Source organism: Nerophis lumbriciformis, linkage group LG27 (genome assembly GCF_033978685.3).
Source record: "Nerophis lumbriciformis linkage group LG27, RoL_Nlum_v2.1, whole genome shotgun sequence".
NCBI classification, from domain to species: domain Eukaryota; kingdom Metazoa; phylum Chordata; class Actinopteri; order Syngnathiformes; family Syngnathidae; genus Nerophis; species Nerophis lumbriciformis.
Genome location: NC_084574.2, coordinates 34,364,082 through 34,425,029, shown reverse-complemented (window position 1 = coordinate 34,425,029; position 60,948 = coordinate 34,364,082). Strand labels below are relative to the sequence as shown.

The following is a 60,948-nucleotide window of genomic DNA, read 5'->3' as shown; positions in this document are numbered from 1 at the left end:
TATTTCACCTTTTTTTTGTTAAGTACATAACTCCACGTGTTCATTCATAGTTTTGATGCCTTCAGTGACAATCTACAATGTAAATAGTCATGAAAATAAAGAAAACACATTGAATGAGAAGGTGTGCCCAAACTTTTGGCCTGTACTGTGTCAGACCTTTTAAAAATGTACACCCCCGCAAGGTCTGAGGTCAGCTGATCAGTTTCTTCTTGTCATCCTAAAAACCTGTTTAAAATTCAGGATGCTTTATTATTATTAATTATATATATATATATATATGTATATATATATATACAGTGGGGCAAAAAAGTATTTAGTCAGCCACCGATTGTGCAAGTTCTCCCACTTACAATGATGACAGAGGTCCGTAATTTTCATCATAGGTACACTTCAACTGTGAGAGACAGAATGTGAAAAAAAAAATCCAGGAATTCACATTGTAAGATTTTTAAAGAATTTATTTGTAAATTATGGTGGAAAATAAGTATTTTGGTCAATAACAAAAAGTCTGAGTCCATGGTTCTCGCCCGGAAAAGGGTGGAGTGCCATCTCCGGGTTGGGGAGGAGATCTTGCCCCAAGTGGAGGAGTTCAAGTACCTCGGAGTCTTGTTCACAAGTGAGGGAAGAGTGGATCGTGAGATCGACAGGCGGATCGGTGCGGCGTCTTCAGTAATGCGGACGCTGTATCGATCCGTTGTGGTGAAGAAGGAGCTGAGCCGGAAGGCAAAGCTCTCAATTTACCGGTCGATCTACGTTCCCATCCTCACCTATGGTCATGAGCTTTGGGTTATGACCGAAAGGACAAGATCACGGGTACAAGCGGCCGAAATGAGTTTCCTCCGCCGGGTGGCGGGGCTCTCCCTTAGAGATAGGGTGAGAAGCTCTGTCATCCGGGGGGAGCTCAAAGTAAAGCCGCTGCTCCTCCACATCGAGAGGAGCCAGATGAGGTGGTTCGGGCATCTAGTCAGGATGCCACCCGAACGCCTCCCTAAGGAGGTGTTTAGGGCATGTCCGACCGGTAGGAGGCCACGAGGAAGACCCAGGACACGTTGGGAAGACTATGTCTCCCGGCTGGCCTGGGAACGCCTCGGGATCCCCCGGGAGGAGCTGGACGAAGTGGCTGGGGAGAGGGAAGTCTGGGCTTCCCTGCTTAGGCTGCTGCCCCCGCGACCCGACCTCGGATAAGCGGAAGAAGATGGATGGATGGATGGATGGTCAATAACAAAAATTCAACTCAATACTTTGTAATATAACCTTTGTTGACAATAACAGAGGTCAAACGATTACTATAGGTCTTTACCAGTTTGCACACACAGTAGCTGGTATTTTGGCCCATTCGTCCGTGCAGATCTTCTCGAGGAGCAGTGATGTTTTGGGGCTGTCGCTGAACAACACGGACTTTCAACTCCCTCCACAGATTTTCTATGGGGTTGAGGTCTGGAGACTGGCTAGGCCACTCCAGGACTTTCAAATGCTTCTTACGGAGCCACTCCTTCGTTGCCCGGGCGGTGTGTTTGGGATCATTGTCATGCTGGAAGACCCAGCCACGTTTCATCTTCAAAGCTCTCACTGATGGAAGGAGGTTTTGGCTCAAAATCTCACGATACATGGCCCCATTCATTCTTTCCTTAACATGGATCAGTTGGCCTGTCCCCTTAGCAGAAAAACAGCCCCAAAGCATGATGTTTCCACCCCCATGCTTCACAGTAGGTATGGTGTTCTTGGGATGCACCTCAGTATTCTTCTTCCTCCAAACACGACGAGTTGAGTTTATACCAAAAAGTTCTATTTTGGTTTCATCTGACCACATGACATTCTCCCAATCCTCTGCTGTATCATCCATGTGCTCTCTGGCAAACTTCAGAGGGGCCTGGACATGCACTGGCTTAAGCAGGGGGACACGTCTGGCACTGCAGGATTCGATTCCCTGTCGGCGTAGTGTGTTACTGATGGTAACCTTTGTTACTTTGGTCCCAGCTCTCTGCAGGTCATTGACCAGGTCCCCCCGTGTGGTTCTGGGATTTTTGCTCACCGTTCTCATGATCATTTTGACCCCACGGGATGAGATCTTGCGTGGAGCCCCAGATCGAGGGAGATTATCAGTGGTCTTGTATGTCTTCCATTTTCTAATAATTGCTCCCACAGTTGATTTTTTCACACCAAGCTGCTTGCCTATTGTAGATTCACTCTTCACAGTCTGGTGCAGGTCTACAATTATTTTCCTGGTGTCCTTCGACAGCTCTTTGGTCTTGGCCATAGTGGAGTTTGGAGTCTGACTGTTTGAGGCTGTGGACAGGTGTCTTTTATACAGATAACGAGTTCAAACAGGTGCCATTAACACAGGTAACGAGTGGAGGACAGAAGAGCTTCTTAAAGAAGAAGTTACAGGTCTGTGAGAGCCAGAGATCTTCCTTGTTTGAAGTTACCAAATACTTATTTTCCACCATGATTTACAAATAAATTATTTAAAATTCCTACAATGTGAATTCCTGGATTTTTTTTTTTCACATTCTGTCTCTCACAGTTGAAGTGTACCTATGATGAAAATTACAGACCTCTGTCATCATTTTAAGTGGGAGAACTTGCACAATCGGTGGCTGACTAAATACTTTTTTGCCCCACTATATATATATATATATATATATATATATATATATATATATATATATAAATATTAAATCCAGAGGGGATCGTGCATTTTCTGCTGTGGCTCAAAAACTTTGGAACAATATCCCTATTTTTAATGAGTTTTAAATTGCATAGTTTTACTCTTTGGCTTTTAAACCAGCGGGAGAGTTGTGTGATTTTAGTCTATTCTATTTTTTTTTTGCTATATTAATTATTTTCATAGTTAAATGTTTTATATTATTGACTGTCTTTGTATGTATGTTTTCACTACTGTGCAGCACTCTGTGAAACTTTTGTTTTTTGAAATGTGCGATATAAATAAAGTGGATTGGATTTGTCCCTCCCCTAGGACCTGTTTGTCCAAGGGGCGTTGAAGACTATGTCTCCCGGCTGGCCTGGGAACGCCTCAGGATGCCCCGGGAGGTGTTGGACAAATGACTGGGGAGAGGGAAGTCTGAGCTTCTCTACTTAGGCTGCTGCACCCGCGACCCGACCTCGGATAAGTGGAAGAATATGGATGGCATTTCGGTTTAGATTTAACATTTATATTCAGATTTAACATTAAGGTTTAGATTTAACAATTGGATTTAGATTTAACATTTAAATTTAGATTTAACATTTAGGTTTAGATTTAACATTTGAATTTTGATTTAAAATTTATATTCAGATTTAACGTTTAAGTATTTCAGATTCAACATTTATATTCAGATTCAACATTTAGGTTTAGATTTAGCTCTTAAATTCAGATTCAACATTTATATTCAGATTTAACATTGAGGTTTAGATTTAACATTTGAATTTAGATTTAACAATTATATTCAGACTTAACATTTAGGTTTAGATTCAACCCTTATTCAGATTTAACATTTGGGTTTATATTTAACATGTATATTCAGATTTAACATTTAGGTTTAGATTTAACACTTGAATTCAGACTCAACATTTATATTCAGATTTAACATTTGAATTTAGATTTAACATGTATATTCAGATTGAACATTTAGGTTTAGATTTAACACTTAAATTCAGATTCAACATTTATATTCAAAGATTTAACATTTGAATTTAGATTTAACATTCATTCAGATTTAACATTTGAATTTAGATTTAACATGTATATTCAGATTTAACATTTAGGTTTAGATTTAACACTTAAATTCAAATGTAACATTTATATTCAGATTTAACATTTAGGTTTGGATTCAACACTTATTCAGATTTAACATTTGAATTTAGATTTAACATTCATATTCAGATTTAACATTTAGGTTTAGATTTAACACTTATTCAGATTTTACATTTATATTTAACATTTAGCTTTAGATTTAACATTTGAATTTATGTTTAACCTTTATATTCAGATTTAACATTTAGGTTTAGATTTAACATGCATGTTCAGATATAACATTTAGGTTTAGATTCAAACCTTCAATTCAGATTTAACATTTGAATTTAGATTCAACATTTAAATTCATATTCAGATTCAACCTTTAGGTTTAGATTTAACATTTGAATTTAGATGTAACATTTAGGTTTAGATTTAACATTAAGAATCAACATTTCATGTAAACTTAAAAGTGATGAAAATAATTAAATATGAGAATATATTTGCTAGAAAAGTGTGCTTGCACTTTTAGATTGGCCACCCCACCCCATACCAACCTGAATATTTACAAGCAGGTGTTATATTTCAGGCCCTCACCTGAATAGTGTTTGGGTGGGTTGAGAGGAGCGGAAGCATGATGTGTGTGTGTGTGACAGAGTCAGAGTGAGAAAGAGAGAGAGAGAGAGAGACAGAGAGAGGTGGGGCGAAACGAGGTGGCAGAGGTAACCTAATCACTGACATGCTTATGTCACACACGCACAAACAGCTGTTACATACAACAAATACCAACACAAAATAATTCCGTCCTTTGCTTTGGTGCCCTGTCTAGAGCGCCGCATATCCCGCATACCGATAGCACAGTATTTAGGATACCACAATATGTAGTATTCCACATTATTAAGTACTCCACAGATGACAGTGCTGATGACACCCAACTCTACATGCCCCTAAAGCTGACCAACACGCCGGATTGTAGTCAGCTGGAGGCGTGTCTTAATGAAATTAAACAATGGATGTCCGCTAACTTCTTGCAACTCAACGCCAAGAAAACGGAAATGCTGATTATCGGTCCTGCTAAACACCGACATTTATTTAATAATACCACCTTAACATTTGACAACCAAACAATTGCACAAGGCGAATCAGTAAAGAATCTGGGTATTATCTTCGACCCAACTCTCTCCTTTGAGTCACACATTAAGAGTGTTACTAAAACGGCCTTCTTTCATCTCCGTAATATCGCTAAAATTCGTTCTATTTTATCCACTAGCGACGCTGAGATCATTATTCATGCGTTCGTTACGTCTCGTCTCGACTACTGTAACGTATTATTTTCGGGTCTCCCTATGTCTAGCATTAAAAAATTACAGTTGGTACAAAATGCGGCTGCTAGACTTTTGACAAGAACAAGAAAGTTTGATCATATTACGCCTATACTGGCTCACCTGCACTGGCTTCCTGTGCACTTAAGAAGTGACTTTAAGGTTTTACTACTTACGTATAAAATACTACACGGTCTAGCTCCGTCCTATCTTGTCGATTGCATTGTACCATATGTCCCGGCAAGAAATCTGCGTTCAAAGAACTCCGGCTTATTAGTGATTCCCAGAGCCCAAAAAAAGTCTGCGGGCTATAGAGCGTTTTCTATTCGGGCTCCAGTACTATGGAATGCCCTCCCGGTAACAATTAGAGATGCTACCTCAGTAGAAGCATTTAAGTCCCATCTTAAAACTCATTTGTATACTCTAGCCTTTAAATAGCCCCCCTTTTTTAGACCAGTTGATCTGCCGTTTCTTTTCTTTTCTCCTCTGCTCCCCTTTTCCTTGAGGGAGGGGGGGCACAGGTCCGGTGGCCATGGATGAAGTGCTGGCTGTCCAGAGTCGGGACCCGGGGTGGACCGCTCGCCTGTGCATCGGCTGGGAACATCTCTACGCTGCTGACCCGTCTCCGCTCGGGATGGTGTCCTGCTGGCCCCACTATGGACTGGACTCTTACTATTATGTTGGATCCACTATGGACTGGACTCTCACAATATTATGTCAGACCCACTCGACATCCATTGCTTTCGGTCTCCCCTAGAGGGGGGGGGGTTACCCACATATGCGGTCCTCTCCAAGGTTTCTCATAGTCATTCACATCGACGTCCCACTGGGGTGAGTTTTTCCTTGCCCGTATGTGGGCTTTGTACCGAGGATGTCGTTGTGGCTTGTGCAGCCCTTTGAGACACTTGTGATTTAGGGCTATATAAATAAAGATTGATCGATTGATTGATTGATTTACAGCTAGGATTCACCAAGTCAAGTATTTCATATATATATATATCCATCCATCCATTTTCTACCGCTTATTCCCTTTTGGGGTCGCTGGAGCCTATCTCAGCTACAATCGGGCGGAAGGCGGTGTACACCCTGGACAAGTCGCCACCTCATCGCAGATATATATATACATATACACATTCATATTACAGGTATATATATATATATATATATATATATATATATATATATATATATATATATATATATATATATATATATATATATATATATATAAATAAAAGAAATACTTGAATTTCAGTGTTCATTTATTTACACGTATACACACACATAACACTCATCTACTCATTGTTGAGTTAAGGGTTGAATTGTCCATCCTTGTTCTATTTGTCACTATTTTTCTAACCATGCTGAACCCCCTCACTGATGATGCATTGCTGTGTGGCACGCAAAAAGTGCTTTCATCAAATGCACTAGATGGCAGTATTGTCCTGTTTAAGAGTGTCACAACATTGCTGTTTACGGCAGACGAACTGCTTTACGGTAGACGAATTGCTGTTGTTATGTGTTCTTACTGCGCTGGGAGGACGTTAATGAAACTGCCTAACAATGAACCCACATAAGAAACCAAGAACTCGCTCTCGATCATTCTACAGTTATAACGTGATTGGGCAGGTACGCTGTTTATATTGTGTGCCTGAATTTCGGGAGATTTCCGGGAGAAAATTTGTCCCGGGAGGTTTTCGGGAGAGGCGCTGAATTTCGAGAGTCTCCCGGAAAATCCGGGAGGGTTGGCAAGTATGGTTCAGGGTTAAGAAGGGGTTAAAAACAAAACAAATTGTGCGCGCAGCAGCATTGGTGTGGGAGGGGCAGAGACAGAGACAGAGAGAGCGAGAGAGTTATGACAAACGCGCATGCGTCGCCAGGCTCTGCTTTTTATCCATAGATTTATCACATTTAATTTTTTATTATCTATAGCAGGGGTGTCAAAAGTGTGCCCCGGAGGCCATTTGCGGCCCACAGCTAATGTTCTAAAGGCCCACGGCACATTCTAAAAATACTATGAAAATTAAAGCTGCAAGCAGCGATGGACGGGACCGACTTTGACGGCACATAAAATCCAAACCGGAGCAGTAATTAAAAGTCTTTGGTCAACTTTTAATCAGAAGGGTTCAATCTCTATCCTGTGCTAGTTTGAAACCGACACGACAAACGCACTCTGAGGAGATAATGTTTTTACAAAAAGTTTGTTTTGAAGGGGGAATTGCAAACTTCCTGTTGGTTTTTGCTGGGGGTTGTCAATGAATGAAATGTAGGTCTAAGTAAGACCTACATAGAGGTTTTGTTTCATGTCTCTACGACATTCGTACTGGAAGTTATAGGCAGTTTTGTCTGAGTTTTCTTCCTAGGAGCAGTTTTGTCTGTGTTTTCTTCTTAGGGGGCGATTGAGCGCAATTTTGAGTTTTGGGTTGTTTTTTTTTTTATTAGATCGCAATTTTTGCCAGTCCTGGAGTGTGTGTCCAGTTTGGTGAGTTTTGAAGCATGTTAAGGGGGTCAAATTACAGCTCAAAGAGGCGGCGGAATAATAATAATAAAACCTTACAATTACAATAGGGTCCTCTGTCCCTAAAAAACAAAAACATAACAAAAGTGAAATAAAAAAGCTTAAAGGTTAAACGTAATTTAGAAAAAGTTGCAATGTTCACTAATAAAACAAAGCTGTTTTTTTTCTCTTTCAAACTGTCATTGCTCAAAACATAATATTGAATCAAAATCAATGTTATTATGAATTATTGACATATCCAAGGTTCCCATTACTTCACATCAAATATTCCACTAAGAAAAATATTTTTGGTGAAGATTTTGCAAATTTGGTAAATAAATAACAAAAATTTATATTTTGTTGTTTTCTTACTGTACCGAAAATGAACCGAACCGTGACCTCTAAACCGAGGTACGTACCGAACCGAAATGTTTGTGTACCGTTACACCCCTAGTTTTAGGTTAGCTCAGTGGCTCATTTTGTACAGTTACTCCTAAAACTCACAGATTCAGACACTCGGCACCATCTTTTAAGTACGGCGGCTTCCAGCAACCAGAGGTCCAGGGCACAGATAGCAGGCCCATCAAAATTTCCGCGGGAATTTTCTAGTTATAATTATTAGTGCATCTTGGTCAAGTTATTGTACATGAATAATTAAAAACTCAAACTTTGTGTTTTCATGTTGCTTTTCTTTGTCTGAGGTAGAACATTTTGAACTTTCCAGTGGTCTAAGTACATGACATTCGTCCACTGACACATTTCAGTGTTTTCAAGAAAGTCCACTTGGAGATGAAATTCGTAAATATGTCTGTCACATGAATCCAAGTAGTGAAGCAGACAGTATCTAATAATCACGGTGAACAATCATATCAACAATCATATGGAATGATCATATCTAATAATCATGAACACTATGCCCGTGAGTTGGTGGACAAACGTGATGAGATGAAGCATGTCCTCTGAGAGTAGATGAGGTCTGCCATGTAGAGTAGGAAGTTGGCTAAGGAGAAAACGGCCACCACAACTTTACTGTCCCACGGACATTTCCCATGAGGACATGACGATGGGCGCCAAGGGGAGCCATATTTGTTGTCGAAACAGTAAACAGGCCACACCACTGAAGCACTCATGTATAAAAGAACCTCCAGCAAGGTGCACACCACCACGAAGCGATCAAAGGACATGCAGCGCACAGACTTGGTGCGTCCACAAACCGTTGTGACGACCACCATCGTAGTCAGAGAGAAGCAGAAGGCGTAGACCACCACGCAGTAGATGGTGGCGGCGTAGCGGGAATACTGGCCCCCGTTGGCCAAAGCACCAAAGATGACGCAGGCCACAAAGCCTTGGACCACCTTGAGGAGCCCGGACACCGTGGCCATGTAGCCCACCACGGCCTGGCCCGGCCTAGCTCGGCACAAGGCCACCTCAGCCCCGTAGGCCAGTGTTCCCAGGATGGAGCAGACGGTGACGGCTATGCGGTAGTTTCGGATGTCGCAGCCGGCGTAGGGACACTCTGATTGGATGAAGAAGAGCGGATAGACCACAGAGGCTGTCACGTACCTGAAAGAAAAACTGTCAACGTCAGGAACACAAGAGTAGTATCTTCAGGAAGACATGGAAATATACATGTACTGTTTGTGTTTATCCTTAACATTCCTGTCATTTTATTTGACACACTATGAACTCAAGCAGTGGTTTTCATCCACTTTCCTTCAACTCAATAGTAATAAAACCGAAATCTTACTTGTCGGTACAAAAACCATTCTCGCCAAAACCAACAGCTTGTCCATTCCTCTGTCTCACCCTCCTCCCAAGTCAAGAGTCTGGGTGTCATCCTCAACAGCACACTCTCCTTTCAAGCACACATAAACAACATTACCGGGTCTGTTTACTTTCATCTTCGGAACATTAATCGTCTTTGCTCATCCCTTACCCCACATACTGCTGCCATACTAGTCCATAGCCTGGTCACCTCTCGCCTGGACTACTGCAACTCTCTCCTGTTTGGTCTCCCTCACAAGTCACTTCACAAACTTCAGCTTCTCCAGAACTCTGCAGCCCGGATAATCCTCAGAACCACTTCAATCCAGCACATCACCCCTGTTCTGCAGCAACTCCACTGGCTACCCATCAAACATCGTATCCACTTTGAAATAATTCTCCTCACTTTCAAAGCCATCCATAACCTCTCTCCATCATACCTCTCTGACCTGATCCATGTTGCCACGCCCTCACGTTCCCTAAGATCTTCTTAATCCATTCATCTCACTGTCCCCTTATTTAAACGGTCCACCATGGGTGCCCAAGCTTTCAGCCGCTCTGCCCCACATCTTTGGAACTCTTTACCACCAGACCTTCGTAACTTAGATTCAATATACCTCTTCAAATCAAGACTCAAAACACACCTATTCCTGACTGCTTGTTCATTGTAATCATCTTTTCTTCTCTATCTTTGTTGTTGTTTTTAAACCACTTTGATTTTATTGTTTTGATTTTGTACGGTGTCCTTGAGTGCCCAGAAAGGTGCTTGTAGTTGTAGGAGATGTCCTAAAACCTCATCAGGAGTCCCTACAAAATCCGTAAAATGTCACAAAATGTATATTTTTCGAAAAACTTTTTTTCGCTAAAATGTCGTAAGGGGGCACCCTTACACAAAAATTTAAAAAACGGTCTTGCTTCAACAGCACAATACTGGTCCTGTAGTTGTAGGAGATGTCTCAAAACCTCATCAGGAGTCTCGACAACACTCGAAAATGGCAGAAAGTGTATATTTTTCGAAAACTTTTTTTCGCTAAAATGTCGTAAGCGGGCACCCTTACACAAAAATTTAAAAAACGGTCTTGCTTCAACAGCACAATACTGGTCCTGTAGTTGTAGGAGATGTCTCAAAACCTCATCAAGAGTCCCTACAAAACCCGAAAATGTCAGAAAATTTATATTTTTCGAAAAACTTTTTTTCGCCAAAATGTCGTAAGGGGGGACCCTTACACAAAAATAAAAAAAACGGTCTTGCTTCAGCAGCACAATACTGGTCCTGTAGGATATGTCTCAAAACCTCATCAGGGGTCCCTACAAAACCCGAAAAAGTCAGAAAATGTATATTTTTCGAAAAACTTTTTTTTCTGTAGTTGGAGATGTCTCAAAACCTCATCAGGAGTCTCGACAACACCCGAAAATGGCAGAAAATTTATATTTTTTGAAAACTTTTTTTCGCTAAAATGTTGTAAGGGGGCAGGCACCCTTACACAAAAAATTTAAAAACGGTCTTGCTTCAACAGCACAATATTGGTCCTGTAGTTGTAGGAGATGTCTTAAAACCTCATCAGGAGTCCCTACAAAACCCGTAAATGACAGAAAATGCATATTTATATGACAGAACCTTATAAATAAAATGTATTATTATTATTATTATTATTACTATGGCATTTTGACCATGTTTTTTTTTGGACAATATCGTACTGATATTGTTACATCCCTAATAAATATAAATATATTATGTGTTTTTCTAGTACAAGAAGTCAAAAAAATCATCAGACGACAGATAAAGAGGAGACTTACATGAGCGCTGCAATGGCGGCACAGGTGACGGTCAGGTTGTCCCAGGATATCGGCAGGCAGCTGTAGAGACGAGTGGCGTCCAAGAAGAAGACCAGGACGGTCATGGCAAAGCAGAAGCACCACACGGCCATGCAGAACACACCATGTGAACCGCTGTATCCGGCACTGTGCGTTACCATGGCGATCACAGCACAGCCCGTTGCCAGCTGACAAAGGCGAGCAGCGCCAAGAGGTGACAGGAGTGCCCTCCTGTTTAGGTACGGACCACCTTGAGAATCCATTGTTGCGAGAGTGAGATCTTAAAGCCTTGTTTTCTATCAAAGTTATTCAAAGGTTTCTTTCGATGATTCTATCCAGACTAGTTTATCAAAATGATTTAAAGGTTTCTATGATGATCCCATCTGGTCAGTTTCTTAGAAAAGTTCTTTAAAGGTTCCTTTGATGATTCTATCTAGACTAGTTTCTTATCAAAGTTCTTTAAGGTTCCTCTGATGATTCTATCCAGACTAGTTTCTTATTAAAGTTATTTAAATATTTCTATGATGATCCTATCTGATCAATTTCTTATAAAAGGTATTCAAAGCTTCCTCCAATGACTCTATCCAGACTAGTTTCTTGTCAAAGTTCTTTAAAGGTTCCTCCGATGACTCTATCCGGACTCTTTTCTTGTCAAAGTTCTCTGAAGGTTCCTCCGATGATTCTATCTAGACTAGTTTCTTATCAAAGTTCTATAAGGTTTCTCTGATGACTCTATCCGGACTAGTTTCTTATAAAAGTTCTTTAAAAGGTTCCTCCGATGACTATCCAGACCAGTTTCTTATCAAAGTTCTTTAAGGTTCCTCTGATGATTCTGTCCAGACTAGTTCCTTGTCAAAGTTCTTTAAGGATCGTTTTATGATTCTATCCAGACTAGTTTCTTATCAAAGTTATTTAAAGGTTTCTATGATGATCCTATTTGATCAGTTTCTTATAAAAGTTCTGTAAAGGTTCCTCTGCTGACTCTATCCAGACTAGTTTCTTGTCAAAGTTCTTTAAAGGTTCCTCCAATGACTCTATCCAGACTAGTTTCTTATCAAAGTTCTTTAAAAGGTTCCTCCGATGACTATCCAGACTAGTTTCTTATCAAAGTTCTTTAAGGTTCCTCTGATGATTCTATCCAGACTAATTTCTTATCAAAGTTATTTAAAGACTTCTATGATGATCCTATCTGATCAATTTCTTATAAAAGTTATTTAAAAGTTCCTCCAATGACTCTATCCAGACTAGTTTATTGTCAAAGTTCTGTAAAGGTTCCTCTGATGACTCTATCCAGACTAGTTTATTGTCAAAGTTCTTTAAAGGTTCCTCCAATGACTCTATCCAGACTAATTTCTTGTCAAAGTTCTTTAAAGGTTCCTCTGATGATTCTATCCAGACTAGTTTCTTGTCAAAGTTCTGTAAAGGTTCCTTTGATGATTCTATCCAGACTAGTTTCCTATCAAAGTTCTTCAAAGGTTCCTCCAATGAAGAATTCCTTTATGTTGACTCAGACTTGTCCACTTGAGCGTTTCATGCCTTTAAATGAGCACAGTGCTCCTTAAAACTGTACCTGTACTGTCATTGATGTCTTCATGTTGTCAAAGGTTTACCTGGGATGGCGCACTATCGTCATCACGCTCCACGTGTCTCTGCCTTGTATAGCCCTCCTGTACAAGAGATGAAAAATGTCCCTTTTCGTGATGGAACCAACTTCTTAGTTCTGTATGTCCTGGAATGCAAAGATTTCCACAAGAGTGAATGAGCAGTTTTGTAAAAAGCAAAAGCAAAAAGGAGCCAGACAGTAGCAGCTGCTCTTCAAATATCAAAATGTTCTGCTTGGCGAGGGTGTGCTGCTGGGGGTCAGTCAGACCAGAATGGAAGTTATTTAGGGTTGGGCCCAACGAGAGTGAGTCTATTTTAAAACAAGAGATGACTGAGTCCAGAATGAAATGGTAGGGATCATCTATTAATAATTAATTGCAGTGGAGAAGTAAAAAAAAAAAAAGACTGGTGAGTGAAATTAGACATGTTTAGCACTAATTATAATTTTTTTCTAGCTTATTTGGCACTTTTTCCACTTGTGCTCTAACAAGTACAGATCTCATTAGTTCATCAATAATTAATGCACAAAGTTGCACACTTTAGTTTAATTAAGTCTTAAAGGGAAACTATTATGTAAAACCAACCTTTCTTACCTTTTGGTACCCGTTTTGTGTATTTGGGATCTGCACAAGTATGAAAATCTTAATGTGAAATCAAACCATGGCATGGCAGATACATTTATAAAACAATCTTGCCTTTTTCCAAACTTGCTCCAAAGGAGCTGTTTGGAATTTGAGACAATTTTGTTGTATTTTGCCTGAGGGACATCAGCAGATATCTCCATATTAGGTGGAGGTGTACCTGAAGTAGTCAGTAAGTCATATTTGTCACTATCCTCTTGTTGTGGGGCAAACGCATGCTAAAAACTTCCATTGTTGCCATTTCAAATAAAAAGTAGAATATAGTTCTTATTTCTCTCAGTAGACTCCATGTGGAAGTGCTAAGAACTACAACGTGGACGGCGGGGAGAAGACGCAGTTAAAGTGGAAGCACGTAAATAAAACGGCTCACAAAATGACGCGGGTCAGAAAGCAGCTTGAAAATGATCTGTAAAACATAATCTATGTAAAATTGTGACCATTACATTTTATGTGGACCACAATGAAGTGTTTTAAATGTAAAAAAAGATTTATAATATGACCACTTTAATCTGAATAATTATCTCTTCTGCGCTTAGGCCTAACATTTAGTATTTGTTTTGACAACAATTAATAATAATAATATTGGATTAGATTTATATAGCGCTTTTCTATACACAAGACATTCAAAGCGTGCACAGAGAAGTGAGAACTCCTCATTCATTCACTCCACATTCACACATAGGGGGTGGTAAGCTACATTTGTAACCACAGCTGCCAGTTTGCTCCCAAACATTCATACACATTTATACACCACTGGGAGCGGCACTGGTAGCAAGGGTGAAGTGTCTTGCTCAAGGACACAGCCGCAGTGACTTGGATGGTAGAGGCGGGGATCGAACCAGGCACCCTCAAGTTTCCACCACGCCGTCCCCTGACTGACTGCCCCCCCTAATTGCTCATCAGCAGCCAATCTTTGCATGTTGGCACATTTCACATTACAAAATAAGCAGCACACTTGGGAGTAAAAGACGCTACGCTAAAGATGCTACCAAATCCCATCCATCCATCCAATTTTCTACCACTTGTCCCTTTCGGGGTTGTGGGGGGGGTGCTGGAATCTATCCCAGCTGCATTCGGGCGGAAGGCGGGGTACACCCTGGACAAGTCGCCACCTCGCCCGCCATATTTGAGTGTGTGTGATGTAAGCGTTCATTCTTGCTGAATAAACGACGCACACGTTTTTGTGTGTCAACGACACTTCAAGTTGTCTTGCTTTCTCGCTACAAGCACAACAATACAGGTAAAAGCCAGTAAATTAGAATATTTTGAAAAACTTGATTTATTTCAGTAATTGCATTCAAAAGGTGTAACTTGTACATTATATTTATTCATTGCACACAGACTGATGCATTCAAATGTTTATTTCATTTAATTTTGATGATTTGAAGTGGCAACAAATGAAAATCCAAAATTCCGTGTGTCACAAAATTAGAATATTACTAAAGGCTAATACAAAAAAGGGATTTTTAGAAATGTTGGCCAACTGAAAAGTATGAAAATGAAAAATATGAGCATGTACAATACTCAATACTTGGTTGGAGCTCCTTTTGCCTCAATTACTGCGTTAATGCGGCGTGGCATGGAGTCGATGAGTTTCTGGCACTGCTCAGGTGTTATGAGAGCCCAGGTTGCTCTGATAGTGGCCTTCAACTCTTCTGCGTTTTTGGGTCTGGCATTCTGCATCTTCCTTTTCACAATACCCCACAGATGTTCTATGGGGCTAAGGTCAGGGGAGTTGGCGGGCCAATTTAGAACAGAAATACCATGGTCCGTAAACCAGGCACGGGTAGATTTTGCGCTGTGTGCAAGCGCCAAGTCCAGTTGGAACTTGAAATCTCCATCTCCATAGAGCAGGTCAGCAGCAGGAAGCATGAAGTGCTCTAAAACTTGCTGGTAGACGGCTGCGTTGACCCTGGATCTCAGGAAACAGAGTGGACCGACACCAGCAGATGACATGGCACCCCAAACCATCACTGATGGTGGAAACTTTACACTAGACTTCAGGCAACGTGGATCCTGTGCCTCTCCTGTCTTCCTCCAGACTCTGGGACCTCGATTTCCAAAGGAAATGCAAAATTTGCATGGTTGGGTGATGGTTTGGGGTGCCATGTCATCTGCTGGTGTCGGTCCACTCTGTTTCCTGAGATCCAGGGTCTTAGCCTTAAGTAATATTCTAATTTTGTGACACACTGAATTTTGGATTTTCATTTGTTGCCACTTCAAATCATCAAAATTAAATGAAATAAACATTTGAATGCATCAGTCTGTGTGCAATGAATAAATATAATGTACAAGTTACACCTTTTGAATGCAATTACTGAAATAAATCAAGTTTTTCAAAATATTCTAATTTACTGGCTTTTACCTGTATATAAGAATGTTGAAAGATGGCACCTGATGGCCATAAGACGTAGCTGCACTTTTTGTCCATATAGATAACAATAGTGTTCATGTATGAGATCTAGGGCTGTCAATTATGGCCAAAGTAATAATTAAGATTATTCTTATCAATATTGAGATCATTATAACTGATTGTTAAGTAAAGCAGTGTTGGGGTGTGGACGTAATACCATCATGTCCTTTGTAATGTCTAATAAAAAGGCTGCAGATGAACATTATCCATATATGTAATGACAAATACATTTTTTTTAAATTCTTTAATAATATTAACTTGCCAGCTTTTTGTCATTACATTATGCCTTTATCTCTATTGTTACATTTTGATAGAGGGAGATTTATTTTTTATTATTATTATTTTTTTTAAGTTATGTACATTCATATGTACATGTACAAAATCCAAAACCAGTGAAGTTGGCACGTTGTGTGAATGGTAAATAAAAACAGAATACAATGATTTGCTAATTCTTTTCAACTTATATTCAATTGAATAGACTGCAAAGACAAGATATTTAACGTTCGAACTGGTAAACTTTGTTATGTTTTGCAATTTTGGAATTTGTTTAACTGAAACAATACAAACATATTGCCATACTAACACATGCATTTTAAGCGTGTAAAGCATATTAAGTAATGATAACAATGCCAGCTTCATTACATGCGATAGCACGAACAAATAATCATGAGAACATTCCTACAGACATCACACATGGGACGCTTTAGTAAGTATGGATAGTTTTAGTTATATTGTAAAACTTACAAACGCTGCTTGGAGTGATGAATAAAGAATCCATACGAGTAAAAACGCTATGAAGGACTACAAGACCGTATGACACTTCTGGTTCAAAGCACTAAACACAAGAAAATATAGTAGACCATCACTGTGCAACACCTGCAGTGAGCAAACTCGTTCAAAAGATAACACCTTTTCAACGTCTCTGCTTGTGTTTAATGAAAACTTTTTGTTGAACACCAAGCATTATGGCTGTTAACGAAGAAAAATCCATAAATTGGCCGGACCACTTTATAAGCAACAAGGTTCAAAGCGTACGAAAAAAGTAGCGGCTTATAGTCCGGAATTAACGGTAACCGTTACACCCCTATGTCATATACAGTATATCATTATTGCAAGAAGCTGCAATATAGTATATTGCAATATATATTTTAGATATTGCCTATCCCTACTTCACTTAAAGCTGCACAACTTCACAGTCATCTTACAAGAGCCTCACTCACACTTATGTTGCCCTGCTGAAGTTCACAATTTTCAGGTTTGTGAATGCAACTTGTTCGCCTTAACAATCGTCGGTGCATAATGAGGAAGTTTTGTGTTGTTGTGACGAACCCTGTGGTGAAATGTGTGTGCAGAGGTGGGTCTGATGACTGTTGTTTTGTGTGTTAACATCGACAATAACATTGAGAAAAAGCCTCAGACTCGGTGTGTCGCTGCACTAATGTTTTGGTACTCAAATGAGGTACAGATAGCTACTTCCCCCATGTGGCTACTGCTGTTCTATGTAAATACTTCAAAACCAGTGAAGTTGGCACGTTGTGTAAATGGTAAATAAAAACAGAATACAATGATTTACAAATCCTTTTCAACTTATATTCAATTGAATAGACTGCAAAGACAAGATACTTAACGTTCGAACTGGTAAAACTATTTTTTTTGCAAATATTAGCTCATTTGTAATTTGATGCCTACAACATGTTTCAAAAAAGACAGAAAGTTGATGATTTGGAACATCCCACAGGTGAACAGGCTAATTGGGAATAGATGGGTGCCAAGATTGGGTATAAAAGCAGCTTCCATAAAATGCTCAGTCACTATGTCTAGCATTAAAAGATTACAGTTGGTACAAAATGCGGTTGCTAGACTTTTGACAAGAACAAGAAAGTTTGATCATATTACGCCTATACTGTATATACCTTTATATTCTTCCTACTCCTTTTCGAACATGTTGAAAAGAGAAACTGGAGATTGTGATGTATCATGTTGTATGCTTGCATGTTCGAAATAAACTCAAACTCAAACCTATACTGGCTCACCTGCACTGTCTTCCTGTGCACTTAAGATGCGACTGTAAGGTTTTACTCCTTCCGTATAAAATCACTGCAAATAAGCGGCAATGCCCGTGACCTTCGATCCCTCGGGCAGTACTGCATCAAAAAGCGACATCAGTGTGTAAAGGATATCCCACATGGGCTCAGGAACACTTCAGAAAACCACTGTCAGTAACTACAGTTGGTCACTACATCTGTAAGTGCAGGTTAAAACTCTACTATGCAAAGCGAAAGCCATTTATCAACAACACCCAGAAACGCCGCTTCGCTGGGCCTGAGCTCATCCAAGATGGACTGATGCGAAGTGGAAAAGTGTTCTGTGGTCTGACGAGTCCACATTTCAAATAGTTTTTGGAAACTGTGGACTTTGTGTCCTCTGGACCAAAGAGGAAAAGAACCATCCGGTAGGCGCAAAGTTCAAAAGCCAGCATCTGTGATGGTATGGGGGTGTATTAGTGCCCAAGGCATGGGTAACTTACACATCTGTGAAGGAACCATTAATGCTGAAAGGTACATACAGGTTTTGGGCAACATATGTTGCCATTCAAGCAACGTCTTTTTCATGGACGCCCCTGCTTATTTCAGCAAGACAACGCCAAGCCACATTCTGCACGTGTTACAACAGAGTGCGGGTACTAGACTGGCCTGCCTGTAGTCCAGACCTGTCTCCCACTGAAAATGTGTGGCCCATTATGAAGCATCAAATACCACAACAGAGACCCCGGACTGTTGTTAAAAGGAAAGGCCATGTAACACAGTGGTAAAAATTCCCCTGTGCCAACTTTTTTGCAATGTGTTGCTACCATTAAATTCTAAGTTAATTATTATTTGCAAAAAAAAATTAGGTTTCTCAGTTTGAACATTAAATATCTTGTCTTTGCAGTCTATTCAATTGAATATAAGTTGAAAAGGATTTGCAAATCATTGTATTCTGTTTTTATTTACCATTTACACGTGTCAACTTCACTGGTTTTGGGTTTTGTAGATGCTGTATCGGGATGGAGCCATTAAGAGTTTGAGCAGAAATATGTCATATAGGAATTAACTATACACAATAAAACGTTAACAAAATGCTGTGTCACATGAATGATTATTGAAGTAAAACCTTTGTGGCATGAAAAAAACAAGTTTAAAAAAAAAAAAACATGGGGTTTACTTTTTGATATCAAAATAAAACACAAAGCAGTTTGGCTAATGAAGATGAAGTCTAATAAACAAGCTTTGTTCTTCTCCAACGCCTCCTTGTGGTTCAGTACAACAGTTTGGCCAACAAAAATAAAGGGGAGTGATACCTTCCACATCGAATACACAATCTTCACGGCCTGCGTTCAGTTCGATGAGATGACGAAACATTTTAGCCAGTATTGATACTGATACAGTTTGCAGTTAAATAAAGGACAAGTGAACATTCAAGTCAACAAACTAAAGACTTTATAAACAAGTTGTGAAACCGTTCGACACATCACCTGCTGCATGTTTCCTCACGTCATTAACTCTCAGTCACAGCAGCTGATGGAGGCTGTGTTGAGAGAATAAAAGCAACATCAAATAGTTTTTCTCCTTCGCTGTATACTTTTAGTGTGGGGACAAGTGCGTCTGTGTCCAATATTGCCCACACCTGTCTCCATCTAAACACAGCAGTGCGCTCTGAATCGCCAGTTCAAAACCAACATGCGGCAGCACATAACTGTAAATGGTCATATTTAACAATCACAATAAGAATAAGCATTATTGGCTGAGTATAATCGATGTAGTGTTTCTATTATGTAGTCCTTCTATGAGTAAATAGAGCACATTTCAGTGTCATTTACATAGAAACAATTTATTTTTCAGCAAATTAAAGCTACACTCATGGAAATGTGCGCAAAAACAAGAATTTGAGAACATTTTATACAGCATTTTTTTTATTGAATTACGCAGTTCCTTTAAAAACAATCTTTGTGAAAATGAAATCTGTAGTCAACAGTTTTTTACCTCACAGTCCAAGAATCTTCCATGCTGAATTCAAGCAGCAGTCACAAAGCCACTTTTAAAGCACTTTACTGGTGTATACTGGTGTATACTGGTGTATACTGGGGGATATTGGTGTACACATGTTGCTCCTCTTATTTCTTACCTGTAAAGACCACAGATGTCAATCAACCAAAATGACACTTATGCTAAGGTTGATATTTATAAGCCATCATTGACATGTTCAAACCCTTAAAGGGGAACTGCACTTTTTGTATTTTATTTTGCCTATTGTTATCCATCATCATGTCTTTCATAATGATTGTGGTTATTTTTCAAGCGCTTTTCGTGTCTTTCTCACCTGTTCCAGGTCCTAAATAGCTGTCAACGTGTCCCAACTTGTGATCACAGCTCTGTTATAAATAGTTGGTCTGCGTTAGCGCTTATAATAACAATATCACCAATACTTGGTAAACATTCAAGTCACGAAATGTAAATGGAGTATTGTTGGCGCTTTTTGAATGGTTATCGGATTTTATGAGCGAAATAGAGGACCTAGCAAATGAGCGAAATAGAGGACCTACCGTTTTCTGCGCTTTAAGCAGACTCCTATTTACTTTGATTTAATATTTAGAAACAAGCGGGAGAAAATTGATAGATGGATGGATAAAAAAAATTTATATTTCCATCGTGAACGATAGGCAAAAAAGAAAAAGAAAAAGAAAAAAAAGTGCAGTTCCCCTTTAACACAGATTTTAAATTATCTTTTAAATTTAAAGATTGGAAAACGTTTAAATCCCCCTCCCTCTGATTGGCTCACTCACGTCACAACATAAGCGGTTGTAAACATAAATGGGTTGTGGACATACCGGTAATAGGGTTCCACTGTTGAAACAATTAAACAAAGCCTATTTGCTGTTTATTTATATATGCAGCAATTTAAGTGTATCTATTTATTAATCTGTAACTACTCTTAATTTTATGCTGCCCTTTTTTGCTGCAGCTGTTACATATACTGTATATTGTACATGGTAATTGAGATTTGTTATATATTGTATATATTAACATAATATATCCGTATATATTATATACTGTATAATATGTAAATATTACATATGTTATATTTTATATTGCCACTATGGTACATTTTTGTCTACTTTATACCTTTTGTTTTCGCCCTCTTTTTGTGCCCTTGTGTGCATTATCCTTTTCATCCTTACCCTTACAAGGGAAATTGTGTGGAACACTTTATCAAAATAATTAATGAGAGCATGATATATATATATACACGTAAAAGCCAGTAAATTAGAATATTTTGAAAAACTTGATTTATTTCAGTAATTGCATTCAAAGGGTGTAACTTGTACATTATATTTATTCATTGCACACAGACTGATGCATTCAAATGTTTATTTCATTTAATTTTGATGATTTGAAGTGGCAACAAATGAAAATCCAAAATTCCGTGTGTCACAAAATTAGAATATTACTTAAGGCTAATACAAAAAAGGGATTTTTAGAAATGTTGGCCAACTGAAAAGTATGAAAATGAAAAATATGAGCATGTACAATACTCAATACTTGGTTGGAGCTCCTTTTGCCTCAATTACTGCGTTAATGCGGCGTGGCATGGAGTCGATGAGTTTCTGGCACTGCTCAGGTGTTATGAGAGCCCAGGTTGGCTCTGATAGTGGCCTTCAACTCTTCTGCGTTTTTGGGTCTGGCATTCTGCATCTTCCTTTTCACAATACCCCACAGATTTTCTATGGGGCTAAGGTCAGGGGAGTTGGCGGGCCAATTTAGAACAGAAATACCATGGTCCGTAAACCAGGCACGGGTAGATTTTGCGCTGTGTGCAGGCGCCAAGTCCTGTTGGAACTTGAAATCTCCATCTCCATAGAGCAGGTCAGCAGCAGGAAGCATGAAGTGCTCTAAAACCTGCTGGTAGACGGCTGCGTTGACCCTGGATCTCAGGAAACAGAGTGGACCGACACCAGCAGATGACATGGCACCCCAAACCATCACCCAACCATGCAAATTTTGCATTTCCTTTGGAAATCGAGGTCCCAGAGTCTGGAGGAAGACAGGAGAGGCACAGGATCCACGTTGCCTGAAGTCTAGTGTAAAGTTTCCACCATCAGTGATGGTTTGGGGTGCCATGTCATCTGCTGGTGTCGGTCCACTCTGTTTCCTGAGATCCAGGGTCAACGCAGCCGTCTACCAGCAAGTTTTAGAGCACTTCATGCTTCCTGCTGCTGACCTGCTCTATGGAGATGGAGATTTCAAGTTCCAACAGGACTTGGCGCCTGCACACAGCGCAAAATCTACCCGTGCCTGGTTTACGGACCATGGTATTTCTGTTCTAAATTGGCCCGCCAACTCCCCTGACCTTAGCCCCATAGAAAATCTGTGGGGTATTGTGAAAAGGAAGATGCACAATGCCAGACCCAAAAACGCAGAAGAGTTGAAGGCCACTATCAGAGCAACCTGGGCTCTCATAACACCTGAGCAGTGCCAGAAACTCATCGACTCCATGCCACGCCGCATTAACGCAGTAATTGAGGCAAAAGGAGCTCCAACCAAGTATTGAGTATTGTACATGCTCATATTTTTCATTTTCATACTTTTCAGTTGGCCAACATTTCTAAAAATCCCTTTTTTGTATTAGCCTTAAGTAATATTCTAATTTTGTGACACACGGAATTTTGGATTTTCATTTGTTGCCACTTCAAATCATCAAAATTAAATGAAATAAACATTTGAATGCATCAGTCTGTGTGCAATGAATAAATATAATGTACAAGTTACACCTTTTGAATGCAATTACTGAAATAAATCAAGTTTTTCAAAATATTCTAATTTACTGGCTTTTACCTGTATATACACATACATACAAGAGAAATTGTTCCACACAATTTCCCTTGTGGACCAATACTGTTTGTCAAAGTGTAAGTATCATATTTCTACTTTTCCTCATGGTATCAAATCATACCAGACATGCAGCAAACAAGAACATCCAAAAATGAAAACACTGCTCGTGGTGACTGAAGCAGGAAGTCTTCTTCTCCGTCACTCTGCATCTGTAGTTTAATTGTAATTTATTTAAAACACCGACTTCTTTACTTTCAATTGATTTATTCTATCTGTAGTTGTTAATATCACCTAAAACAACATCTTTACTATCACATTATATACTCTACAGAAGTAGTTGTTTGTTGCTGTAATTTATTTATTACACCAACATCTTTACTTCATTCGACATCTGTAGTTGTTATGTTAGTATGCTCTGGGGACTTGCTTCTCTCAAACAGCATGCTGAGTTGTGTCCAGCAGGAGGAGGGGTTGTAGTACCTTAAGCCACCTAATGGACTTCTGACCTCCACGGTCTTTCATACCACAGGGACGGTATGATGTAACATTGTGTTGGTTTTTGATTCCGTGGTATACTTTAAAACTAGTAACCGGTCCATGACTACTGTGTCCTAGATTGTGCGTAACCCTCACCTGGAAGCTTGAGCCACTTGGGCACCTTTCCCCCTTCACATCTGGAAGGTTTAGCAGTCTGGGGGGTGTTTGCCGACAGGCTTTGGTGGTCCTTCAAGGGTAAGTTGTTGTCAGCTGTTGGTTGAGCAGGCAGTGCTTCTACAGTGTCCAAGTAGCTGGCGGAAGTTTCTGGTGACTGAAGCATGCAGCTGCCGTGTGGGAGGGGTGGGAGAGAGGAAGGACACAGGAAAACAAGGTTGACAGGGAATACACTCAAGAAGATAGTGCCATCCTCAGGGCTCAAATTTAACCGCGCCAATTGCCACGACCACCCTTGCCGTTAGCCGCAACGCCCTAAAAATTGATCACCGTCGACGGCAACAACATGCCGCGACCGCCCTTCAACTTTTTTTGGGACATTTGTAACGTAATTGTTTTGTCGAATAAATTGATAAAAACCCCCGACATGACTTTTTTCTTTCATTTACAACTTTTACAAGAAATACACTATTTGCATCAGGGTCTGGAAGGACGTCGAGTGTTCGGTGAATTTAAGTCAGGCAGCTCTCAAAATGCCGAGTAAGGAATGAGTCAAACGAAGAAAACAAAAACAATCACAGGCTGTTGGGAAAAATGTAGCAAGCTGCATAACTTCTTTAAGTAGGTTCATTTCATAGTTTAATAGAGTGCTGAATTTGTCGATCATTTGCCCTCGAAACTCAGCAGTTCTAGACCTGACAATGTTGTTTATGTGATGTATCATGAATGTTTATCTTGATTCGTGGCTGTCAACGACCACGTGTGTTCCACACGTGGATTCGTTTACTTTTTTATAATCGTTGAACATAAGTCGCTGATGTAAACAATGATGGAATGAAAATTGCATAGTATTTTATGTATTCGTTTATATACAACTTTACTAAAGTTTACTAAAAGTTAGGTCACACACAATATGATAGTCTGTTTTAATTCATCGATATTTGATTATTTGTATATCATATCCTGTATAAATCAATTATAAGAAACATATTAAAGCTGTCATATTATTTCACTATCTTGTTGTTTTAATAGGTGTTAACTATCAAAATAATTAATGAGAGCATGTATGTATGTATATATATATATATATATATATATATATATACAGTGGGGCAAAAAAGTATTTAGTCAGCCACCGATGGTGCAAGTTCTCCCACTTAAAATGATGACAGAGGTCTGTAATTTTCATCATAGGTACACTTCAACTGTGAGAGACAGAATGTGAAAAAAAAATCCAGGAATTCACATTGTAGGAATTTTAAAGAATTTATTTGAAAATGATGGTGTAAAATAAGTATTTGGTCACTTCAAACAAGGAAGATCTCTGGCTCTCACAGACCTGTAACTTCTTCTTTAAGAAGCTCTTCTGTCCTCCACTCGTTTCCTGTATTAATGGCACCTGTTTGAACTTGTTATCTGTATAAAAGACACCTGTCCACAGCCTCAAACAGTCAGACTCCAAACTCCACTATGGCCAAGACCAAAGAGCTGTCGAAGGACACCAGGAAAATAATTGTAGACCTGCACCAGACTGTGAAGAGTGAATCTACAATAGGCAAGCAGCTTGGTGTGAAAAAATCAACTGTGGAAGCAATTATCAGAAAATGGAAGACATACAAGACCACTGATAATCTCCCTCGATCTGGGGCTCCACGCAAGATCTCATCCCGTGGGGTCAAAATGATCATGAGAACGGTGAGCAAAAATCCCAGAACCACACGGGGGGACCTGGTGAATGACCTGCAGAGAGCTGGGACCAAAGTAACAAAGGTTACCATCAGTAACACACTACGCCGACAGGGAATCAAATCCTGCAGTGCCAGACGTGTCCCCCTGCTTAAGCCAGTGCATGTCCAGGCCCGTCTGAAGTTTGCCAGAGAGCACATGGATGATACAGCAGAGGATTGGGAGAATGTCATGTGGTCAGATGAAACCAAAATAGAACTTTTTGGTATAAACTCAACTCGTCCTGTTTGGAGGAAGAAGAATACTGAGTTGCATTCCAAGAACACCAAACCTACTGTGAAGCATGGGGGTGGAAACATCATGCTTTGGGGCTGTTTTTCTGCTAAGGGGACAGGCCGACTGATCCGTGTTAAGGAAAGAATGAATGGGGCCATGTATCGTGAGATTTTGAGCCAAAACCTCCTTCCATCAGTGAGAGCTTTGAAGATGAAACGTGGCTGGGTCTTCCAGCATGACAATGATCCCAAACACACCGCCCGGGCAACGAAGGAGTGGCTCCGTAAGAAGCATTTGAAAGTCCTGGAGTGGCCTAGCCAGTCTCCAGACCTCAACCCCATAGAAAATCTGTGGAGGGAGTTGAAAGTCTGTGTTGCTCGGCGACAGCCCCAAAACATCACTGCTCTCGAGAAGATCTGCATGGAGGAATGGGCCAAAATACCAGCTACTGTGTGTGCAAACCTGGTAAATACCTATAGTAATCGTTTGACCTCTGTTATTGCCAACAAAGGTTATATTACAAAGTATTGAGTTGAATTTTTGTTATTGACCAAATACTTATTTTCCACCATAATTTACAAATAAATTCTTAAAAAATCCTACAATGTGAATTCCTGGATTTTTTTTTCACATTCTGTCTCTCACAGTTGAAGTGTACCTATGATGAAAATTACAGACCTCTTTCATCATTTTAAGTGGGAGAACTTGCACAATTGGTGGCTGACTAAATACTTTTTTGCCCCACTGTATATGCTTTTGAGCCCCTGCCACGAAAAAAAAATGTTTGCCTTGGTGCCCTAAAATATGAGCCCTCCTTTAAGTCAACACTTGCCTTGACCTTATAAAGTTAAAATTCGAGGCCTGCATCCTCACTCACCAATTTGTGCTCAACATCACACATATCATGATACAATGTTGTCATACATCAATCAGCCAAAGAGCAGATATGCTAATGTAAGTATCTCGTAGTTTGCTTAGTCCAAGTGGAAAATCTGTGTACACGTTAACAGCAAAGTCTGTATTTCTTGTGCAGACTGAGACCGTACGGTGAGGACAAAAACAAAACAATTTTTTAATTTTATGAACCGGTACCGGAAAGTTTGGTCCCTTACGGGACCTCAACCTGGTATGGCAACCTCACGGTGAAACTAAAGAAGAAACTTTCTGGTTTGTTTAATGGGAAAAAGTGACCTTACCATCCATTTATGAACAATGTGTTCTTAGGCAAATCCAAAGGATAGTGAGTGAGCCATCACATATTCTTTATCTAAAATACCAACTCTTGCCTATTGGCAGATGATAAAATTCCCCAACTGCAAACTCAACCACTTTAATTAATTTGTACCAACTTCTTAAAATTCCTAATGACCTACTCAGTGGCCTAGTGGTTAGAGTGTCCGGCCTGAGATCGGTAGGTTGAGAGTTCAAACCCCGGCCGAGTCATACCAAAGACTATACAAAATGGGGCCCATTACCTCCCTGCTTGGCACTCAGCATCAAGGGTTGGAATTGGGGGTTAAATCACCAAAAATTATTCCCGGGCGCGGCCACCGCTCCCCTCACCTCCAAGGGGATGGGTCAAATGCAGAGGACAAATTTCACCACACCTAGTGTGTGTGACAATCATTGGTACTTTAACTTTAACTTAACTAAACACTGCTGATTGAGGCCGAAGATTACCGTATGTAATCATTTTTGTAGTGTTTTTTACTATAGTGATTTTTTAGCATATGTCTTTTAATTTATGTCTTTCCACTGGTGTGCAATACTGTTTTTAATTGTTGAGATGATACGCTTGCTGATGAACTGTTTGCTGTCACAGTGGCTGTTGAGGCATTTATGGCACAGTTTCTGAGTCCAAGACAAATTTCCCTAAGCGGGACAATAAAGTATTTTGTATTGTATACAAATACTCATACCTAACAGTGTACTTACTTAATTGACAAAAGTTTTGCAAGTATTAAAACAAATACAAACTTGATAGCGCATGCAGAGCTGATCTATTAAACTTGTGCGCAAAAACTAAAGTGTCAAAATCCAAACAACTCATTTGGGAAGAGGAAAAAGTGTTTTATTAATATCTCCGCCACACCTCAATATTTGGATTAAAATTTTCCAGAATCATTATGATCCCAAATACACAAAAACAGACCGAAGAAAAGTTTGATTTGCACAACATGACCCATATAAAACTTTGATTGTAAACATGCCCTAAACTAAGTAATACAAACCTGCATCATTTTACGGACAACATTAGTGCATGATGACAGTTCAAAGTCATTTTGGTAAGGTTAAAGGCTCTAGAATGCATGTGGGCATACCTTGCAATAGATTCATTGGCTTGCAAAGCTGAGACAGAAGCGCTGACGAATTCCTTCTTTAAGTAGAATTCTACAGAGTCAACACAGATACACAAATATGAATAAATGTCACACAGAAAACAAAATCCAACCAATATAAATAAAAAGCAGCAGAAACCTGTCTTAACGTCAGAGCCGAGGTACACCAGAGCACCAGGAAACAGGTCGGACTGCTCATGAAGAAAAGAGAAGGAAATAACTTTTTAAAAAGGTACAAAACTTAATTCGAGAAAAACTCAAGTTTAGTGTAAGTTAAATTCTATCATTGCTCTGGAATCTTAGGGAGGAAGTGGAAGACCACAAAATGAGCACTGATGATATGGCTGGTAAAAACACTTTGACCCTTCTGCCCTATTATTATACATAATATATAATATTTAATTATATATAATGAACATCGTACAGGCTGGTGATGTCCACTGTAACATTAAGACAGAAAAACAGAAGCACAGTAAACATGTCTTAAGTCTAAGAGAATGCGGGAAAAACAAGTAACTACAAAACCCAAAACCAGTGAAGTTGGCACGTTGTGTAAATAGTAAATAAAAAGAGAATACAATGATTTGCAAATAGTTTTTTTTTTTTTTGCAAAGACAAGATACTTCACGTTCGAACTGGTAAACTTTGTTATTTTTTGCAAATATTAGCTCATTTGGAATTTGATGCCTGCAACATGTTTCAAAAAAGCTGGCACAAGTGGCAAAATAGACAGAGGTTTGTACACACTCTTGTAATGTTCATTTGGTCAGTGAACTTCTAAATCCCGACAAAATCTACAACTAAAACCATGAAATGGTCTTAATAAAACCAATAACAAAAAAATCAGTGAGAGTGGGAATACATCACAGGGGACATACCAACAATCATACTTGATGGCAAGAATATAACACACTTACAAATGAAATAATAAATATTATAAAACGTTTTCAAGCCAGCAAACAGCATTTTGGTTTGGAATATTTGAGTTAGGCCTAATCATATCCTGTCATCAGTCATTGTTTGTTTCAGATATGTTTAACACGTTATATGAAAAAACTTCACATATTCACACATTTCCTAAATGTAACATGCCCGCAAAGGAGAGGCACAAATGACTCATACGTACATTTTTTTTCTGCACGACCTTTGCAGTTGGATTCGCAAACTGTGGTACGTGTACCACTAGTGGTACGTGGGATCCATCTAGTGGTACGCCAACGATTCAGTTGATTTAAGTATAGTGTTTTATTTTCCTATATCTAAACAAAGTGTTAGTGTTCAACAGGGGACGGTGTGTCGCGGTTGGAAGAGTGGCCGTGCCAGCAACCTGAGGGTTCCTGGTTCGATCCCCAGCTTCTACCAACCTAGTCACATCCCTTGTGTCCTTGGTTACTTGAAGAGTGCATCAAGTATGTGAGCATGGACGTGTCAGAAGTGAGGAGAATGTGGAGAAGCGTTGAAGATGAGAGTCAGTATGTGTGGAAAGTGCTTCACAGTGATGTGACGGACACCGATTGCTTGAATGTAATTTCCTCACCTGGAAAAGTGTGACACCAGGATCATCCAGATTTTTTTTCGGTGGGGTGATGACTGAAAAGAAGTTAAAAATACATTTTATGGACTGGAGTTTTTGCAAAACTGTTACTGTGCGACTGGCAAGATGTGTGGTGGTGGTCAAAAGTATTTATTTATCAATGTGGGGCCTGAACGATGTACTTGAATTCTTCTGGACTTACAGGTACCGGTATGTTTATTCGATGATGCTCATTGATTTATAAGAACAAGAACTAGAACGTATTCTAAATTTTTTCTGAACAATTGCAGATTTATCCGAGCTGGAAAATATTTGTGCTGACATTTCTAAACAGATCATCACTAGGACTGGTGATTTCAATGCAGCAGCCAAGGTCTAAAAGAAGATCTAAGCTGTGACCCTCAGATGGAAGGAAATTAGTTTAGATGCTCAGAAACAACCCAGGATCCACCAAAGTTCAAATTTGTCACACATTTGGAATAATAAAGCAGGACAACCCCACGTTTTGAAATGCTTTTCCCAAAGCCCTGACCTCAACACTATTGAACATTTGTGTTTAAAAGCGAGCATTCGTGATGGGAAACTAATCAATTTAAATCAACTTTACCAATACTGTTAAGAATCTTGCACATGGCAGCAAAAAATGTTTTAATGTACATTTACCAAATATTAGTTGGGGTGTGTAAATATATTTCACTCTGTATCATTTGGACCCTGTATTAGTCGAGTTAAAAAAAAAAAAAGGGTCCAAAATCAATGACATGATATAAGTACAGTACACCAGAAGTTTGGTCACACCTTCTCATTTCAATGCGTTTTCTTTATTTTCATGACTATTTACTAGGTCTGCGAATCTTTGGGTGTCCCACAATTCGATTCAATATCGATTCTTGGGGTCACGATTCGATACAAAATCGATTTTTTTCGATTCAACGCGATTCTTGATTCAAAAACGATATTTTCCCGATTCAAAACGATTCTCTATTCATTCAATACATAGGATTTCAGCAGGATCTACCCCAGTCTGCTGACATGCAAGCAGAGTAGTAGATTTTTGTAAAAAGCTTTTATAATTGTAAAGGACAATGTTTTATCAACTGATTGCAATAATGTACATTTGTTTTAACTATTAAATGAACCAAAAATATGACTTATTTTATCTTTATGAAAATATTGGACACAGTGTGTTGTCAAGCTTATGAGATGCGATGCAAGTGTAAGCCACTGTGACACTATTGTTCATTTTTTATAAATGTCTAATGATAATGTCAATGAGGGATTTTTAATCACTGCTATGTTGAAATTGTAACTAATATTGATACTGTTGTTGATAAATTTTAATTTTTGTTTCACTATTGTTTTGTTCTGTGTCTCCTCTCAATTGCTCTGTTTATTGCAGTTCTGAGTGTTGCTGGGTCGGGTTTGGTTTTGGAATTGGATTGCATTGTTATGGTATTGGTGTGTATTGTTTTTTTGAATTGATTAATTTAAAAAAATAGAATAAATAAAAATTTAATATATAAATAAAAATAAAAAAATAGATTTTTTAAAAGTGAGAATCGATTCTGAATCGCACAACGTGAGAATCGCGATTCGAATTCGAATCGATTTTTTCCCATACCCCGACTATTTACCTTCTAGATTTTCACTGAAGGCATCAAAACTATGACACCTGTGACGTGAAAACCCTTTCAGATGACTACCTCTTTAAGCTCATCCAGAGAATGCCAAGAGTGTGCAAAAAAGTAATCAGAGCAAAGGGTGGCAATTTTGAAGAAACTAAAATATAAAACATGTTTTCAGTTATTTCACCTTTTTTTGTTAAGTCCATAACAAACACATGTGTTAATTCAGATTTTTGATGCCTTCAGTGACAATCTACAATGTAAATAGTCATGAAAATAAAGAAAACGCATTGAATGAGAAGGTGTGTCCAAACTTTTGGCCTGTACTGTATATGTAAACCTCTTGCCGTAACCGTACATAAATATGTTTTCCCATTTTTATTTCATGGGCCGGATGTCAAAAACTATGGAAGATATGGTCTGCGTTGAAAAATCTTGCCAATATTCTGGGCTTTAAAAAGGTTAGCTGAATGGTCTACTTGTTAAAGGAGTCCTAGGAAACAAAAAATGTAATTCTATTTCATAGAGTGTCAATAGAAATGTTGACATAATATCTCATTAAAAGGTATTATTGGATTGACTGCAATAGCTAAGATTAAGAAAGAAGTTGTTAGTTTCCAAAGCAACCCTGGGTAAGATCATTATTTTATTGTACTCACACAGGAAAAATGGGAGCTGTGGATCCTCCAAGTGGCTCCTGACAAAATGCATTAAAGCCCCAACTGGATTAAAAAAAAGAAAAGTAATACAAATTAGGGCAATATTTATACTTTACTCTGATTTTTGTTCTGTTGGCTGTCATGCTGTGGTGAGTTGAAACAGTAGGTTTCAGCCAGCAAAGAAGCCACAGTTGGCTTTAGCACAAACCTGTCTCCAAGGGTCGGAAGAAGCCCTGTAAAACATGTCGATCTGGAAATTGGACTCTCAGAACCACCTGGATGCACAGCAGAAGTGGGCACAAATGGGTACATTTCAATCAGACTTGTCTCAAACAGGACTGAGTGTGCGTCATGTAAACGCACTTTGGGGTATCTTTCCATCTTCTCCTTCATCTGAGTCTCTCGAAGATTTTTAGTCACCAAAGGTGCCTCCTCCAACAATTTCCTGCCGAACAAAAAAACAACTGGAAAATCAGGTGTAGAAAGCTAGGTCCTATTTCCCAATAGATAGAATGGTTGAGAAAGAGGTGCTGCTATAAAATCCTATAGCACTAAAAGAGAATGTAAGACAACTGATTGAAATCTTCAGCTTGTCCTGCCAGAACAATGATTGCAGATGTCAACTCATGCTCTTTTAATTTTAATTCGTAATCAATGTTAATGATGATGTGTGTTTGGTATATTTATTATTATGGTTTCTCTAAAACAGTAATAATACAATTAGTAATTTAATGTACTATTTCAAATAAAAATTACATCACAAAATATTATTGGCAATGAGCAATCTATAAAGGTAAAATAGTGCAATAGAAGAGAAATACCTACGAGCGCGTTACGTTCCACGACCAAGCTCATAAATCGGAATACTCGTATCTCAAAGCGGTCCCGCCCATTGAAATTATCCATCCATCCATCCATTTTCTACCGCTTATTCCCTTTGGGGTCGCGGGGGGCGCTGGAGCCTATCTCAGCTACAGTCCACTAGGCCACTGACTCAGTGGCCTAGTGGTTAGAGTGTCCGCCCTGAGATCGGTAGGTTGTGAGTTCAAACCCCGGCCGAGTCATACCAAAGACTATAAAAATGGGACCCATTACCTCCCTGCTTGGCACTCAGCATCAAGGGTTGGAATTGGGGGTTAAATCACCAAAAAATTATTCCCGGGCGCGGCACCGCTGCTGCCCACTGCTCCCCTCACCTCCCAGGGGGTGATCAAGGGGATGGGTCAAATGCAGAGGACCAATTTCACCACACCTAGTGTGTGTGTGACAATCATTGGGACTTTAACTTTAAGGCGGGGTACACCCTGGACAAGTCGCCGCCTCATCGCATTGAAATTAATTAAAATCAATTCAATCTGTGTATTGCTTTCCCAAAACTGTATTATTTTAAAATGTAAAATGTAAAATTGAAAAACAAACTTTTAGATAAGAAACATTGTTTGGCAAACAATACAATTGTAATACAAACAACTACAGTACAGCACCACCCAAGTCCTCCTCATTTGTAGTCCAGTCCAAGACACTAGTGCCTTCCTCTGCTGTCATGGGCTACCGTTTTTGCAAGCACAGCTCTGCACCCTTCTTAGGAGGTTGTGTGCGCCTTTGATGACTGGTCATCCCACTTCTGACACCAAATGTTGCGGGTTTGCTCCAAAGAAATATGTAATTAATTATGTAACCAATGATGGCTCAGTCGCAGAATTCTTGTTTGTGAGGTTTATTGCACCAAATAAATGACAGCAGTGCACAGGGTGCAAAAATATATACGGTGAAAATGAGAAGTAAATACATAAAAAATAAAGTCTTTACAAATGCAGGAATGAAAAAAACATCTGCAGCTCAAAAATCACTAATCACTTTTAGTACTACTCCAGCTCTAGTCATCAAAACGTGGCGCGTTCTTTTGGTTGGACTCCACGTGACACGATGACGACAGCATACTGCTTGGCGAGTCTCTCCTATTGCTTGTGCGCTTGTGTGTGTAGTTGTCGTGTGCACCCAACTACACGCCACTATAGTGTCCAAATCATGACGATGTCAGCGTGCCAATGTGCCCTCGCTCTCCAGGCCAAAGAGAGAGAATGTCGTGCTGATCTTCAGGTGACGAAGCGAGAAGAACGCACCGTCACAAGTAGTTTTATAAATGTAGGTAGATAATGCAAAATTCCCATGACCAGCACTCACGTGAACGAATCACCTATATTTTACGATGCAGTAATTTTTCATACATAGTCACCACTGGCGCTGGGAAGACCCGAGCCAGTAATGAACAACGTTGTCCAACTCTCTGATTGACTTCTCCCACACTTCTACTTCACTGACCACTATAATCCTTGATGTCATTTTTCAACTTTAAAATGGCCAACATCCACCAGCCACTGACCCCTCTCATGTCCAGTTGTCCAGCTCCACTTGTTCCTTACTCCCCCTTTTTACACCTCTTTCCTGTTTTCATCTGCCTTCTGCTGGTGATCTATCAAAACTCATCCAGAAATCCAAAACATCAACCTGCCAACTTGACCCCTTGCTCTCCTCCCTGATAATAGCATCCCTCCCCTCTCTCCTCCCCCTGATAACTGCAATCATCCATTCCTCCCTCACCTCTGGTGCGGTCATGTCATCCTTTAAAAACGCTAACGTGACATCAATCTAGAAGAAACCTGGTTCAGACCCACCCATCCATCCATTTCCTACCGCGTGTCCCTTTCGGGGCAGCGGGGGGTGCTAGAGCCTATCTCAGCTGCATTCGGACGGTAGGCGGGGTACACCTGGTTCAGACCCCAATATCTTAAAAAATCTACATCGTTTCTCCAAGCTGCCATTTCTCTCAAAAAAAGTAGCTTTACAGATTGGTACACATCTCCCCAGCAATAACTTGTATGAACAGTTCCAGTCAGGTTTTTGCTCCCACCACAGCACAGAAACAGCTCAAAATCACAAATTATCTTTTTGTTGGCTTTTGTTGACCTTCGACTCCTATCCATCCTCATCCTCCTTGGTCTGAGCACCACATTTGACACCATAGGTCATTACACCCTCTTTGACCGTCTAGCCTTCAACGATATATCTGACACACCCTTAGCCAGGTTCCACTTTTATCTTTCTGACTGTACTCAGTTCATCCAGTTAAAATCATTGTCATCCCATTCATGCCCCTTTTCTTTTGGTGTACCCCAGGCCTCTGTCTTTGGCCCTATATTTGTCATCATCTACCTTCTCCCACTTGGTCAAATTTTCTGTAAACATAACATAATTTTTCACTGTTAGGCGGACAACACCCAGCTCTCCCACCTCCCTCCTTCCTTTGTGCCTTTTTACAAGAAATAAAATCCTGGTTTACTAGCAATTTTTTCACATGAACAGCGATAAAACAGAGGTAGTCCTCATTGGCTCTAAGTCCATACACCCCAGTTTCACCTTAAACAACTCCTTGGTCTCACCCGCATCCCATGTTGGGTGTCGTCCTCGACAGCACTCTGTCATTTCATACCCACATCAACAACACACTCCGATCCACCTTTTTAGCTATAAGGTAATGCTGGCAGTGATCTTATGCCATTGACTGTGACATTAGCTACGCCATCTAGTGGCTCGTAACTTAAACTATGCTCGTAATTTAGAGAGGAACTGCATTTTTTTGCAATTCTGCCTGTAATTCCCAATCCTTATGTAAAACAAGAACACATACATCTTTCATTTTTTTTGCATTCTAACTCGTAGATAAACGTAAATAAAAGTCTGCTTACAATGGAGTCAATACGAGTCATGACACTATTGCGTCTATAACATTTATTCTGACCATACAACACAGTAAATAACCATCCAAAGCGCCAACAATACTCCATTTACATGTCTTAACCTGAATATTAACGAAGTATTAGCGTTATTGTTATTATAAGCGCTAACGTTAAAGTCCTTTTGATGAGAGAGAGGCAAATTCCTTATGCTGGCTTTATTGACATCCTCAGCTGGTGAGTTGCCTTCACGCCTTGGAGCTCATCAAAGTTTATCCTGGATCAAAAATGTATCTCACCTTGATAGTAGAAGGAATAGGAGAATAAATGAAGAGTTGTTAAACTTTGACAGCCAATTTAGACCCAAAGATGACGAGAAAGGGATGCGAAAGTATGCGTAAATATTACATTTTATTATAAATGTGCCTGTTACTACATTACAGTGTACATACTGTATAACGCTGATGGAGGTGTTTCGGTTTTTTTAGAGCGCTTTACAGGCGAAATAGTGTGACTCTCTTGTAAGCAGACTTTTGATCACATTTATTTACTAGTTAAAATCCATTAAAAACAATAAAAACATATGTGCTTGTCTTACATAAGGATTGAGAATGATAGGCAAAATTCCCCCCAAAAAGTGCAGTCCACTTTAAAGCATAACAAAAAGAGACACCTCATATCTCAAATTACTCGTAAGTTAAGGTACTCATAAATGACTCATTACTTATGGGGGGACGGCGTGGGGCGGTTGGGAGAGTGGCCGCGCCAGCAACCTGAGGGTTCCTGGTACAATCCCCACCTTCTACCAACTTTGTCACATCCGTTGTGTCCTTGAGCAAGACACTTCACCCTTGCTCCTGATGGGTCGTGGTTAGGGCCTTGCATGGCAGCTCCCGCCATCAGTGTGTGAATGGGTGAATGTGGAAATAGTGTCAAAGCGCTTTGAGTACCTTGAAGGTAGAAAAGCGCAATACAAGTATAACCCATTCACCATTTTATGTTTATGTTAGCAGCCAACTATGGCAAATCAGCCCCGTCGTCGTTTCAGTCTGCATCACACAAGCTGCGGCAGCAAACGTCTAAACGACCAACATTAACCATAACAATATTGAGAAACTGCAGATTCTGTGTGACACATTTCAATTTGTTCTGTCTATTACTGACTCAACAAACTGGATGGCCGAGCATCACCTTTGGTACACAAAGAAACATATAATTTGTTTAAGGAGTTCTCAGGTCCGTCACTCAAATATGTCCATATGGAACACAAGAGCGATTTCTTAGTTCCATTGAAGAGATAGTGTTTAGCAGATGTCACAAGAGAAACATGGAATCCACTCTATGAAAACAAGTCTTACAGTAAGCAGATGATAAGCGGCTTGGCAACATTGGAGGGAGAAGCAGCTCGAAGGAGACTCAACAACACCCGGATTCGCTGGAACCGATCTCATCTAAGATGGACTTATGCAAAGTGGAAAAGTGTTCTGTGGTCTGAGGAATTCCACATTTCAAATTGTTTTTGGAAACTGTGGACGTTGTGTCCTCCGGAACAAAGAGGAAAAGAACCATCCGGATTGTTATAGGCGCAAAGTTCAAAAGCCAGCATCTGAGATGGTATGGGGGTGTATTAGTGCCCAAGGCATGGGTAACTTACACATCCGTGAAGGCACCATTAATGCTGAAAGGTACATACAGGTTTTGGAGCAACAAATGTTGCCATCCAAGCAACATCTTTTTAATGGACGCCCCTGCTTATTTCAGCAAGACAATGCCAAGCCACATTCTGCACGTGTTACAACAGCGTGGCTTCGTAGTAAAAAAGTGCGGGTACTAGACTGGCCTGCCTGTAGTCCAGACCTGTCGCCCATTGAAAATGTGTTGCGCATTATGAAGCCTAAAACACCACAATGGAGACCCCGGACTTTTGAACAACTTAATCTGTACATCAAGCAAGAATGGGAAATAATTCCACCTTAAAAGCTTCAAAAATTGGTCTACTCAGTTGAGTGTTGTTAAAAGGAAAGGCCATGTAACACAGTGATAAAAATGCTACGTGCCAACTTTTTTGCAATGTGTTGCTGCCATTAAATTCTAAGTTAAAAATTATTTGCAAAAAAAATATACGTTTCTCAGTTGGAACATTAAATATCTTGTCTTTGCAGTCTATTTAATTGAATATAAGTTGAAAAGGATTTGCAAATCATTGTATTCTGTTTTTATTTACGATTTACACAACATGCCAACTTCACTGGTTTTAGGTTTGTATATGCGGAACAATAATCTTGTTTGTAATACATTGAATTGTATGGATTTCTTAACTAAAAGTTTGTTTTTCTTTTTAAAAGGCATGTTGCATTTAAATATTTTGTTTTGGATGGCCCAGCACAGGCTAAATGTATTTGAATTAATTTCAAAGGCCGGCGCTGCTTTAACTTACAAGTGTTTTGAATTACAACCTTGGTCGTGGAACGCGTCGTGCTCGTAAGTTCAGGTATTAAAATGTTTTGTAAATGTGTTTGACAGTAAAATATTTTTGTTCACTCACCTTTCACTTTTCAGCTGGGCAAAGCGCCTGCGTACATCATCCACTGTCACATCAAAAAAGTCGTCTGGCAAATCAACGTGGTTTTTGGAGTTACCAGACACAGATTCCATGTGATAGATAAGAGGCTCTCTCTCCACCGGCTGCAACATGACAGCAAGTCATAGTGAATACATTTAACCCCCAAACATCACGTAATGTGACTAGGGATGCAACCATTTTCCATTTTGACTGTACAAATATAGTAAAATGATGGTTTCATGATTATTATGCGTTGATTAATTTCACAACTAAAAATTTATAAAATTGCAGAAATTCCTTAAAGATTTTGATGTGTTATCTATTACTATCACAAATAACAGTAATCAAATAACATAATAGTAACGATACAAAGTAATGAATACAATCAAAAATATTTTTACAATAAATACAATAAAAATTGTATTATTAATATTATTGTGTCTTATCTTTACTTTGGTGTGTAAAGTCGGGTGGTGATCCTGCAAATACTGCACCATATTGGACGTATTAAATCCTTTAGCAAAAACTTTATTTTTGGCATCTTTTGCAAATGGGTGAGCAATCATCTTTAATGACTCCCTGGTCATTTTTAAGAATCGAAAATGTTGCCACACTGCCGATTTAAACTTTTTGTTGGATGGTAAAAGCTTGCTGGTTTGTCCTGCTGCCATTTTTTCAAGCTAATGTAGCGTGTCTCTAAACAGGTGTTCATAAGCGCGTGCACCGCTGGTGTAACTGTTTTGGTTACAGTTGTGCCAAAAATAAGGTATCAGCATAATGTCCGTTTATAGCGTGTGAGAAGGACTGAAACACACGATATAGTGGAACCTTTGCCATCAAATAACCATGACCTTTCTAATGACGTGTAATTACAAAAAACGGTTAATAGCTGCATCCCGAAATGTGACACAAGAGGATGTCAAACAACATTCACAGTGAAAATGTGTTATTTTTTACTTCTAGAAACTCTGCTGCTTCATCAATGTCCTCCTCTGACTTGTTGGCAGTATGTCGATGCTGCAGAGTGAAGACAGGTTGTGATTAGAAATGTGTGTGAAAATTCACCTCATTTTTGGAACCTATGTGGACAATGACAATGACAAAGTACAAAACCCAAAACCAGTTATGTTGGCGCGTTGTGTAAATCGTGAATAAAAACAGAATACAATGATTTGCAAATCCTTTTCAACCTATATTCAATTGAATAGACTGCAAAGACAAGATACTTCACGTTCGAACTGGAAAACTTTTGTTATTTTTTGCAAATATTAGCTCATTTGGAATTTGATGCCTGCAACATGTTTAAAAAAAGCTGGCACAAGTGGCAAAAAAGTCTGAGAAAGTTGAGGAATGTTCATCAAACAATAATTTGAAACATCCCACAGGTGAACAGGCTAATTGCTCAGTTATTCACAAACATGGATGGGGGGAGGGTCACCACTTTGTGAACACATGTGTGAGCAAATTGTCCAACAGTTTAAGAATAACATTTCTTAACGAGCTATTGCAAGGAATTTAGAGATTTCACCATCTACGGTCCGTAATACCATCAGAAGGTTAAAATCACTGCACGTAAGCGATAATATTACTTATAAGTGCAAGTTAAAACTCTACTTTGCAAAGCGAAAGCCAGTTAACACCCAGAAACGCTGCCGGCTTTGCTGGGCCCGAGCTCATCTAAAACGGACTGAAGCAAAGTGGAAAAGTGTTCTGTGGTCTGACGAGTCCACATTTCAAATTGTTTTTGGAAACTGTGGACGTTGTGTCCTCCGGACCAAAGAGGAAAACAACCATCCGGATTGCTATAGGCGCAAAGTTGAAAAGCCAGCATCTGTGATGGTATGGGGGTGTATTAGTGCCCAAGGCATGGGTAACTTACACATCTGTGAAGGTGCCATTAACGCTGAAAGGTACATACAGGTTTTGGAGCAACATATGTTGCCATCCAAGCAACGTTATCATTGACGCCCCTGCTTATTTCAGCAAGACAATGCCAAGCCACGTGTTACAACAGCGTGGCTTCGTAGTAAAAGAGTGCCTGCCTGTAGTCCAGAACTGTCTCCCATTGAAAATGTGTGGCGCAATATGAAGCCTAAAATACCACAACGGAGACCCCGGACCGTTGAACAACTTAAGCTGTACATCAAGCAAGAATGGGAAAGAATTCCACTTAAAAAGCTTCAAAAATTGGTTTCCTCAGTTCCCAAATGTTTACCGAGTGTTATGAAAAGGAAAGGCCATGTAACACAGTGGTAAAAATGCCCCTGTGACAACTTTTTTGCAATGTGTTGCAGCCATTAAATTCTAAGTTAATGATTATTTTATTTTATTAAGTTTCTCAGTTCGAACATTAAATATCTTGTCTTCCCAGTATATTCAATTGAATATAAGTTGAAAAGGATTTGCAAATCATTGCATTCTGTTTTTATTTACAATATATATATATTTTTTTTTTACAACTTTACTTATTTTTAACCTTACTTTTATTTATTTTAACTCCACACATGAGCCTAGTGAAATAGTTTCTTCACACACACACACACACACACACACACGCACGCACACACACACACACACACACACGCACGCACGCACGCACGCACGCACGCACGCACGCACGCACGCACGCACGCATAGCCCCCACCTTGATGGCAGAACTGTGGGAAGGCTTGGCTTTCTTGGCTTTGGGTGATTCTGTTGCAAGGGTCACGGCTGACAGTGATGAAGACGAGGGTCTGACTGAAATTCCACCAGGACCGCCAAGACGCTGACCACCTCCAGAAAAAGGAATAAATGGCGTGGCAGGAGAAAAAGAGGAAGACGGTGATTGGGAGTTGATCCCTGACGGTCCTGCTTCCTCCTCATCATTCTCTGGCATTCCTCTTCCTCCACTGGGAGCCTTTGGTTGAACTACATCCTGCATTTTTTTCACAAGTTCTTGCTGAACAGGAGGTTTACTGGTGGCAGAAATTGGTTTAGTTCCCTTTGGCAGAGGAGAGTTGGAGTTTTGAGTGCTCTCATCTGATGCCGAGCTTTGACAATGTGATGGAGCATGCTGATTGGCTGAGTTGGGCGGGTATTCATTGACAGCAGGGGGGGTTGGCACTGTGGCGGTGAGATTCGTATCCACGCAACCTTCCTCTTCTGGGGCTTTGTTCTTTTTGAACAAAAACCTGAAAAGAGTATTGTATGAGCTCTTTGACACAAAACAATCAATGACTTTAACTAACTTTTTGTTTAGATTCACGTCAAATCTACCTGACAATTGCACTTCCTCCTGTCAGGCCAAATGACTTCAGAGTGGCCTTCCTGAGGGCCTCTTCCCCACACACCTACACACATACGCACACACGTGTCTCAGTAAAACCTAATGTTGCTGCCTTGATAGTGAAGTTACTGTGTACCTCATCTCTCATGTAAACACACACAGGGATGGAGCCAGCCTCAGACAGCTCGGACACACTAGGAAAAGAAAGCAAATTCAATTAGCAGTCATTTCATTGTGCTTTACTACAACACAAAGCAACTCTGCCTGGTAATCCACAGGGTAATTAATACACCATGTGACTTGCATCATGCTCTTTAAATACGTCATTGAATTTATCCATCCATTTTCTACCGCTTGTCCCTTTCGGGGTCGTGGGGAGTGCTGGAGCCTATCTCAGCTGCAGTCGGGTGGTAGACGGGGTATACCCGTGGACAAATTGCCACCTCATCGCAGGGCCAACACAGATAGACAGACAACATTCACACTCACATACTAGGATCAATTTTGTGTTGCCAATCAACCTATCCCCAGGTGCATGTCTTTGGAGGTGGGAGGAAGCCGGAGTACCCGGAGGGAACCCACGCAGTCACGGGGAGAACATGCAAACTCCACACAGAAAATTCCGAGCCCAGGATGGAACCCAGGACTTTCTTAATTTAATTGATTTAAATACAAAACACAAAACCAGTGAAGTTGGCATGTTGTGTAAATTGTAAATAAAAACAGAATACAATGATTTGCAAATCCTTTTCAACTTATATTCAATTGAATAGACTGCAAATACAAGATACTTAATGTTCAAACTGAGAAACTTCATTTTTTTTGGCAAATAATCATTTACTTAGAATTTAATGGCAGCAATACATTGCAAAAAAGTTGGCACCGGGGCATTTTTACCACTGTGTTACATGACCTTTCCTTTTAACAACACTCAGTAAACATTTGGGAACTGAGGAAGAACATTTTTTTAAGCTTTTCAGGTGGAATTATTTCCCATTTTTGCTTGATGTACAGCTTAAGTTGTTCAACAGTCCGGGATCTCCGTTGTGGTATTTTACGTTTCATAATGTGCCACACATTTTCAATGGGAGACAGGTCTGGACTACAGGCAGGCCAGTCTAGTACCCACACTCTTTTACTACGAAGCGATGCTGTTGTAACACGTGCAGAATGGGGCTTGGCATTGTCTTGTAGAAATAAGCAGGGGCGTCCATGAAAAAGACGTTGCTTGGATGGCAACATATGTTGCTCCAAAACCTGTATGTACCTTTCAGCATTAAAAGGTGCCTTCACAGATGTGTAAGTTACCCATGCCTTGGGCACTGATACATCCCCATACCATCACAGATGCTGGCTTTTCAACTTTGCGCCTATAACAGTCCAGATGGTTCTTTTCCTCTTTGGTCCGGAGGACACAACATCCACAGTTTCAAAAAACAAGTTGAATTGTGGACTCGTCAGACCACAGAACATTTTTCCACTTTGCATGAGTCCATCTTAGATGAGCTGGGGCCCAGCAAAGCCGGCGGCATTTCTGGGTGTTGTTGATAAATGGCTTTGGCTTTGCATAGTAGAGTTTTAACTTGCACTTACAGATGTAAAGACCAACTGTAGTTACTGACAGTGGTTTTCTGAAATGTTCCTGAGCCCATGTGGTGAGATCCTTTACACACTGATGTCGCTTTTTGATGCAGTACCGTCATGAGCTTGCCGCTTACATGCAGTGATTTCTCCAGATTCTCTGAACTTTTTGATGATATTACGGACCGTAGATGGTGAAATCCCTAAATTCTTTGCAACAAGCTCGTTGAGAAATGTTGTTCTTAAATAGTTCGACTATTTGCTTACGCATTTGTTCACAAAGTGGTGACCCTTGCCCCATCCTTGTTTGTGAATGACTGAGCATTTCATGGAAGCTGCTTTTATACCCAATCATGGCACCCACCTGTTCCCAGTTTGCCTGTTCACCTGTGGGATGTTCCAAATAAGTGTTTGGTGAGTATTCCTCAACTTTCTCTGTCTTTTTTGCCACTAGTGCCAGCTTTTTTAAACATGTTGCAGGCATGAAATTCCAAATGAGCTAATATTTGCAAAAAATAAAGTTTCTCAGTCCAAACGTTAAGTATCTTGTCTTTGCAGTCTATTCAATTGAATATAGGTTGAAAAGGATTTGCAAATCATTGTATTCTATTTTTATTTACGATTTACACAATGTGCCAACTTCACTGGTTTTGGGTTTTGTATTTAATATATATAATAACATGCATCTTCTTCCGAGGTCGGTTGAGTAGCAGCTTAAGCAGGGAAGCCCAGACTTCCCTCTCCCCAGCCACTTTGTCCAGCTCCTTCCGGGGATCCCGAGGCGTTCCCAGGCCAGCCGGAAGACACAGTATCCCCAACGTGTTCTGGGTCTTCCCCGTGGCCTCCTACCGGTCGGACGTGCCTTGTTTTTTCTTTTTCATAAAGGTCTTCAAGCTGCTCTTTGTCTGGTCCCTCACCGAGGACCTGTTTGTCTTGGGAAACCGTACCAGGGGGCATAAGTCCTTGAACAACATAGCTCCTAGGATCATTGGGACTCTTCTCTGAGCTGCCACCTTATCGTGGTAGAGGAGTTTGCATGTCTATATAATAACATATTTATCATGATTTAATCCTTCACGTGTTATTATTGTTGACCTCAAGTATAAACAAATCTAAGTGTTGATTAACAGTTACTACAGCTATCAGCAAATCTGATTTAATGCTTTTTAATGTTGTTTTTAATGCCACTTAAAAAATGTAATGCCATGTCCTACTACAGATTGTTATTATATATAGTCAAAAGCTTACAAATGTATTACTGTAAGCATTTGATATTGAATAGTTGAGAAGTTTACATTAACTGTTACTGAATTGGAATTGGCACACAAGACTGTTTCATTTGAGGATGTATTTGTATTTATTTATTTTTCTGCGGTTTTAGCAGCTGACAGTTGTGGTGGTGATGCCAAAAAGTGCTTTGTTGGTTACATTTAAAGAAATTTAACATTGTTAACTGCTGCCTTCTTTAAATGCCTGACTTGTGATTAGCTAATAACATGTGACTTTACCGCAACGAAGCCCATCATTGAGCAAAGTGTGGAGTCTTTTTGCACATGCTGTGGAACGCCTCTCTGGGTTTACCATCCACAAACTTTAACCAAGTTTTGAAAAGTTAGCCAGCCTGCTACTTTTACTGAAATTTCATTTTCCAGACATGTATTCATTTTTTCTTGCTTTCGGCACGCCAACAGCACATTCACAGAATGTAGAAGAAATATTAAAAGGAGATCTAAACTTTTTTTTTTTTTAATTGTCGTTTATGTAAGACAAAAGCACATATGTTTTGCTTTTTTTGAATTTTAAGTCGTATTTAAACGTGAGCAAAATCCCAATGATCCTAATTCTAACAATGGAGTCAATGGGAGCGCCTCTATTCCGACCACAAAGCCCTCTAAATAAGAATTAGTTTATTGCTATAATATACCGAAGTCATTGTTTAAATATAAAAAATATAAAAAACATGCTGTAAAAATGCATATACTCTGAAAATATACCTTATAATAGCCACAAACTGGCAGATATTTTGTTTGAAATCAAAATACAATTTTAAAATGTGGTAAAAGGTTTCATGGAATAATAAATGAACATCATACTAGGAATGCAAATGATGCATGTGTTCTGGAAATGGATGACTGATTTGAATATTTTAAAAAAAGACATCATAGAATGATATTTGCATCCTTTAGATGCATAAAAAATGAAGGATACCAGGAAAAATTGGTGTTGCAGGTGCAAGCCATGTGATAAAGGGAAAACAAGTACCACAGAGGTTATTTAAAATTGAACTAAGTTAGGTTAGGTCATGTAAGGATGTTTCCAGAATTTTTTGTGAGCAGCATATAAGCGCACACCAAATGTTGATGATGTTAGCATGCACACACACCTGATCTGAGGAAAATGTGTCAGCAGTTCCCAAAGACTCTGTCCACAAGAAAAAGAGCCCTGGAGACGAGAGCCATCCTCCATCTGCAGCGCAATCCGAACCTGTCAAATGAACATCACATGATTGTTGAGTTGTTCCCTTTATATCATTTGACTTATTACAAAACCCAAGACCAGTGAAGTTGCGTAAATGGTAAATAAAAACAGAATACAATGATTTGCAAATCCTTTTCAACTTATATTCAATTGAATAGACAAAGACAAGATACTTAACTTTCAAACTGGAAAACTATGTTATTTTTTTGCAAATATTAGCTCATTTGGAATTTGATGGCAGCAACATGTTTCAGAAAAGCTGGCACAAGTGGCAAAAAAGACTGAGAAAGTTGAAGTTATTTGGAACATCCCACAGGTGAACAGGCTAATTGGGAACAGGTGGGTGCCATGATTGGGTATAAAAGCAGCTTCTATGAAATGCTCAGTCATTCACAAACAAGGATGGGGCGAGGGTCACCCCTTTGGGAACAAATGCATGAGTAAATTGTCCAACAGTTTAAGAACATCATTTCTCAACCAGCTATTGCAAGGAATTTAGGGATTTCACCATCTACGATCAAAAGGTTCAGAGAATCTGGAGAAATCACTGCACGTAAGGAGCAAGGCTGAAAACCAACATTGATTGCCCGTGACCTTCTGTCCCTCAGGCGGTACTGCATCAAAAAGCGACATCAGTGTGTAAAGGATAGCACCACATGGGCTCAGGAACACTTCAGAAAACCACTGTCAGTAACTACAGTTTGTCGCTATATCTGCAAGTTAAAACTCTACTATACAAAGCGAAAGCCATTTATCAACAACACCCAAAAACGCCGCCGGCTTCGCTGGGCCCAAGCTCATCTAATATAGACTGATGCAAAGTGGAAAAGTGTTCTGTGGTCTGACGAGTCCACATTTCAAATTATTTTTGGAAACTGAGGACGTCGTCACAGAGGAAAAGAACCCTCCCGATTGTTATAGGCGCAAAGTTGAAAAGCCAGCATCTGTGATGGTATGGGGGTGTATTAGCGCCCAAGGCATGGGTAACTTACACATCTGTGAAGGCACTATTAATGCTGAAAGGTACATACAGGTTTGGCCATGTATCACAGTGGTAAAAATGCCCCTGTGCCAACTTTTTTGCAATGTGTTGCTGCCATTAAATTCTAAGTTAATGATTATTTGAAAACAAAAAAAAGAAGAAGTTTCTCAGTTTGAACAGTAAGTATCTTGTCTTTGCAGTCTATTCAATTGAATATAAGTCGAAAAGGATTTGCAAACCATCTTTTTTTATTTACGATTTACACAACGTGCCAACTTGACTGGTTTTTGGTTTTGTACATGGCATCCGGAAAGTATTGCCTGTATTCCGACACGTGACTTCTTCCCGGAAAGTGAAAACCAGCGGTGGTCAAGATGACTTTTGTACAGCAAGCAGCGCGCTAACTATCTGAGTACAAAAGAGGCTGAAATCTTTACGAGCAAAAACGCAAGCTGTGCAATAGAATCGATCCCTACACCTGATTAAAAAAACATTTGTCGAGTGATATCAAGAATTATACGTTGGTTGCCTTCTCAGACATTTCAAACTGTTGCGCTCCAGACACCATTCTACACGACAAAACAGATGGAAACTTGGAAAAGCATGAAGGTCTACAACTTCTTTGTGTGCGGCCGGAAATTGACCCAGCTAATTAAGCATGCATTGTTTTTGCTCAGGTAAGGTTCATGATTAAACTTTGCGTCTACTGCAATGTTGCATGCGCCGTTTATGAGTAGCGTGTTTTCCCCTTTTTAATCCAAATATAACTATAGATGTCAACATTGTGAATGTGCTTAAAGATTAATTTATGATTACTGCCTTTGGTAAAAATGTTTCTCTTTTAGGTTTTGCTCACATTTGCTTTCTTTTAGACTCGCCCAATTGGTGCTTTTTGAAACGCTCGTAGCAAACGAGTTGAAAATGAGAAACGTTAAAAGTATATCAAACAAACGTTAAAAGTATATCAAACAAACCTTTTACGAAGTCATCACTGCAAACTCATGCTTTCTTCGACTCTGCTCCCTTGTACGGACGTGTGAGCTGCATGCTTTTCTCGTTGTCGTTTTTTGTAAAATCTTCCACTCTTCCTTTATTTTTGATTACTTCTCGAGGAACTCTGAAGAAACGTTAATCTTTTTTGCATTTTGAACGATTCGTACAGCCGAAAACAACGCAAGTATAGGGCATTTTTTCTTCGAGAAAGGCTAAATGTCGCCTAGTACCCATTGAGAACAGAGCTAGCTAGATTCACCACCACGTGTATTTTAATGGACGGGACGTGAGCTCGACGTGACGTCGGTAAAATCCAAGCAATTCACAATGGGCGAGGGCGGACCTACGTCACTTCCGCCCTCCAATCCCCTAGCAACGCGGTCGCCATATTGAATTCGTTGAAAACAAACCAGCTCACAGCGAACACAGCATTGACAGAAAAGGCATTTAACGAGGTTTCACGGCATTTTAAACTGTTCTAAATGGCGTATGATTATGTAAATAGTCTTTCCAGTGAGGCTAGGTTAAGATACGAGTTAAAATGTTCTGTAGTTGGATTAAACGACTGCCCTTACCGCCTTCCAGCAGATGCGTGGACTGATAATCCTACACAATGGCCGGACATGGAATTTGGAAATCTTTATGTCTACCTCACAAGCGCACCAGGTCGGTTGTTAGCTTCGGTTGTTATATAACAAATAAATCACATAAAAATTGTTAAATCACCCAAGGTATGTTGATAAATGATAATAAGGATGACACGGTGGCTACCAGTATCTGTATATTTATTATATCTGTAGAGAGCTCATTCAAATTCAGTTCAGTATTATGATTTATTATTTGCTGAATTACTGGAAATAGCCTTTATACCGGATGTTATTGTTGTGCAACAACAACAACTTCAGCTGTCGAACGTTATTCAGTAAAAATTCAACGGGTTCAACATTAGCATGGACGGTATAGCCAAGTTGTGGTTAAGAAGGTGGATTTTTGTTCCTTATATTTACCAGAAACGAAGTGATCCGAACACACGACCCGGGATTTTGGGGGACTCTAGTGAGAACCGTCCTCGTTTTCCCGGTGTGAAGCTGCGAGCCATTTGTCTCGTCTCTGTGGGCTTTTAGCACGCTTTGGCAGAACAAAATACGACCTTTGTTTTCCCTGTTTCCAGTTGTGGTTTGCACAACCAAAAACAACACAGTTTTTTGGCATTTTGGAGGCAGAATGACGGGTTTAATCAGCGCAGGTCGACAGGTTAAAGAGTAATGGCGACGGTTTGTTTTCAACGCCAGTCAGGTTGCTATGGCTCGAAGAACCCGTATGTAGCTCAGTTGCCCGGATGTCGGCCCTGCCCCATACTTCACTTTTTCCACATTTTGTTAAGTTACAGTCTTATTCCAAAATGTAATAAATTCAATTTTGCCCTCAAAATTCACCCATTCCTATTTGACCATTTCTCTTTGCAACACTATCAGATTGGATGGGAAGCGTTGGTTTTCATCCAGGATGTCTCTATTAGGGATGTCACGATCCAGGTTTTTGCACTTCCGACCCGATACCGATATTGTTTTTGCATTTCCGATCCGATACTGACCGATACCGATACTGACCGATACTGGCCTATCCGAGCATGTATTAAAGTTTAAAGTTATTTAGCCTACTTAGTTGTCAGAATCATGTTGAAAAGGGTTTTAGTACTCTTGATAACAACTAGCCAGCTGAATTAGGGGAGTTTGAATAATGCACAATGGTTGGTAACAAGAAACTGACCTGTTTATTCAAGGATAAACACAAAATAGACAAAATTATACATGACAAACAGAAATGGCATCATTGAACTAGGGCTGGGCGATATGGCCTTTTTTTAATATTGCGATATTTTAAGGCCATATTGCGATACACAATATATATCTCGATATTTTGCCTTAGCCTTGAATGAACACTTGATGCATATAATCACAGCAGTATGATGATTCTGCGTGTTTTGATTGATTGATTGAGACTTTTATTAGTAGGTTGCACAGTGAAGTACATATTCCGTACAATTGACCACTAAATGGTAACACCCGAATAAGTTTTTCAACTTGTTTAAGTCGGGGTCCACTTAAATTGATTCATGATACAGATATATACTATCAGATATATACTATCATCATAATACAGTCATCACACAAGATAATCACATTGAATTATTTACATTATTTATAATCCAGGGTGTGGAGGGGGGCGCCGGATGTTTTTTTATTTGATTTTGTGCGTGGCATAGATTTGCCGTGCGCAGAGGACGCTTGAGCAGGCGCGCACCTTAGCGGCTGCGCTAGCATCACAGCTAACGTTAGCCATGCCGCTACCTCGCTCTCTGCTGGGAGAGGACGTATACGTATGTGACGTATGACGTGACAGTATGTGACGTATGACGTGACAGTATGTGACGTGGGTAAGAAGGTGCGCTCGCTGTCTGTGAGAGGGAGACACAGGAAAGAGTGAGAAGAGCCTGTCGTGTAATGCCAGCAGCTAAAAGCAACTGCGTGAGAATTGTGGATGTGTTGAAGGTGTGCAGGAAAATGCGGAACGGAAATTTTGGAGCAGCAGAAAAGTGGAATGTATTATTTAAATAGGTGCGTTGGAAAACACGGACCCGAGTTTTTATTTTAAAACTGGATCTGGATCGGCATTTTCCCATGCCTTGCCGATACGCAATTTTTGGCAAATATCGGCAGCCGATCCGATCCAAATATCGGATCGGGACATCCCTAGTCTCTATACATTTATCCCATACTTTTCGGACTATAAGGCGCACTTAAAATCCTTTCATTTTCTCAAAAATCGACAGTGCGCCTTGTAACCTAATGTACGGAATAATTATGGTTGTGCTTACCGACCTTGAAGCAATTTTATTTGGTACATGATGAAATTATAAGAGTGACCACACATAAGAGATGCGTGTAGACTGCAATAAGACGCCAGTAAACACCAAAACTTTAAATGTTCAGTTGAAATTAAAGAACATTACACAAGGCACTCAAAAATCTGTCAAAATGTTTTAGTACGACTTTGAAGCCGCACCGCTTGATGGATTGTTGGCCCATTACGGCTATTGTGGTGTGTGTGTGTAAGGACCGCAAAATGGCACCCATTAGCAGACATTATCTGGCGTTTTGTTTCACAATGTTATGCAAAACCAACTTTTCTTAACTTCTGGTACCTGCTGATGTGTATTTGAGATCTGCATAAGTCCTGAAAATTTGCGCACTACCGCCACTGTAATCGATAAGCTTCTTGTTTTTCTCTATCTTCTTGTTATGGGACATTCACCCTCTGCTGTTGCAATTTCTAATATAAAGTAGTGTAAAGTTTTTACTTATATCTCGCTATGGAAGCGCTAAAAACTACCAGTGTAGTGAGTTTTTATAATTCACCCACAGAACTTTAGTTATTAAAGGGTTCCGGTCGGACAGTTTTTCACAGACCACATTTCCGGCGTTGTTGTTGTTGCACTAGTGAGCCACGGATGAGAAACTGCTGCTCCGTTTTTGATTGAGGTAAAGTCTGAATGTCATTAAAACAGTTAGCTCCATCTTTTGACACTTCTTCCACTCCCGTCCTTGCACGGTACACCGCTACAACAAAGATGACGGGGAGAAGACGCTGTCGAAGGTGAGCCACGTAAATAAGACCGCCCACAAAACGGCGCATCCTGAAGCGACTGTCAGAAAGCGGCTTGAAGATGATCTGTGAAACATAATCTATGCAACATTTTGACCAAAGAACCACCATCACATGTTATGTAGACCCCAAGGAAGTGTTTTACATTTAGAAAAAAATCATAATATGACCCCTTTAATGGGCCTTATAAATCTGGTGTGCCTTTTGTATGAAAAAAGACTCGAATAGACCCACAAATACGGTATGTGATTTTTTAAATTTAGCGTAAAACTTTTACACTGTCATGGGGTATAGTGTGTAGAATTTTGAGGACAAAAATAAGTATTTAGTTTTGAGATTAGGCTGCAACATAACAAAATGTGCAAAAAGTGTGGCACTGTGAACACTTTCTGGATGCACTGTATGCGTCCAAAGAGTGTATTAAATGCAAGACATACCTGGTCATTGTATTATTGCAATTACTTTTAGTTTGGCAAGTTAAAAGACAAATATAATAAAACTATGACTAAAACAGTAAGACTACTAGTCTAAGCATCAAATATAGTGCAAAAAGCAACAATAAAATCATAAAATCTGTATAGTGTGTCAATAGCTTGTTTACCTGACTATCAGAGAGGTTCTGGTTCTTTGGACTTGATACCACTTCTAACTTGGCATTGTTGGGCAAGTTAGCAAACCTCCACTGCAGAGTCAGGTCAAGAACGGTCCTCTGAAACCTGTTAAAACAGCAAATTTGTATATAAGTAGGGATGATACTCGAACCCAGTTTTACCGGTTGTTCGATAAGAAAAGAACCGAGTCCTCGGACTCAAATCTCTTTTTGAGAACCGGTACCCGTTATCGAGACCACTATAGTAAAGAAAAAGAGTTGGTTCTTTATTCGAATCTCTGGGAACGAATCTCGTCCCGACAAGAAATGCCCCGTGGGACATCACAAGAAATGACGTCACGTAGCTCAGTCATTTGTCACGGTGGCGTGCAGCGTTCGTTCTCCCGGGACGCAAAACTGACGGCTACGGACGAAAGCGTGCAGGTAGGAGATTATTTACTTCTCATAAATCATACACATTACAATAGACAGGAACGAAACAAAAGGAAAGCGTGCCGTTCGCACGAGAAGCTAAAGCAAAAACTTACTTAGCAGAGGAATACTAGAAGCTAAGGTAACTTAGCATAGGAATCATGAGCTAGGAAACCAGAATGCCAATGTAACTGTTGCAAATGCAAACAATGAAGCCACGACGAGTGACCGGAAAAGGCAGGCTTAAATAGAGTCTCTGATGAGCAACAGGTGCGCGTACAAGGCAGGTGAAAATCAGAAGTAACCATGGTGACTAAAACAAACCCCCGAAGTGCACAAAACAACTAAGGAAGTCCAAAACTAACAGAACATAACTAAACAAAACATGATCCGACCACATCATAATACATCACAGTTTCATATCATTTTACTTTACAGGAGTAGGAAGAAGTAAAGCTTATTTAATCCTACCCCTTTCCCACTTCATAGCGGTTACAAATATATACATCATTTACTGACCTTTTTATAATAAAATATCTGTGAAGTAGTATATACAACAGTTTTGTAATATGTAATTAATTAATTCAGTCAGTATTAATATACTGAGATGAAGAATATCTTATTTTCAATAAGGTTGAAAGGTTTTCTCATTATTCTTCTTCTTTGTACTTTGTAAGCACTATTCATTTGAACAACCTCTAAAACTGGATCATATCAGTACAATGTTTCACTTCTTTACTTTATCCATTCCATCATTTAATTCCACATCATTTTAGCTGTTTGCAATTTTGCCAAATCATCGAACTTTAATATTTTTGACTCAATAAATAAAGTGTTTGTATGTTCTCTATATCCAACATTATGCATCAGTCTAATTGATCTTTTTTGTAACACGGTTAATGAATGTAGCGCACATTTGTAGTTATTTCCCCACATTTCTGCGCAATAACTCAGATATGGTAATACTATAGTAGCGAGCAGTAGTGATTTGTTAAAACAAATATTGTGTTTTTTTTCCATATACCGTATTTTCCGCACTATAAGGCGCACCTAAAAACCACAAACTTTCTCAAAAGCTGACAGTGCGCCTTATAACCCGGTGCGCTTTATATATGGATAAATATTAAGATTCATTTTCATAAAGTTTAGGTCTCGCAACTACGGTAAACAGCCGCCATCTTTTTTCCCCGTAGAAGAAGCGCGCGGTGCATGCTGGGATATGTGACGTTTCATTTCCATTTGTGTGTTTATGTAAAGACCCCAAAATGGCTCCTATTAAGTGTGTTGTCTGTCTAATTATAAATAATGCAGACGAGGCGTGTTAACTGAGTTCTCAACGTTTTCTCACAGCGTGCTCATAACCACATTCGAACTCCCAGCATACAACATCGCTTCTCAGGGCTACCGCGCATGCTCGTAACTATCGTTGCATGCTGGGTAGTGTAGTTGTTATATTTGCTAGCTCATAACAGCACATTGAGAGACACGCTTACGCGCTTAATTCAATACTCGCCGTCATTCCGGGTGGATTGACAAAAGACCTCCAGCCGCTAGATATTGGTGTCAACAGGGCATTCGAAGCTAGACTGCTAACTGCTTGGGAACTTCTCAGGGCTACCGCGCATGCTCGTAACTATCGTTGCATGCTGGGTAGTGTAGTTGTTATATTTGCTAGCTCATAACAGCACATTGAGAGACACGCTTACGCGCTTAATTCAATACTCGCCGTCATTCCGGGTGGATTGACAAAAGACCTCCAGCCGCTAGATATTGGTGTCAACAGGGCATTCGAAGCTAGACTGCTAACTGCGTGGGAACAATGGATGACAGAAGGCGAACACACCTTCACTAAGACGAGGAGGCAGCGCCAGACGACGCCAACATCTGCCAGTGGATCGTAAATTTGCCCAACTTTTCACTTCGGACACCGAAGACGAAGGATTTACGAATGAAGAATAACTTCAGAAAGTGAGCGCTATGTTTATTTTGTGTGTTGTGACATTAACGTTCGAGCAACATTATGTTGCTATTGCTCTGCACTATTTTGAATTTTACTATGTTTGTGATTGCACATTTGCGTACATTTTGGGAGTGAACAGAGTTGTTAGAACGCTGGTTTTTAATATATTATTAAAGTTTGACTGACCTATCTGACTGTTTTTTTGACATTCCCTTTAGCGCAGCGTAGGCGCGGCTTATAGTCCGGGGCGGCTTATTGGTGGACAAAGTTATGAAATATGTAATTCATTGAAGGTGCGGCTAATAATCCGGTGCGCCTTATAGTGCGGAAAATACGGTACAACAACCTATCTGGACTCGATAAGAGAATCGATAAGGAATCTGTTCGATAAGAGGATTCGATAATAGGCTCGAACTCGATAATTTCTTTTCAAACAGCATCCCTATATATAAGTGTTCTAAAACGTAAAAATGTTCCGTGTGCGCAATAAAATGATAGCCTTTGACTGAATATGAGCAGATTTACGTCCAACAAAATATATATTTAAAATTCATAAATGAGTTGATTACTGTCAAAAAACAACTTTAGGTACCTTGCAAAAAACACGAATGTTATTTATTTACAAGATCGAAACCGTAATACATGTAACACTTACTTCAAACCGTGATCGTCGGGGTCGAATCCGTGCTTTTTGCACACGTCTTCCAGCACCTAGAGAAGCAAGATGAAAGTAAAAGTGATATAATGTAGAATAAATAAATATATCATCACACACGTGATCTGTCACTGGCTAGCTAGTTAGCCAAATAAGCTAACTGGGAGAAAACAGGTTTGCTTTGTTAAGAAACAACATTAATGCCAAGCGACAACGCACGACACGCGTCAAATGTTCTTTTTTTTTAATCTTACCTTCAATAACGGCGTGTTTGGAAGAACTTTAACTGTCTGTCGTCTTCCGTTTGGGGTGAGCACCGTCACAGTCGTACCGCTGGCGGCCATTTTTAAATGACGTCACAGTGTTTATTTGAATAACCTTTATTGATACAGTGTACAATACAGTGATGACGTCACAGTGTTTATTTAAATAACCTTTATTGATACCGTGTACGATACAGTACACTTGATTTGGATCATGTTTAAAATGCACAAAACCCTTCAGGATATCGAAAAGGAGTAGGGACGAGGCGAAGCTTATTTAAACCCATGAAATACTCATAATAAAGATTAGAAATAATCATAATCACACAACTCACATTACACTGAAAAGCAGTATTCATTCAGTCCACATTGATGATAGTAAAAATAAAATACATAATATTATAATGTATCCTAGGGTAGACTGATGGATCCCCACCAAACATAAACATTCATAAACCAGTGTGGGTGAAGGACACAATGGCAGTGACTTATGGGGTGCCAAAAGTACAAGTTCAGTCACACTTTTCAAGTGGATATATTTCTCAGATTTAACTGACTTTTCTCAGATTGAGCTAATTTCCATCACATTTAAATGTAAATTAAATGTTGACTCTAAATATTGTATTAAATCTAAACCTAAGTCTTAAACATGAATCTATATGTTGAATTTTAAACCTACATGTTGAATCTAAATGTGAGTGCTAAATGTTACATGTAAACATAAATCTTAAACATAAATTTATATGTTGAATCTAAATCTAAATCTTAAACATAAATGTATATGTTACATCTAAAGCAGTGGTTCTTAACCAGGGTTCGATCGAACCCTAGGGGTTCGGCAGAGCCTCCGTCGCAGCGGTCAAGACACACCAGACTCATGAATTGATTAACGTGGACCCCGACTTAATTAAACAATTTGAAAAACTTAGTGGGGTGTTACCATTTAGTGGTCAATTATACGGAATATGTACTGTACTGTGCAATTTACTAATAAAAGTTTAAATCAATCAATTAATCATGTAAATAAAAACTTCTCCCTATCGGCGTATCTGTACTGTAAAGTTCAAATTTGGATGACAATAAAAAAGAAGTCTAAGTCTAAGTATTATGGAAACCCCCAAACAATGGGGTGTATATTGCAGCCCGAAAGAGTTAGGGCTGCATGGGGTTCTGGGTATTTGTTCTGTTGTGTTTATGTTGTCTTACAGTGCAGATGTTCTCCCAAAATGTGTTTGTCATTCTTGTTTGGTGTGAGTTCACAGTGTGGCGCATATTTATAACAATGTTAAAGTTGTTTATATGGCCATCCTCAGTGTGAACTGTATGGCTGTTGACCAAGTATGTCTTGCAGTCACTTACATGTGTCTGCAGAAGCCTCATACAACATGTGACTGGGCTGGCATGCTGTTTGTATGGTGAAGAAGCGGACGCGACGGCGACGACAGGTTGTAGAGGACGTTAAAGGCAGTGCTATCATGGCACGCCCTTAATGTTATTGTCCGGGTGAAAATCGGGACAAATTCGGGGGAATGGTTGCCCCGGGAGATTGTCGGGAGGGGCACTGAAATTCGGGAGTCTCCCGGAAAAATCGTGAGGGTTGGCAAGTATGTTGCTACGGCGGGATAGCCATTCCAAGAAGGTGAATTCATTAAAAAGTGCATGTTAGATTTTTTAAGAAATCTTTTCTTGCGGCCCAGCCTCACCCAGTTTCTGCATCCAGTGGCCCCCAGGTGAATTGAGTTTGAGACCCCTGATTTATATGTATCATTATTCTCCTACTCACCTTTCCAGTAGATGCCTCTCCCCTCTCACTTTCTGTGCTCCTCTGCCCTGACTCCTACAGCTCAATAGGGGTTGTGGAGCGATTATTATTATTATCTACTGATGATAGTCATACGTGAATGAGCTCAGCTCCTGTTCTCCTCCATGTGTAAAGTGAGAAACACAGCTGATGCTCCAGAAGGAAGTAACCCCAAAGATAGCAAATGGTAAAAAAGAGTGCACATTTAACTTTATAAATAACCAGGACCTTCATGATGTATTTCAGGCTAACTAGCTAAGTAGCAGCATTGTTTTAGAGCGGGAATGTAACTTTTTGTCAAACACAGACCTGCTGTAAAGTGGAGCTAATACATTGTACTACAAGCAGTGATGAATACTTACTTTCTTGAAAAAGTTTCTTATGTCTATTTTGCATCCGTTCACAATCTTGTTCTGCAGTGCTGTGTGCTAATGTGCTTCGTACACCTGCAGGACCGCAAGCAAGGTCGCAGAGAAAATGCGGACTGGATTTTGAGTGATGTGGGCATTTTCTAGATGAACAAGTCCAAGGACCGCAAGCAAGGTCGCAGAGAAAATGCGGACTGGATTTTGAATGATGTGGGCATTTTCTATATGAACAAGTCCAAGGACCGCAAGCAAGGTCACAGAGAAAATGCGGACTGGATTTTGAGTGATGTGGGCATTTTCTATATGAACAAGTGGAATGGATTGGATACCGACGCACTAACGGGGCTCTCTACCTCACGCTATGAAGTGAGGGGAAACTGAGTGAATAATGACAGGTTTTATGATTATTTATTTAAACTCATATTCGGGCCACTTTATAATGAATATGTCGGCATGTATTTGTAAAAAAAATAAAATAAAAAAATAAATATAACACCAAACTATTTAGGGGGGGGGCTTACGAATATTTTAGGGGGGCTTCAGCCCCCCTAAAATAGGCCTAACAACGTCAATGTTGTCCAGTATATAGCCAATTGGTATCAACGAACTGATACTGTATTTAGTGTAAAATATATATACATGTTAAATAAAACCTTGCCTTGTTTTTAATGAATACATAGGCCTATTTTAGTGTTCTCGTAGGACGTGTAGAAACGCCGAATCAACACCAAGCCAAACCGGAGTCAATGAAGAGAACGTTGTTGTAAGCTTGACCATTTACTTGTGACATTTCTTCATAGACATGACGGTGAAAAACTATTAAAAAAAAAAAAGAGACACAAACATACTTATTGCCTCTGTACATATTAGTCTACTATAATACAAAATGTAACTGTATTGTCCTAAAATGTCCAGCAGAGGGAGACACCCGTCTGCCTGAATGACGTTAAAACGTCGTATCTAATTCGACAATTCTATTCAACATATCGGCACTATTACACTTTTTTAACATGTCTGACATGTTTTTAATTTGTTATAGACAACTTACGGCATTGTTCTAGCTGCTTTGTATAGGATGGCAACCAGAGGTGGGTAGAGTAGCCAGAAATTGTACTCAAGTAAGAGTACTGTTACTTTAGAGATGTATTACTCAAGTAAAAGTAAGGAGTAGTCACCCAAATATTTACTTGAGTAAAAGTAAAAAGTATGTTGTGAAAAAACTACTCAAGTACTGAGTAACTGATGAGTAACATACACACTCATATCATCCATCCCATCCATCCATTTTCTACCGCTTATTCCCTTTGGGGTCGCGGGGGGCGCTGGAGCCTATCTCAGCTACAATTGGGCGGAAGGCGGGGTACACCCTGGACAAGTCGCCACCTCATCGCAGGGCCAACACAGATAGACAGACAACATTCACGCTCACATTCACACACTAGGGCCAATTTAGTGTTGCCAATCAACCTATCCCCAGGTGCATGTTTTTGGAGGTGGGAGGAAGCCGGAGTACCCGGAAGGAACCCACGCAGTCACGGGGAGAACATGCAAACTCCACACAGAAAGATCCCGAGCCCGGGATTGAACCCAAGACTACTCAGGACCTTCGTATTGTGAGGCAGATGCACTAACCCCTCTTCCACCGTGCTGCCCCACTCATATCATATATATATATATATATATATATATATATATATATATATATATATATACCAGCCAAAAAAGAACAGAAAACGGAACGACATCATCTGGTACAACCCCCCATACAGCAAAAACGTCTCAACGAACATTGGACACAAATTCCTCAATCTGATTGACAAACACTTTCCCAAAGACAACATCCTAAGAAAAGTATTCAACAAGAACAACATTAAATTGAGCTACAGCTGCATGAACAATATACGACAAATCATCTCAAACCACAACAAAACAATTGCAAATGAGCCGTCGGCCCTCAGACAGAGCGACTCCAAAACCAACAAAGGATGTAATTGTCGAAAGAAACCTGATTGCCCCCTCAACGGGGGGTGCTTACAAACATCAGTTGTCTACCAATCTAAGGTAATACGCAAGGACATTAACACATCCGACACATATGTAGGATTAACCGAGGGAGAATTCAAAACCAGATGGAACAATCACAAGGCTTCTTTCAGGAACAAAAACCTGCGAAATACCACAGAACTCAGCAAACACATTTGGGACCTCAAAGACAATAATGTTGAATATTCAATAACATGGCAAATTCTTGCATCCAGCACACCTTACAATAGTGGTAATAAAAGATGCAACCTATGCTTGAAAGACAAACTGTTTATTATTTACCGTCCAGACCTGTCATCCCTCAACAAGCGCAGCGAAATTGTAACAACATGCCGCCATAGACGGAAACACCTCCTAGGTAACACATGAGCCAATCACCACGCCCCTACGCCAGCCTGTACCCACCCACTCTGTGCCCTATATAAACCATGGTATGCGAATGCTCCCATTAAAATCTCCTGACGATTGAGGGTACCCCCCCTCATGAAACAGGCCTGTAGAGATGAAATAATCTTGTGATTTTTTCCCCACACATACATATATATATATATATATATATATATATATACATACATATATATATATATATACTGTATATATATATATATATATATATATACATGGATACATATACATTGATATATACAGTATATCATTTATATGTATTTATTTTGCTGTTTTTGTTTACATGTTAAAGGTGTTTTAATGAGTATACATGCATGTTTAACACATATAGATTCCTTTCTTTCATGAAGACTAGAATATAAGTTGGTGTATTACCTGATTCTGATGACTTGCGTTGATTGTAATCAGACAGTAGTGATGATAACGTCCACGTTTTCAAATGGAGGAGAAGAAAAGTTCCTCCTTTCTGTCTAATACCACATGAAAGTTTCCAGCTTCCATATTCGTTTTTATATACTTTACAAGAAATATATTGGCGTCAAACTCCGTAGCTTGCTAGCTTGTTTGCGCTGGCTTTCGGAGACTCTTGTTTTGAAAGCGCAGGCGCGATGGAGCGGCACTTTTATTGTGAAGACAGGAACGTCCTCATGTGCGGTCAGTCTTTAGGCTTTTGACAGGATGTACGGTTGAAATAAAAAAGTATCTTTTTTCCTTCACACTTTTGATTGATTGATTGGAACTTTTATTAGTAGATTGCACAGTACAGTACACATTCCGTACAATTGACCACTAAATGGTAACACCCCAATAAGTTTTTCAACTTGTTTAAGTCAGGTCATGTGACCACCTGGCTCTGTTTGATTGGTCCAACGTCACCAGTGACTGCATCTGATTGGTGGAACGAAGTGAAACGTCACCAGTAAGGCAGGCACTTTGAAGGTCTGTCTGACAGACCAAAACAAACAAAGCGTGCATTAACAGATCGATAAAAATGAGTAGCGAGTAGCGAGCTGAATGTAGATAAAAGTAGCGGAGTAAAAGTAGCGTTCCGTCTCTATAAATACACTTAAGTAAAAGTAAAAGTATGTTGCATTAAAACTACTCTTAGAAGTACAATTTATCCCAAAAGTTACTCAAGTAGATGTAACGGAGTAAATGTAGCGCGTTACTACCCACCTCTGATGGCAACAGAGATTATTACAGAGGACAGCAACATGTACAACTTAGTTTCAGACAATACCGGAAGTCAACCAACAGGAAGTAATTTAGCAGAAGTGACATCATCCAACTGCTGTTGACTGACTACAGCATATAAGGAATAAAAACTAGCTCCAAATTAAAGCAATGCAGTCACTATATATATGTCTTTGCACATTGTGTAAACAATACAAAAGTATTATTAAGTAATTATGTAAAGAATATTACCAAATTGACTTCAGGACAACACAACTTCTATGCTACTGTACTTTAATGTCTGTCATTATTATGGCGCTTGAAGAGCCAAGTGTTTAAGTTGTTTAGGACAAACTGGTTTAAAAATACATCCAATATTATCTAATCGTGAATTAATTTACCCTGCATGCAGCTTTATATAAATATACTGTATGTAGATTTACTTATACTTTTCAATAAAATGTCCCCATCTTAACTTGTTTTTTTCATTTTCTATTAACAAACTCAAACACATTTATCAGCCCCCAAACCATGCACTGCAAAGGGGGGAACATTTTTAAAGTTGCAT

The 60,948-nt window shown here is 39.6% G+C and overlaps 2 protein-coding genes across 5 annotated transcripts; both read right to left on the bottom strand.

The window, feature by feature from the left end:
- Nucleotides 1-8,136: 8,136 nt before the first annotated feature.
- On the bottom strand, nt 8,137-19,911 carry LOC133624479 (myeloid-associated differentiation marker-like protein 2). Of its 2 annotated transcripts, XM_072916430.1 has the most exons (4): nt 19,810-19,911; nt 12,742-12,860; nt 11,114-11,381; nt 8,137-9,115 (listed from the first exon to the last, which is right to left on the bottom strand). In XM_072916430.1, the coding sequence occupies exons 3-4, from the start codon at nt 11,290-11,292 to the stop codon at nt 8,464-8,466; spliced, it is 831 nt and encodes a 276-aa protein (XP_072772531.1). In that variant the 5' UTR covers nt 11,293-11,381; nt 12,742-12,860; nt 19,810-19,911; the 3' UTR covers nt 8,137-8,463. The 2 variants fall into 2 exon arrangements, with proteins under 2 accessions (XP_072772531.1, XP_072772530.1); XM_072916429.1 differs by having other exon boundaries at nt 11,114-12,860.
- On the bottom strand, nt 19,718-54,699 carry aspscr1 (ASPSCR1 tether for SLC2A4, UBX domain containing). 3 transcript variants are annotated; one of them, XM_061988058.2, is made up of 17 exons: nt 54,582-54,699; nt 54,328-54,383; nt 51,293-51,407; nt 44,956-45,056; nt 41,128-41,185; nt 40,982-41,055; nt 40,368-40,896; nt 38,681-38,740; nt 37,706-37,845; nt 31,790-31,871; nt 31,635-31,701; nt 31,427-31,489; nt 29,146-29,198; nt 27,748-27,799; nt 27,591-27,660; nt 23,290-23,477; nt 19,718-19,951 (listed from the first exon to the last, which is right to left on the bottom strand). In XM_061988058.2, exons 1-17 carry the CDS (start codon nt 54,669-54,671, stop codon nt 19,941-19,943), a joined length of 1,809 nt encoding a protein of 602 aa, XP_061844042.2. In that variant the 5' UTR covers nt 54,672-54,699; the 3' UTR covers nt 19,718-19,940. The 3 variants fall into 3 exon arrangements, 2 of the variants coding, with proteins under 2 accessions (XP_061844042.2, XP_061844043.2); XM_061988059.2 differs by lacking the exons at nt 51,293-51,407; nt 54,328-54,383; nt 54,582-54,699 and adding an exon at nt 47,007-47,301; XR_009818011.2 differs by lacking the exons at nt 19,718-19,951; nt 29,146-29,198 and having other exon boundaries at nt 23,400-23,477.
- Nucleotides 54,700-60,948: the final 6,249 nt, after the last annotated feature.

Coding starts and splice junctions, on each gene's coding strand:
- LOC133624479 (XM_072916429.1), bottom strand. CDS start 11,394: ATGGATTCTCAAGGTGGTCCGTACCTAAACAGGAGGGCACTCCTGTCA. Junction 9,116..11,113: donor GCCGCCATTGCAGCGCTCAT/GTAAGTCTCCTC, acceptor TTTTTCTTTCAG/GTACGTGACAGCCTCTGTGG.
- aspscr1 (XM_061988058.2), bottom strand. CDS start 54,671: ATGGCCGCCAGCGGTACGACTGTGACGGTGCTCACCCCAAACGGAAGA. Junction 41,056..41,127: donor GTGTTTACATGAGAGATGAG/GTACACAGTAAC, acceptor GTATGTGTGTAG/GTGTGTGGGGAAGAGGCCCT. Junction 27,800..29,145: donor CTGGTGTCACACTTTTCCAG/GTGAGGAAATTA, acceptor CTTCATGAGCAG/TCCGACCTGTTTCCTGGTGC.